General features: G+C 37.5%; 1 protein-coding gene across 1 annotated transcript; it reads left to right on the forward strand.

Annotated features, from left to right (window-relative positions):
- The first annotated feature begins 24942 nt into the window (after positions 1–24942).
- On the forward strand, positions 24943–28380 carry sox9a (SRY-box transcription factor 9a). Its single transcript, XM_079397502.1, has 3 exons — positions 24943–25572; positions 26063–26313; positions 27156–28380. The coding sequence occupies exons 1-3, from the start codon at positions 25154–25156 to the stop codon at positions 27839–27841; spliced, it is 1356 nt and encodes a 451-aa protein (XP_079253628.1). The 5' UTR covers positions 24943–25153; the 3' UTR covers positions 27842–28380.
- Positions 28381–72089: the final 43709 nt, after the last annotated feature.

Here is a 72089-nt window from a genome sequence, read left to right on the forward strand (position 1 = left end):
ATGGAAGAGCAGCACTTTGTTCATTCATCATATGCAGCTCTACATATACAAAATTGTAAGCAATCAAAATAAAACACTATGTGATCTGACAATTATTCGACAGTAGAGATGAACATGGAAATTTCTATATTGTTGAAATTCAACTTCAAATCTCAGGTGTGCTTCTAGTAAATATTTTGCGTCTAAGGGATTCAGCAGGAAAAAATGTTTGGGAATCCCTGATCTAAACAGTAAGAAACTAATCGTTTTCTCAAGTTAAATCAGGAGGATTTTAATGAATTGTGTGTGATTTTATTGTTTTTCAGAGCCATGACTGTAAAAGCCGGAGATTACGGTTTGAACAGCAGGTTTGGAAATGAGAGAAACATTTACTTTACAGCATGAGTAATACATTATGAATCATTTTAGGGATTAAGCGAGGAAATCCTAAGATTTGTGGCAAAGCTCACATCTTCAGAGCAACGATAGACTTTTCATGCAATGACATGAAGCAGAGGGCAGCATGTTTACGGGCCGCAAATCTGAAGTGAGGTCACTGTAAAACCAGCAGAGAATGACAACAGGTTGCTCAGTCTTCACTTGAAATACTACGTCTTCAAAGGTGGTCGCCCACGCCACCAGCAACGCCACACTCTCCGCCTCGCCGCGTCTCTGCTGTGACTTAACTGCGTGTCAGCTTGGCAGCCGGAGAGAAGAACCAGACGAGCCCCGCGTCCCAGCAGGCCTCTGGCCCTCAGCTGTAGGTTTGCATGAGTGCTGGAGGGCAATCACCGCAGGCGCCCACTGTCACGCAGCACTATGGGTGCAATCCGTCACCGCACCGGGAGCAGACCACACCACAAACATGCTAACACACTCTTGCATTATACTGAGCATCAGTGTCGGGGAAAGATACTTTTAATAGTAATGCATTACAATATTGCGTTACTCCCAACCAATTACTTTTAATGAAAAGTAATGTTACTTTACTTTTAAGTTAAATCTGGGCAGGGCTTGCTTGTTTCTTTTTAATATAAAAAATGTATTATTTTACAAATGTAAAAGCCCTTCCACACCAAAAGTGAAATGAATACGCCTCAGGCTGAAGAAAATGTAAATTCACGTCTGTACAGTAGAGGGCACAACTTAAACAAATCGCATGAAGAATATATGAAAAAGGAGATGAAAGTTCAACACTATTCAGCAATAACAAAAATAAAATAAAAATGAGTCATTTTTTGCTTAGTATTGTTGAATTGGATCATCGGAGGTCAGTAGCAAAGACATTCTTAATAAAAATGGTATGTGTTTTATTTCACATTTAATTATCGTAGGTTAGTAGCTATAAAAGTCTAAATTTGTATTCGACTGTTTTTATTAATTTTGATGTATACTAAATGTGTTTTTGTGCTGGTGAGATGAGTAAATACATGTTCATATTTAGTCTAGAACTACAGTAAGTAGCTCTGCATTTACTCCTGATTTCTCTCAACATGGCAACACCAGAGCTGTCAGTCAATACTGGCGTTACTTATTTGAAAAAGTCACTCAGATATTTCCTTCTAAATTAAAAAGTAATCCGATTACATATCTCCCATTACTTGTAATGCGTTACCCCCAACACTGCTGAGCATTTGTTTAGTCTATGCCTTGTGAAAAAGAACAAGCTTCAGCAAGTATTTGTTGAAATGTGGAATGCAGTTTTTTGGACATTTAATTGCGTGTTGTTTCCATTTAAATTCAAAAGTATTTTAGTTTATATCAAATGCAATTAGTAGAACTTAGTTCGCAAAAAGGCTTACTTCCGCATTGAGAAAAAAGGTGGATATATTTATTTTTATTTAAAATTTTAATTTATTTTTTATTATTTGTATGATTTTTTTCTCATATTACGAGTTTAATCTCACAATGCTATTTTTCTCAAAATATTGCAATTTTATTCTGGTAGTCTTACATCATTTTTTATTATTTTTTACATAACACTAAAAATGCAGCCGCAATAATTAAGTTGCAACAAAATATATTAACTTTAATATGAAATAAGATACAAAATTATAATCAAGTACTTTACATGTGCTTTAGTATGTTAGTGGGCACATCAAAATAAGTGTACTTTAAAGCATGGGGAAAAAACATGATTTAAATTGTACTTAATTTGGCATTATTGCACTTTTTAAAAGTTTATTTAAATGTGTACTTAAGAAACATGCTGGTGATAATGTACTCTCTTTAAAAACACTTAAGTGGCCTTTTATTAAATAACATTATCTGCTTTTTTAAATATGCTTTTGAAGCACACAACAAGTGCACAGTAAGCACACTTGTTTTTCACATGGGTAGTTTCATGTATTTTTAAGCATCAGGCCCTTTTTTTCAGAGACTAAGAAGTAAATTGAGTGTTTAAACAACAAGAGTGTTGTTAAAAACATCTATCATAAAAATAAGCAACGGAGGCTATAGGGGCTAAATCACCTGAATCAACACCCTTTATGCAAAAAGTCCATCAGCAGCATGACAAAGAGGCTAAATTTAGCCTATGAATCAAATTATCCTCTCTCACCTTGAATCCCTGTTAGATTTACCACCAAACCGGGCCATGATTACAGCTTACACGATGGCTCCTGATTGTACCAGGAAAGGGGATTCTGGTGAGCTGTTGACATTACTCTGTGGCTGAGGACAGTATGTGGTATTATCGCAGGAAGAGAGAAGGAGTGGAAGTAGTCAAGAGATGACACTGAGGTTATTTTTTAGCTTGACTGCATGAAAGCATATCATTAAAAACCCAACAAACAACATGTCATTCTCTGCAATTCTGGCTTTTCTAGTTCAATTTTACAGTATTGTAGTGAATTTTAAAGTAGCTTTTTGTTTTAAACATTTTAAATATTCTATGAAACGTGTAATAAATTGCATTGTTTAAAAAAAATGTAGATAAAACAAAACAAATGAGCAAACTAACTTTTTTCAGCACCTAAAAGAATAATGATGTCATTCATTTTCATTAAAAAGTTGATTACTTTACTAAAATAAAAATATGATAATCTTGTGGACAAAAATACTTTTAATAATAAATTATACTACCAGTCAACAATATATATATATATATATATATATATATATATATATATATATATATATATTCAGCAAATTAGGATGATTTCTGAAGGATCATGTGACACTGAAGACTGGAGTAATGATGCTGAAAATTCAGCTTTGATCACAGAAATACATTACATTTTAACATATGTTCACATAGAAAACAGTTATTTTAAATTGTAAGAATATTTCAGATTTTATTGTATTTTTTGATCAAATACATGTAGCCCTAGTGACCTAGTGAAAAATCGGTAGTGCATATCAAAGAAAATCTACAGGCAAAATGCAAACCATATACTTGTTAATAAAGCAAGGAGAAGTTGCAAGCACAGGGGATGAGAACAAAATTTAAAAAAAAAAATATTACTGGATTCATGTTGATGCATTTAAAAAGGGCACAAATGGCACCCGTTTGTAGAATGACCTGTATAGTAATTGGTAGCGTTTGCACAGTTAATAGTACTTAAGGTATTTGCTATATACATAAAGTGAAAATCGCATACTCTTGCTCATTTGAATTGATAATGTGACAAAATTTGTACAGCTGCGGTGTAATTAATCCTTGCTTCTAGTTTGCAACTTTTGCATTACTTTTGAATATGTAATGCGGCACATTTAAGTCTGATGACTCAGGAGCACATATGGCTTGAAGACTGTTTGTATATTTCACCATATGATCAGAAAAACGAAAACAGATGTGAGCGCAGTACAGCAGGTTGGTCGGTGGAGCTCTTTGACTTCAGTGGGAGAGGAATCGTTTATTTACAGAGGATGTAAAATACAAAATTGACAATAAACTCAAACAGGTGAGAAGACTTCAAGAAAGACGAACGCAGTTGATAAAGTTGCCTTTCCTGGAAGCAGACTAGGGAACTTTGTGTGTGCGCGAGCTCAGCTTAGAGGCATTGTTACGTACGCCGTCCAACACAACACATGCCAGCAGCTCCGAGCCAAGAGTTTCGCTCCAAAATCCAACCCCAAATCCTTTCGGGCTTCCCCTCCTCTTTCCGTATGCCTCTATCCCACTCAATCATCAGTAGGCGTGGCGGTATGCCGGCAACATCACCGTTAGCCCCACATCAGTGGGCTGTGGTTGGTTAATGATAGAGTGGGTTGGTTCGAGACGTGGGTTTCTGAGCCAGCCAGCTGCAGTGGAACCGTCTTGGTTCCTATTACACCAGCTGCTCTACAAAACCCAACCGATCCCAGCCAAGCAGAACCTGGTCTGCCTGTTCCCTCCGCAACAGTGAAAACATATTTACCAAATGTTCGGTGCACGACTCCTCTGACGACATGTGCATTGTGAAAGCCTCCTAATGAAGAAGAATCGTATTTTGTATTATTTATTTATTTGCAGCTAATATAGAAATGCACCCCTGGCATGGTGGAGGAGCAATTAGGAAGTATTCCAGGATGTCTGTTAGTTTTGGAAAAGCCGGATAGGTAGCGCTGCCCAAAGCTAAACGCTATGAGCGATATATACTCAATTTTACACTTGCGTATTAACTGAATTATATTAATATGTTAGGTAAGTTTTGGCAAACAGAGAGACGGGGTAGTCTGGCGAGAAGAGGGCGCAACAACCTTCTCAGGCCAAAATAGGGACTGTAATATACGGAACAATGTGGAAACAATTACCTCTTGGCAAGGGTGAATTTGGCAACGCTCTGCAGATCTGCAAAAGCAACCTACCAGGCACTGTGTGTGTGTGTGTGTGTGTGTGTGTGGGTGTGTGTGTGTGTGTGTGTGTGAATGTTACTGCAAAAAATATGCAAAAGGTAGGCAGATGAAAGAAGAATCTTTAAATAATAATAATAATAATAAATTAACTTTTCCACATCAAAAATTCACATACTGATAAAAATAGATAGATAAAAAGTTATCATCTGTTATCTTAAAGCTCTTCTTTAGTATGAAAACATGGAAGCCTGATTCCATAATCGTGACTTCATACAGTATCTCATAATTGCAACTTTATTTCTAGTACTTGTGACTTTATCATAATTGTGACTTCACAGTTCCCAATTGTGACTTTATATCTCGCAATATAACTTTAGATCTCATAACAGTGACTTCTGCAACAATTGCAACAAACAACTTTATTACTTTTAAAGTGCAACTTAATTTCTTGCAATTGAGACTTTATCGTAATTGTGACTTTACAGTTCCCAAATTGTGACTTTATGTCTCACAATGTGACTTTATACCTCATAACAGATACTTTTTCTAACAATTGTGACTATTTCTTGTAATTTCGGCTATTGAAATAACTTTATATCTCATAATTGTCACTTTTTCTCCCATAGTTGCAACTTTATTTCTCATAACTGTCCATTTTCTCTCACAATTGCAACTTTTTCCCTCATAATTCAGACTTTATCGTAATTGTGACTTTTTATCTCATAATTGTGACTTTTTATATAACTGCAACTTCATATCTCCTAATTGTGATTTTATTTCTCATAATTGTAACTTTGCTTCTTGTAATTGTGACTTTATCGTAATTGCGACTTCACAGTTTCCAATCGTGACTTTAGATCTCATAACAGTGACAAAAACTTTCTTTCTTGTAATTTTGAGAACTTTATATCTCATAATTGCCACTTTTCCCCCATAATTGTAGTTGTAAACTAATCATAAGGACTTTATCATTGGATTTTATCATAATTGTGACTTGACATCTTAAAACGAGACTTTTTTTGTCTTGTAATTGTTAGTTTGCATCTTTATATCTCCTATCTTTTATCTAATAACAGTGACTTCTGTAACAACTGCAACATACAACTGCGACAATTTCTCATCATTTCGACAATAGTAATTATGACTTTATCTCTGGTAATTGCCACTTTTTCCCCATTGTTGCAACTTTCAATTCGGACTTTATCGTAATTGTGACTTGACATCTCAAAATGAGACTTTTTTTATCTTGTAATTGTTACTTTGCATCTTTATATTTCCTAATTGTTGCTTTATTTCTTGTAATTACAAATTTATTCGCAATTGCAACTTCATATTTCCAAACTGTAACTTTATATCTTACAATGTGACTTGGCTTTATAATTGCAACTTTATATCTCTCAATTGCAACTTAATTTCTCTTTATTGCAACTTTTTTTCCCTCCCTCCCTTGCATCCCTCCCTTATTCATAAGCTTGTTTAAATTACCATTAACTTTTTACTTCGAGGTGAAATTGGGCTTCCGTATGACGGCATGGTGCATGTTATACCTGTTACCTCAGCATGTCAACAGACACCCAGTTTTCACAGTCTGATGCTTTTTTCAACATTCAATTGAGGAGTCAAATGATAATTTTTCACATTCCCACAGATAGTTGATACTGTGGATTTTCGTGTTTTGGCACACACACACGGTTCTCCTGAAATCCCCTGGGTGTGTGCATCCCACTTAACTAACGATTTCCAAGTCAGCATTAATCAAGCACGTTTGTCGTATCTGATATAGGAATAGACGCACATTAAACGATTACGGCTGCAATCCGAGCCAAAATTTACTCTTGATTCTACCGTTACTGCAAACCTGTGTGAAAGTCACTGGTCTTCATTTACCCAGTCAAATGGATAAAGTTTCTCGACCAGGTTTACCTGTCTGACCGACTCTCGTGAAAATGTCACAAACAGGTTCTGCCGACAACCGCAAGCTATGGAATTTCAGGTTTATGATGTCATTGTCTCACGATGAAGCTGATAGGCTTTAACATGGTAAGCATATACTATTTTGGACATCTCTCTCTCTCTGTCTCTCTCTGTCTGTTGCTCACACACACTCATCCATATGGATGTGATTTGGGTAATCCTGCAGACTCAGTGAGCAGACAGCTGGCTGAGGAATGATGGGATAGTTTGTGCTATGGGATTGTGAATCTGGAAGAAATGAACATATGTAAAGTACAGAGATCCTGGAGCTCACAGGTCATCCAGTTTTAGTTAATTGAGAGGTTTCTCATCTCATTATGTGTTTGGCATCGTTTGATCCAGTAATTAAGTGTGTGATGTTTGGTTAAAAGTTAAAAAATATGCAATAGAAGTGTGAGCCTTGGCAACTTGGCATCTCTTAAATGTTGGATTTTGCATGCATTTGAGTGCCAGAACACTCATCTGACACATCTGATAGTCTGTTGCGATCCATATGTTGTGAACTAAATGTGCACCAGCCGTCCTCGCGGTGAAATGGCACTGCGAGAAGATAAACAGTAAAACATCAGAATACATGTGCGAAAGTTCCAAAAATAAACCACAAATTACAGCTGCCCTGGGGAAACTTATTTAAACCTCATGAAAATAAAGTTAACTAATGCATAAAGGTTGCATAAGTATCCCTTTCAGCATTTAGTTTTCTTTCTTTTTCTTTTAGCTTTTATAAAAATAAAAATAAAAAACAATGTGGCAACTTTATGAGAGGTTGGAAAGTCAGGTACTGTACATGGTGCTACCTGCAGTCTGTAGCAAAGCATGCTGGGGGATTATTTCAACTGGTTCAAAATGACAGATGTCACAAACACTCAGCAAATTAGGATGATTTCTGAAGGATCATGTGACATTGAAGACTGGAGTAAACAAACAGCTTTGATCACAGTAATAAATTATATAAATGTATTTACAATATATTACAATAGAAAACAGTACTTATATTTTTAATATTTTATTTTTATTTTTTAATATTTCACAATATTGCTGTTTTTACTGTATTTTGGATCAAATAAGTTCAATCTTAGTGAGCCCAATATACTTATTTCAAAGACATTAAAAATCTTACCAATCCAAATTTTTGGAACACAATGTGTATATGTGTATAAATTATCATATACATATTTAGCTAAATAAATTGCTCAACTGAGGCTTACAACTCTAATAAATGAATGAATTAATGAAATGAAATAAATTAGATTTTTTTTTTAACATTTCAATTTATTTACTTTTGAATTTTACTATTTTATTTATTTTTTTATTTTATATTTATTTTCATTATTAATATTATTATTTTTATTTTTTATAATGTATTTTTTTTTCATAAATATGTGATTTGTCTCTTCAGGGAGTACAATATTCCTAAGAGTAGCAGACAATGAATTTCCAAACGTGGAATAAATAACTTGGCGTGATGTTGTGTTTCAGCACTTCGTGACACACTTGCATCATTTTTAAATCCTCCATTTCACACTCACTTGCCTGCCACAAGTGGCCACAGCTCCAAATGATACAATCTAACAAGTGACGCATTAGATGTTCACGGCCTGTGAATGCAGGAACCAAAATGGCTAGAATTAGACTTTCTGTGCACAGACTCATTCATGTTTTCACCAATATTTTCTGAAATCATGGAAAGTGCAGAAGGGATGTTGTTCTGTATGTTTGGACCAATGTTTCATCCAGAAATCACATATATGTTGCACTGCCTCCAAAAAGAGCAATCCGCTTTGGCTGTAAATGCCAGCGTGTAGGTGGTCCTAAAGTAGGCACAGCTTTAAAAAGGAGAAGAGCTTCTATATACTTTACCGGTCACCCCACCCACGTTTACCAACATTCAGCAAACGCCTCAGGCGCTTTCATGCTTTCAGACACTATATCTCCTTTAAAGCTCAAGCGGTTGTTTGACAGCCATCAGAGATTTATCATTGTAGTTAGTTTACTCACATTCAGTCCTGTAAGTTCAAGTACATTTCTACATACTGTATACGAGCAGAAACAGTCATTTGGTTCTGGAAGGTCATGCTTTTGCAGGTATCTCAAACTTACAGGGAAGTGTGGAAAAAGTTAGATTTGCATTTGCTGAATACCAGTTCTTACAAGCCGGCAGTGTTAGGTATGTTTAGGGTGGGAAGGTGGAAATAAGGAACTAGACAGTCTTGCATGACTATTAAGTGAGTCTCTGACAGACGATCTGCTGAACTCACTTTACCACTTCATGACTCACTCAACCAGCTGCTTTAAGACCGCTCAGAAAATCCATCCATCTGTCTATCTATCTATCTGTCCGTCCGTCCGTCCATCTATCTATCTATCCCCACATTCGTTCGTCCATCTATCTATCTATCCATCCATCCATCCATCCATCCATCCGTCCATCCATCTATCTACCTATCCATTCCTTCATCCATCCATCCATCCGTCCATCCATCTATCTACCTATCCATTCCTTCATCCATCCATCCATCCATCCATCCATCTATCTATCTATCTATCTATTCCTTCATCCATCCATTCGTCCATCCATCCATACATTCGTTCATTCGTCCGTCCATCTGTCCATTCATCCATCCATCTCTCTCTCTACCTATCCATTCCTTCATCCATCCATCTATCCATACATCCATCCATCCATCCATCCATCTATCCACACATTCGTTCATTCGTTTGTCCATTCGTTCATCCATCCGTCCATCCATCCATCCATCCATTCCTTCGTCCATCCATTTGTCCATCCATCCATCCATCCATCCGTCCGTCCATGCATCCATCCATCCATCCATCCATCCATCCATCCATCCATCCATCCATCCATCCATCCATCCATCCATCCATCTATCTATCTATCTATCTATCTATCTATCTATCTATCTATCTATCTGTCTGTCTGTCTGTCTGTCTATCTATCTATCTATCTATCCATCTATCTATCCATACATTCGTTCGTTCGTTCGTTCGTTCGTCCGTTCGTCTGTCCGTTCGTCTGTCCGTCCGTCCGTCCGTCCGTCCGTCCATCCATTAATTCATTCGTCCATCTATCCATCCATCTATTTATCTCTCTGTCTTTATATCTATCTATTTATCTGTCTGTCCATCTGTACGTCTATCTATGCACATAAATGACAGCATTTGAAAACTAACAGTTTAGTATTAAATTCATAATGTTGCATTTCTGAGCTTTATCAGTTATTTCAACTGTGCAATGGTAGTGCCTCAGGTAGCCTTTACCAGCAGTAAACCAGGCGCAAACAAAATCAATAAATAACCTCATACGAGCACACATTTTGGATCTGATATGTCTCATCTGTGCTTCCCGCCACCTCACTTGACTCTTAGTGACGGAGGGCTTGTTACTGTTGCTCTTAGAGAATCATAAAGGGTGACAGTGATTTGGTAATGACTCAGCACTGATGAAACCTGGGCTTTATCACTTTTTCCTTCAGGAAACCTTAGAAAAGCTGTCAAAATACAGGCTTCTGTTACTGAGTTCTTCCAGGACACATCTAACTTCTCACTATATGGTCACCCGTGAGTCACAACCAGAGCAATGAGCTCATATGTTGCCCACAGACCCTCCAATGACACTTTCAAAGTATTTTCTTAAAAAATGCCCACCGATTTGAAAGCCAAATACGGAGGCTGTGATGTGGAGCTGCGTTTTGGAGCATCGGACCAGCAACATTAGGTGCGATGTGGAGATGGTTAACATGGTTGATCCCAATTTTGGAAATGAAAAACCCCACCCACTCACTGCTCTGGTAATGGGTCTGTATGATTCATTGTGGGAGGATTGGAGGCCAACCTGGCAAGCCCACCATCACCACAGTATAACTACATGTGAATCAGAGGGGTTGCCTTAATTTTACCAGCTCATCATCGCAGTCTTAATCACGCCGTGTTGTGGAACATCTGAGACTGTGAATGTGTGCGTCTCACCATCGACACTTCTGTTTCCCTGCTAATTAAAGAGTTCTCCTGGTTTGCGTAGAGGGGGGAAAAAAAGTAATGAGCTGACTAAAGTAATGAGGCCGTTTTTCTCTGTTTAAGGTTTTCCCAGACTGTGAAAGACACCTAATTTTGACAATTACAACTACCCTGAAAAAAAAGACCGCAAAAAACTAAGTGCAAAATTTTGAATGAAATTGAGCTTATTCAGTAATTTAAACCAGACATCCGTGCATTTGCCGTTTCGGCCCCCAGACCCAGAAAAGCAAGCTTTCTGCAGGATACAGGGGAATAAAGGCCAGTATTAACCTTTCTACCACTGAATATTAATCAGCATTTAATAAAAGGAAAACAACTCACTTGCCACTCCAAATATTATCAGTGTGACATTACCTTTATTTTCATTTTGCGAGACGTTTTGCAAAAAAATTCAAGATAAACATTTACACCTCAGCATTCAATAGTCCGAAAAGCAGGGGGAGTTAGGCTAGGAAAATAAAATCATGAAATAAAACAAACAAGGCACTTGCCGAGGAGACCGTATTGGATGCGGCGCTTTCCTCTGGCTCAGTCTGCTTTGAGAGAGATGCATTGTAGGTTTTGGATTGACGAGGGCAACCACGTTTCCATGTTCATGAGCTGGCGCTCGCCAGGAAGACTCCCATTAGAAACGAGTGCGTGTGGTTTCTCGTGAACACGCCTGGGACAGAAACACAAATCCCCCCATTTCTCACTGCAGACGAAAATGTCACCATAAAATGGGAGCAATATGGTCAGTCATAAACCTAGCAAAAAACAACATTTTATGGATGGCAGAACAAACACGCTTCAAATGAGCTCTTAATGTAAAAAAAAAATTAAAAAATAAAACACAAGATTAAATTATGAAGCTCAAAATTTCCTCCTTAAAATGAAAATAATAAATGTTAGACATAATAAAAAAAATACATGATTTATAAAATATGTGCATATGCCACACTTAATGGAGTCCAGAAGTCTGAGACATGAGTGAAAATGCCTTTTTCTAATCCAATACAAATTATATTAGGGTAAAAAATAGTGACTATCAAAAAACTGAGCAATATATAAATAAATACATACATACTGTACATACATACATAAATACATGCATACCTAGAGCATATTTAGAACAAGAATCATTAGGATCACAATTCAGCCACAAAATACGAATTAATTGTAATTTTAACTTTACCAATCTTTGCCACTGTCCTTCAAACCACTAGGTTTTACCATTTTGTCATCAAGTAGTGTTTAATAATAACTATATAATATAATAATTAAAATTAGAATAACATAATCACTTGCTTTTATATATTTTTAATAAGAACAGGTCAGAATAAGTATGTCGTTTAATTTTTACATAAATATATCGGTTATGCTGAATGACAATGGAACATTATTTCACTTATATTTTGACATTTTAATTTCACAAAAGTTATTTGAAACATTAAAGTACACTTTACTGGCATTTTTAAAATGCTTTTGAAAGGTGCATCCCAAATTGCGTATATATGCACTATTGTATGCCGTTTTATAGTATAAATAATGTGTTCACATTGAAAATGTCAAAAATAAAAAAAGGTACAGGTAACACTTTCTATGAAGCCCATATTTATAATACATTATAAGAGTATTCTTAAGGCATTATAATGAATGCATACGTGATGCATTTTAATGCATAATGCATTAAAAAAATATATTTTATATGTTATAAAATCTCATGAATAATCATAAAACAATTATAATACATTATAGTACTTACGTATTTGTGGTTATAACTTTAAAGAGTATGATTATAACATATAATGAACACCATATTAAATCTACTTCATTTATAACGGGTCATATGTCATAGCTTGACGTTGTTTATTTAAGATCTGCACAGTACCTAACGACATCTCTTGAGTGCATGAATGTTTATATAAAACTAATTGTATCAGTAGACTTAGGTAGGGTAGAATGTTCACATACTTGCAAACGCAAGAAATTCAGTCGAACGCTGCCTGGTCCTGCGTGTGAAATATGCAAAGACTGGGAAGGAGACTGTTTTGAAAGAGCGATAGCATCAGTTGGCACCCAGTGAGAAGCCCACAGCACTGGCCCTCCATCTGAACACAAAGAAGAGGCCAGCAGACCACGAACAGAGAGGGAGGGATGAACACGAGTGAGACAGACACACACAGAGAGAGAGGGGGAGCAGGAAAGAAAGGAACATGCTAACACACGCTAACTCCTCCACCGCTAGTGATTTCCCATCAGCAGTAGTAGCCATTAAAGTTCTTTAGATATACATATTTGAGAAGTTCATGTGTTAAAATGCTCATTTAGGCCTTTGATAGTTTGCATAATTGTGCACACTACACCAAGAAGCTCCATAATGCAGTCTCTAAAAAAGGTTAATAATGCTAATATCGGTTAGCATTTATTTATCTCAACTGTGAAAGCACTGGTGAAAAAGAAATGCACTTAATTGTATTGCATCTTCAAATCTTAAAAGTCTAAATTACAAAAACTGTACTTGCAGATAATATAATATTAACATAAAAAGGCCACTTAAGAGTACATTAACTGTGTACATTAAAAGTTAAGTGTACACTAACCTTTCTTAACGTTTTTAAAAAGTGCACTTTGTAATGATGTCAAAATAAAAGTTTTATTTTAAAGTACATTTTAAATACTTTTGTCATGCTTTAAAGTAGTACACTTATCGTGATGTGTTGACTAATATACTAAGGCACAAGTAAAATTATAATTTTAACTATAGTGTGTTAATAAAGTTAATATATTTTATATTTTGCATCTTAATCATTACAAATGTGTAATTGCAAATTATTTAAATACATGACATGCAAATTTAAACAGAAATGGCATTAAAGTATATTTTAGTTTACCATAAATGCTTGTCAGTATATTTGACAGTAACCATATTACGAAGTCAATAGAAGTATTTATGAAATTACATATTAAGTCCTAGGTCAAAAAACACTGTAAATTTCAACTAATTGCATTTAAACTATAATACGTTTTCATTTATTAGCAAATATCAATTAAATATCTGAAAACATTACATTCAGTTCACACTTAAGTATGCTATTAAAATGTATTTTTATGTAATAAGGACTTTTTTCTTATGCTAAAGTATATTTTTCACAAGGGTAAGTAGTGATTAATATCTACGATAAAATATGTGATATATATTTCTTGCAAAAACAATATTAGAATTACAGCTACTTTTGAATCACTTCCAGGAACCTCATCCAATCGTATCCACTCGTTTATCGGTTCATTAAATCGGTTTGTTTATTTTCTTGTTGTTTGTTGAGTGTGACGGTCTACAGCGAGTCACATCTTTCCCGTCACTAGACTCACAGCGCTGGTCAACACATGCTAACCCTGTGTGAGGAGGCCTTGTACACTTCTGTATTATGGATAGGAAAGGAAATCTAAGCCCGCTAAACCCCATATTAGGTCGGCAGACGTCAGCGACCCTTTGCTAATATTTAGCTTGAGTGCACAGTCAGAAATGGGTTCATTAAAAAGTGTTAATTCCAAGCAAACAGCAATTATTAGCAATAAAGGGGTCCGTGTCGAGGGCTTTGATGTGAGCTGTTTGCGATTTGCACGTCTGGGCAATGAAACATAGAGCTGGGGGATTCTGGGAAGGTCAGCGAGTTATTTTATATTCGTGTTACAGTGCAAGCCGATGTTTTGGGTTGGAAACAGCATCAGTTCTGTTCGAGAATAGAGTGACATTCATCTGTGTTTATTTGCCCTGTCAGCTGATACCGGAGCGCTTACTAAAAGGTTTTGTTTTGAAAAGCTCAGACTCTGGATTTTTTTTATTAGAAATTCAAACTTAGTTGCATGACAAGTCTAATATGCGGTACAATGCAGCGCCAAGGGCCGTGGATTAGGGCGGTGAGACGTTACACACACACGTATAAATGCTTCGCACACATATGCATGCACGCATGTGGCCGCTTCCAAACAGACAAAAAGCAAGGATTCGGTCCTGAATAAGTATGAGCAATCACGCATAAACAGACACTTAATGTGCTGCGCTGACGCAAACAATGACCTTCAGTCGGCCGTCAACAGCCACTAATGGTGCAGCAAAACGTTTCAACTCGCACAAGCACAATGATAGTGTGTGAAGACATCAGTCTGTCAACTCTTACTGTGAGTATGCTTAGAAGTATTTTTATAAGCTATTTTTTGTCTTAAATTGCAAATATGAACACTCAATTACACACTAACTAACAAATTTGCAAATATACTGTATGAACCAAAGAAAAAATAATAATCTCAATTTAAGATTTTTAGTTCAGGCCATTTGAGATAAATATTACATACAAATAAATAGCATGTTTTCATGCAGTTCATACATTTATGTTGTTTTATTTTCATGTTTTATCTCTCTGGTAATCTTTAAGATCAAAAGATTTTATATTCTGATTGTTATTTATTTATTTACAAATCTTGGTGATTTTTCTGGCTCTGGCTAAACGAACAGAAATCGTGAACATGATTTGAAAAAGCTAAGTGGTCTTAAAAAAGTAGTCACACTCGTGAAAATGATTGTGAAATTCAAAAAGCTAAAATTTTGATGGCCAGGATCACTTTAAATATTAATATTAACTATATATATATATATATATATAGATACAGTATATAAGTGATATATTTAAAATACATTTATTTCATACTAAGTATAATTAAAATCTATTAACTTTTTTACTGACGTATCGCTTGAGACATTTCTTAATATTAAGCCTAAAATGTGTTTTAATGTCATTACTGATGAACTTTGAATAATAAATATGAGATACGTATTTAAAGTGTACCTGAAGTATACTTGCAATAGTTCCACTTTAGCACAATCAAATATACTTCAGTATGTCTTTAGTTGGACTACTTCTGCACAATTAAAGTGCATTAAGGACATAATTAGTTGCTGCAATTTAGCAGACAAGTAAACTAGATCAGTATACCAAAAGTAAATATCGCAGAGTATTTTTAAGTACATAAATATGTAAATGTATTTGTAGTATACTTGGCATGAAATAAATGTATTTCAAATACATTTAAGTACATTTATTTTTCACTAGGGTATATACTTACAATTTCACATTTAATTGAACATGTTACTTGCTGTTTCTATATCAAATAAATATGAACTCCTGAAATGATGGTTTTGTGAGAACTCTAGCTCTAACAAATGTGCTGTTTCCAAAGCTTTATAACTTGTTAGGAAGAAGGCTTAAGAAAGTGACATGAGTGAGGGGGAAAAAAACGAAAGGGAGGGATAGAGCTATCCTGGTATTTAGAGTCCTAATCTGAAACGCATAAAGCTAGTGTTACACCCCACAATATCTCACAGTAGCATTTCTTCTTTTTTTCCATTCTCACTTCAGACTTCTCGTGCATTTTTTCCCCGTTTCCCTCTCCCTTCAATTCGAGTCACACTCGCGCGTCCTGATGGAAGAGATTTCAGGAAATCAAGCTGGACAATTTCCTCTGAGTGTAATATTAGAATCCAGCAGCAGTGAGGAGAGTCCGCAGGGTTGCTGCAATCTCATGCAAACACCGATATCATTATGCATGTATGTCTATGCGTGCATTTATCCCGTCTAAAGTGGCAGTTTCTGTTTCTAGAAGGTTCCTGTCTTGCTGTGCCACCTCAGTTTCCCAGGCCTGTGTGTGTGTGTGTGTGTGTGTGTGAACAGCTTCATCCTACATTTCGGCTGACCTCTCCTCGCGTTTCGCTGTGATTCACACTGCTTCCATCAGTTAACACATGGCGCGTCAAAGCCAGCGCCAACTCCTGCCCTCCTAAAAAACTTCTTCAATAACACTGATGAGCATGTAACCTTGGCATACAAGGGTGTCTCTGTTTCCTTCTAATTACTAGAAAAGGGTAAGAAACAAGCTGTTATTTTGAGAGCACACGGCATCACTGCTCTTCTGAACCTCTGAGGTCCAGTTGCGGTCGAGTTTGGATGTTACCGATGGAGGACGGTTAGTTATGGTCTGAAAAGTGGATTTTTCGCCAGCGAGTGTTTATCTATGCAGTCATTCCTGCTGCCATCATTTTTCAAACGCATTTCTTGGCGTTTGTGCACAGTTACCTGTGTGTATGAGGTGGAAAGAGCTGGGGGCAGGAATTAGAGAGAGTTGGGCTGGGCTGGTGGCCCAAGCCATTGGATCTCATCACTCCTTCATTACGCTGGCATGCCCAGGAATCAAACTGACTCTGCAAAAAGAATAGGCCCTTTCATTTAGCGTGGCCTGCAGGGTAGAGAGGGAGGGTCAAAGAGAGAGACTCGGTAAAAGTAAGAGCCGGAGTGAGAGAAAGACACAACTGAGTGAAAGGAGCCAGACACGTCTTACACAAGGTTGGATATCTGTACACAAATCCACATTCGGATTATTAGAGCCCTGTGATTTCAGCGATGCAGAGAATGTGGACGGAATCGCAAAAAAATTAAATAAATAAAAAGTGGAATTTACAGTATAATGCGGAATGTCACGGCAAATTTTGGACGAATAAATCAAAAGTTGGGCTGTACAAGTAATCAAATCGCAATGTGGACTAAAGTCTATGAATATTAAAGCAAAAAAGACTGCTATTAAAATATGATGTCTGCACGAGCAGCGCACTTTTGTGTACTACACATACTGATGAAAAGCATGAAAATAATAATATTAATAATAACACAATTTACTAAAACAGTATTTAAGACATATCACACAATCAAGAATCAGTTTCATACATGTTTAATTTAAGATTAAATAATTTTACTAATTAATTTGATTGCCACTATTTTTGATGATGCCTTTATATTAAATAATAAGAATATATATATATATATACATAAAAAAATGTTTTGGGGGGGGGCGATTTAAAAGGTCTTAACTTAAACTTTAACATATTATTAAAGTTTTATTCAATTATTAAATTAATTAGACGTTGTAAACATGTCCATATCTTTGTATATAGTTTGTGTCCAGTTTTGGCAAACATCATGCATGATTATATTATATCATATTATCACAAGTTTATTTGATTATTTGAATTATTCTGTTTGCTTTTATGAGGGTATTTTGTATGTTTTGTATAAGAGCAGTCTGTTACATAAATTTCCCTTATGGAATAAGGTTTTACTTTACCTACCTATCAAATACCTATTTGATGATTAACATAAAAATTGAGCTATTAAAAAAATGTAATCCAGAAAAATTAAAATAGAAAACAGAATAAAATTAAATTTGGGAAGAAAATATAAAATGAATTTGATAAGCAAGCTCATTTTCAAAACAAGCTTTTGATTCTGATAATTTTTGACTCTACATATGTAAATTCTAATTTGAATATTATTTACATTGCCAATAATAGTGTTGCACTCTCAGCATAGTTTACATAATTCTGCATATTTCCAGCCAAAATAAGTACAGAAATGTTAAAAAGTGTGTCTGGGCCTGATCATTAGACACAGTAAACGTCACAGAGAGAGGAAATGGTTAAGAATTAACCTGTTCAACCCACACCACTGTGACATGAACAGCTTTATTTAGTCTAGGCTTTCATATATAACACTTGAACACATCTGAATGAATGTCACTGAGACCACAGATGACATCAGTGCCAAAAGCTGATGAACCAGTTAGATCAGATCCTGAATCAGACTGATTCAGCCTGGAACACAAATGCAAGAGTAATGTTAATGTTAATAAAAAAAAAAAAAAGCATCCAACATGCAAACGATACGTATATGATAGCTATCAAGACACTGTATATACAGGTAGAAGCTGCATAAAGTGCATCACACATTTAATCATTGCATTATAGAAAATATAACTGACAATTCCTCAGTTCTGAACCATTTTGCAATGACTTTTAATGTAATTTTACTGCTGTCAAGGTGCTATTTAGTGATGGTGCAATCAATAACAAAATATTACACCACCAATTAAATACTGCAAGCCTAAATATTGTAGGTTACTATCGGTCATCCAGCTCTCTGAAATGAAATCTGACTATGCCTAGCACCTCTGTCTGCAAGGCACAATTCAATTAAAAATGTGCTGTGCTATGACTGGACCAGCGTCCAGACCGACTAACGTTTCGCTGCATCAGAGAATTCTCAAGCTGTGAAAAGAACGGGCACGGTTAGCGTCTGCTTTTCCACTGGCTCGGCCCTCCCGCTGACAAACCAATTTCTTAAGCCTCAACCCACCCGCCGCCGCCCCCTTAAATGCCCAAAAGAGTCCTTAAAGGTGTGGATCTGTCATTAGCACATTTAGCTTGGCGCAAAAGCACATTGTTATTTTTAAGAGCCAGTGTTTGCATCAGCTGTATCTTTGGAGCGTGTGCGGATTCCCGTGGCTTTGCGCCTGTTCGGCTCAGTGTGTCCGCTTCCCCTGTCTACTGCTGAGGCGCTTCACGTTCTCCATCAGCTCGGCTAGTCAAAATGATCTCATAACTCACATCAGGATCTTGTGGTTGCTGTGGAATCGAGCAAAATTAAAATGCATCCATGTATTGTAGTGAACTAGGAGGAACTAGAGACATCTGGATCAGACTACAGCCATTCAGACTTTACTTACAGCATGTTAACAAACAGTTAAATACTCTGATCTGCTGAAACTAGTTACTTTGTTGTAAATCACAGATAACGACTGAGTGCCTGGACAAACCTCTGACCTCAACACAACCCTGACAAACAGATCCTACATACATTGAAGCTTGTTTGTGTGTGTGTGTGTGTGTGTGTGTGTGTGTATACTTTTGTAATTACAGCTTTATTCATTGTAATGTTTAAATTCATCTATCACAATTTCAATTAATTGTAATTAATCTATCACAATTTCACTTCACATATCACAATTGTACCTTTATTTCTTGTAATTGTGACTATTTTGTGTAATGTGAATTTAAATCTCACTATGGGTTTTATAACTCACAATTACGACTTTATTTCTAACAGTATGACTTGTATGTCACAATTACGTCTTTATTTTTCACAATTCTACTATATCGCACAATTAAAACATTATTTCTCGCAATGTGACCTTATATCTCACAAGTATGTCTTTATTTCACAATGTGGCTTTATTTCTCGCAGTGTAACTTTATAGCTCACAATTACAACTTCATTTTCTCACAATTGTGATTATTTCTTGACATTGTGATGTTTTACAGTGTAATGTGACTATGTATCACAACTGCAAATTAATTTCTTGAATTACGAGTTTAGGTCCCACTTTATATTAAGTGGCCCTAATACATGTGTGCTTACATAGTAACTAGATGTGTACTTAGTATGTAACCACAGTGTAAGTACACATTGTTACATAGTATCTACAGCTCTAATGTTTGTGTAGCTACACATATGTAACAACCCTCAGAATGGTATGTGTAAGTACAAATGTGTAACAGGACATTGGTAACAACACTTTTTAGTAATGAAAGTACAAATGCGTAACAGCACTTTTTGATAAAGAAAGTGTTACACCTTATATTAAGTAAACAATTCCTATGGATTTACCATGTAATTACTCTGATGTTACACAGCAGTGGTCAGTAAGTTAGGCTTTACATATAAATTGTGGTTGGTGTCCAGAATGTTACACTTTATATTAAGTGGACAGTTCCTGAGGAGTTACAATGTAAGTACACTGGTATTACTGTGGTGCACCAACTCCACCAACTTTACATATGCCTAAACCTATACCCACCTCCACCCCCTGGATCCCATTTCCAACCCTAAACCTACCCATCTCCACCCCCTGGACCAAATTGTTCCAATTGCTCTTATACATTGTTGTTACAAAATGTAGTTATATAATTCCTGTTACACAAGTACTCAGTGAAGTGAAAAAAAGCGTTGTTACCAATGTCCTGTAACACATTTGTACTTACACAAACCATTCTGAGGGTTGTTACATGTGTATAGTTACAGAAATATTAGAGCTGTAGATACTATGTACCGATGTGTACTTACACCAGAGATGTTCACAAGTCTTTAACTTGGAGTCTGAGTCAAGTCTGAAGTCTTTGGTCACGAGTCTGAGTCGAGTCTCAAGTCATTTAATGGCTAGCTAAAAAAATCCCATTCAGAATCCTCATTTATTGAAATCTTCATATTTACGAAGCTGTTTTATAGGCTATAGACAAAATATATGATCTATGATCTGTTAAGGTTAATATACATCCAGCCTGTTACTTATGTTTTAATGCATTACCATGTTCAAAACAGTTTTTCTGTCATCAAATTCTATAATAAGAGCCCGATCTACCATGACACATAAGGAAATATTTGACACAGATATTACAAAACCATACAAATAAATTATTTCTTTATGATATAAGTCAGGGGTATTCAATTAAAGTTCCAATATTTTCTTCCAAGCAAAGTTCCGGACAAAATAAAGAAAGAAATATTTTTTTTACATGTATTGTATTTGTACATTTAGATACATGAGAGGCCATGTGACAAAAAAAATAAAAAATAAATAAAAAATGCTGTATCTCTTCAGAGTTTTCCTCCTGAAATCTATACCATTTTAATATTTTACTTAAAAGCAGTATATAGCCTACTGAAAACAGTGTAGCTATAATCAAAACGTTCTCATCTTGAGCAGAAAGATAACTAGCAGTTTCAAAGTTTAAGTTCTATCCTAGCCATCTAACAACAATTTCCCCAATTATAATAAGGCCTACTTTTTATTTTCTTTAATGCTCTTCAGAACATTGAAAACATCAGAAATGTCTTGTCACATTTGGTTTGAGGTTTTAGTTAGATAAATAGTAAGAAAAATAACTATATTTGCAGCATTGCTTTTTTCTGTTATGTTTAGTGAAAGTAATCTATAATTTTGCTGCTCACCGTGTTTATGTTAAAATCACCGCTTCATCTACGCCGGCGCGTGCCCGAAGATAGAGAGAGAAAACGCACAGAGCTGAAAGGGCTTGAATAAAGCGTGTTTGGCTTTAGATAAAAATACTAGACGATATAGCACTGAATGATATTTACCATAAACGACCCTGAGCACATGTTATATGATCCACTCCGCTGTTTTGACGCGATGCTCACTTAAAATGGTGCTGCTGTTACGGCTTGCGGTCCGGATGGATGCCGGGGTGCGGATGCGGTCCGCCTTTTGAAAATCAGTTATATAAAAGACTCGAGTTGCTTTTAAAATATTCACGAGTCCTTTTCCTCGAGTCGAGTCAAGTCTGGAGTCAAAATGCGACTCAAGTGCCCATCTCTGACTTACACTGTGGTTACATTCTACATACACATCTAGTTACTATGTAAGTACACATGTATTAAGGCCACTTAATATAAAGTGGGACCTTTTTTTTCACTCTGAAGCGGAACAACCATAAACATCATTTGCATGGTTTCAAATTAATACATTTCCATGCAGCATTCAGTGCAAAGCACAGGCATGTTTGGCCACAAATTCTGCCTGAAGTTAGTAAAGTTAAAGTTAGAGTTTCTATACTTCTGGTCTTTTTGTCTATGGCAGAGGGGTCAAGATGGCAGTGACAGGAAGCTCTTTTGGATTTCTACATTCATGAAGAAATACCAGAAAAAGTCACGTTTAACAAACTAGCGCCTGACTTCACAGACAACATAAGCCAGTTTATTCTTAAAGTCTAATTAGCGGTGCATCATTTCTGTGTCAAAAACAAGAACTTCTGAATAGCACAAAGAGAAACGAGAATGCTCCTTAAACACCTCAGAGACAAAGAAATGGCAAACACGGTTTGCCAGTTTACCTCTAATGTTTGCACAAAATCTTCACACCTCCACTCTAAGACAAGATGAGAAGTTTCCCAAGGCCTTTTGTAGGATGCTTAGCCCTGTACATGATCATTGCTTTAATGTAACAGTGACGGATTTGGTTAACATTGGCTGACTGATGAGCTGTGACAGCTGTAACAGAAGTCGAAACTGAGTCGAAACTTAAAAAACTAAATATAATGCCAACAAAATAAAAAAAATATGGTAAGACAAAGCAGATCAAATTAACATATAGGGGCAAGTTCATAAAAAATACACAGCTTTTGCCATCTGTTCCTGAAACATTTTAGTTTTTGACAGGATGTGGCGTAGGTGTATCTCGTGTGAAATCACCGTCTCATTTGACTGCAATCGCTATTTGTGACTCAGATGTGAGTTCTGCATAACAGGTGGTATAAGTTAATCAGAATGCAAGTTGCACTCCCATAACATGTTATTGCATGAACACCTTCGTGAAACCAGTGGTTAGTGAAACTTTTAAAGCACAAGTAACTGTTATAGCGCAAATGTGGTAACACTTATCTAATTGGCTGTATCAGAGGTAATAGTATCATCTCAGCCAGCAACTAACAGGAGCTTAATGCAAAAAAAATGCAAGCAGTTGTTAAAAGATGGTTTGATAAGTGTATGCAAAAGCTGTCATTCACTCCTGTATTCCTGTAGTCCGCATAACAATAAATAAACCAATCCTCTCCTTCCTATTAGCAGCATGCTGTTAACAGAAAAGGGAATGTGCTATTGATGAAGGTCATAAAAGTTATGTTATGTTTATGCTTGAAGTGAATAATTTAAATAAACACATCCAGAGAAAATAAACGCTGTGTGTCGGAGCGAGGACGAATCAAAACGCTCACAGTTCACGTTCTGTATGTGGAAGCTGAGCCTTAATTAAACTGTGGGGCAGATAGGATTACTGACTGGTTGTGCATTGCAAGAGCTTGACATAATGCAAACAAACAGCTTTACAACATCCAGAAGTCTACCTTTCTCCCTCGGCCCGAGCACTGACCAGGAGAGAGAATCAGAGATCTGCATGCATACTACAAAACACTCGTCAGTTGCCTTTTATTGAGAGTTTATTTTATTTGTGTAGTTCACGCAAGCATATGCAACTGAAAGTTTGCACAAAAAATGAATCCTGAAAGATGTCTTCAATCACTCCAAGTGAGTAAAACCATCAGTTTTAACCAATTAGAAATGAGCTACAGGGTGAAATCAGTTTCACACATGAGCACCACGATATGTGTATAAAGAAAATAAAATAAACTAAATTAAAAAGAGCTGAACAATGTGTTTTATGCATTTCTAGTTTTAATTTAGAGATTTAAGGTGAAATGGAGATGAGGTGGTTCTAAACAAGTCCATTTGATTTCCACAAATGCATGGATTAAATAAATTACAAACAAAATACAATGTAAAATGTCTATGTTTTCTGTTAGCGTAATGGAAGTTGGGAAGGTCGCAAGATCACAGTATATTTGACAAATTGAAACAATTTAGGGATGATCTATAGATTTCAAGATTACTTTATTTTATAGAACACAGTTCCTGGGATATGAATGTATTATTTTCAAGATTTTAAACATGTTTTGAAAAAAAAAAAATAATAATAATAATAAATTATAGGCCTATTACATAAACAGAATAAACAATTTGAACAGAATGTATCAACACTCCACAGTCTCCCCTGAATTATGTGTGAGAGAAAATACAGAGACGTTAGCTGTTTTTGATCAGGAATTCATGACCAATATTTGCATTATTATACACAGACAAACTCTGCAAGTCTGACCAGAACTAACGGACTGGAGCGAACTGAGCACAGAACTCTGTCTCCTCCTATCGGTCAGTTTCACGAAAACACCCAGCGAATCACTCCGACACCATCTCTGGACTGCCCGACTCGATGAATAGATGCAACAATACTTGCAACTTCTCCAAACCTGACGAAAAGAAAGAATTAGTGCGAGTGGAAAGCTTTAAGGCTGAGTCACTGACTGAGTATCACTTCCTCGAGCCAAGCTGTCCAAAATTAGTCACTAAATAAACGAATTAAAGCCAGTGGCTTGAATATTAAGCCCGTTCGATTGTTTGCAAACGCTTGAAGTCGTGCGTGGTGTGTGTGTGGTGTTTTGCACGACCCTAAAGATAAACATTTTAAGGATGCGCACTTGCCGTGCGCGTTTTCAGAATACAGCAGTAAGAGATTCCAACAAGCGCTTCTTATGAAAACAGTGCTTTCTGAAGCAGATTTCTGAAATGTTAAATTGTGAGTGATAATTATTGAGAGTGAGAGGGGGTGGGCACGAGCAGGCGTCGTTTTCCTTGTCGTCACAGCGCTTCTGGTTTAAAAGCCAGTGCGCGCTCAGCTGACAAACCAAAGTTCGTCTCTCTCTTGGAAATACTACACAGGAGCGCGCAGGGAGCGCTTTGCTTTTGCAAACACCAGCAGAACACCCTCAAACGCTTGCCCTCTGAAAGTGAGCGCCGCGATTCAGTGGATTTGCAGGAACGTAGTTGGGACGTATTTTTGGGGAGACGAAACGCTCAGCCGCACCAATTCTGTGAGATCGTCCATCTACAGTCTTCGCATGAATCTACTAGATCCCTACCTGAAAATGACAGAGGAGCAAGAGAAGTGTCTGTCTGATGCCCCAAGTCCGAGCATGTCCGAGGACTCCGCGGGCTCCCCGGGCTCCGGCTCGGGCTCCGACACCGAGAACACCCGCCTCGCGGCTCCGGACGCGACGCTCGGCGAGTTCAAGAAGGATGAAGACGACAAGTTCCCGGTGTGCATCCGAGAGGCGGTGTCTCAGGTGCTGAAAGGCTACGACTGGACCCTGGTGCCCATGCCGGTGAGAGTGAACGGCTCGAGCAAAAACAAGCCTCACGTGAAGAGACCGATGAACGCGTTTATGGTGTGGGCGCAAGCGGCGCGCAGGAAGCTCGCGGATCAGTATCCGCACCTCCACAACGCAGAGCTCAGCAAAACTCTGGGCAAACTTTGGAGGTAAAGTTTTTTTTAATTTATTTATTTATTTTTAGCATTTATTCATATGCATAATAGTGCATTGCAGTTGCATGCAGTCTAGACAATAGTAAGAGTATGCACTGTAAGATTAATTGCTGTGCTCACTGACAGATTTAAATTAGCAGTTAATTATTTGCATTAATTCATATGCATAATAGTGCATGCAATTGTATGCAGTCTACACAATATTAACATAATGCACTGTAAAATTCATTGCTGTGCTCACTGGCAGATTTAAATGTGATATTAATTACAGTAGTCAACATTTGAAGTGGATCAAAAAAGTTTATCAAAGTTGTTCTAAGACAAGAACTGTTATTGTTTTGGTTTTAGGACAACTTTGATTAATGGTTTTGATCCACTGCAAATGTTGACTGTATTTGCATTAATTTATATGCATAATGGTGCATCCAATTGCATGCAGTCCACACACTAGTATAGTAAGATTCATTGCTGTGTTCATTGGCAGATTGCTGAACGAGGGCGAAAAGCGTCCCTTCGTGGAGGAGGCTGAGCGCCTCAGGGTTCAGCACAAGAAAGATCACCCCGACTACAAGTATCAGCCCCGGCGGAGGAAGTCGGTGAAGAACGGCCAGAGCGAGTCTGAGGACGGCAGCGAGCAGACTCACATCTCCCCGAACGCCATCTTCAAAGCCCTTCAGCAAGCCGACTCGCCCGCGTCCAGCATGGGAGAGGTGCACTCACCCAGCGAGCACTCAGGTGGGCAAAATCGAGTAGTGCTGTCAAACGATTAATCACGATTAATCGCATCCAAAATATAAGTTTTTCTTTAAATAATGTATTTGTGACCCTCGACCACAAAACCAGTCACCAGGGTCAATGAAAAAATATCTGAACTCTGAATAAGCAAGCTTTCCATTGATGTATGGTTTGTTATGATAGGACAATATTTGGCTGAGATACAACTATTTGAAAATCTGGAATCTGAGGGAGCAAAAAAATCGAAATATTGAGAAAATCGCCTTTAAAGTTGTCCGAATTAAGTTCAATGCATATTGCCAATCAAAAATGAAGTTTTAATATATTTACGGTAGGAAATTTACAAAATATCTTCAAGGAACATGATCTTTACTTAATATCCTAATGATTTTTGGATTGAAAATGGATCATTTTGACCCATACAATGTATTGTTGGCTATTTCTACAAATATACCCGTGCTACTTATGACTGCTTTTGCATTCCAGGGCCACATTTGTGTGTACTGTGTATATTTATTATGTATATATAAACACACACACATGCACTATATATTTGTATATATTTATATTCATATTATATAAATATATTTAATATATAAACATAACAGATTTTACTGAAATATATACGTGCATGTGTGTGTGTTTGTATAAACATAATAAACATACACAGTACACACACATATATATTTCGTAAACAAAAATCTTTATTTTAAAAGCGATTCATCGGGAGTAATCATTTGACAATTTGAGTTTATCTCAGTTGTTTTCCTTTGCTCTCGCTGTTGCGTCATATCTTAACTGGAGCTCTAACTTCTCTCCCCTCCTCCAACGTTTCCAAACAGGCCAGTCCCAAGGGCCGCCCACTCCTCCCACCACTCCGAAAACTGACGCGCAGCCAGGCAAAGTGGATCTGAAGCGAGAGGCCCGTCCGGTTCAGGAAAGCAAAGGACGCCCGCTCAACATTGACTTCCGTGATGTGGACATCGGCGAGCTCAGCAGCGACGTCATCGAAACGTTTGACGTCAACGAGTTTGATCAGTACCTGCCGCCGAACGGGCATGCCACCAATGCATCGTACGTAGGCGGCTATGCCACCTGGATGGGGAAGCCTCAAAACGGCAGCCCTCCGACCGCCCAGCTGACTGGAGAACAAGAGCAACCGAGAACGACGCACATCAAAACCGAGCAGCTCAGCCCCAGCCACTACAACGATCAGGGTTCTCCGCAGCAAGTCACCTACGGCTCCTTCAATGTCCAGCACCTCCAGCACTACAGCACTTCGTTCCCATCCATCACCCGGGCGCAGTACGACTACTCCGACCACCAGGGCGGCGCCAACTCCTATTACACCCACGCTGGAGGTCAGAGCTCCGGCTTGTACTCCACCTTCAGCTACATGAGCTCCAGCCAGAGGCCCATGTACACACCCATCGCTGACTCTGCAGGGGTTCCTTCCATTCCCCAACCCAACCACAGTCCCCAGCATTGGGACCAGCAGCCGGTCTACACACAGCTGTCCAGACCCTGAGCAGATACCGATGGGACTCGTTCCGCATCATTCCCCTGGTGAAAAAAAAAAAAAAAGTACACTTCCATAATGTACTTAAAGTGCACTTATGTGCACTAAATTTGTACTTAATATGCTAAAAATGAGTACTTCTTAAGATAAACTTAAGGTGTGTACTCAACTGTGCTATTTTGGGACACCATGAATATAAACTAAAATGCACTTTTAACATACTATCTCTGTATTTAAACAATGTTGCTTGTAGTACACTTGAGTGTACACTTGAGGTTCTACAAGTGGTAACTAAATACATTTTTTAAATAGAGAGATGATATGTTAGAAGTGCATTTAAGTTAATATTCATGGTGTCCAAAAATAGCATTGTTGAGTACACATCTTAAGTTTATCTTAAAAAGTACTAAAGAATCATTTTTTAATGTGTATAAATAGAGCACCTTAAGTATATTATGGAAGTGCACTTTTTTTTTCACCCGGGATCCACTCTCTTTAAAACACACACTTGAATTGCCCTCACACACACACACACACACACACACACACACACAAAACAATGAAATGTAGGAAAGAAAGCTGGACTTCAAGAAAAAAACAAAACGGCTCCCGACGTGCCTTTTAATCGCCTGAAATCGTGATTAGAATATATATATATTTTTAGCCTTGTTTGCAAGAAAAGAAACATTTTTGAGAAATGATTCCTCTGTGAGGATTTATTGATTATTGATACTTTAATATGTACTGTGTATGTTTTCTTAACATGTTCTTTTTTTGTATTTCCGGCCTTCTGTGTTTCTTGTAGAAAAGTCTATTTTTACTAAACCACTCTTGGTAGTCATTCCTTGATTTTCTCCCACCTTTTTCCATCAGTAACACCGTAGTCGTCGTGCGGTGCATTTTATGTTTTATAGTTTGACTCTGTGCCCTTTATTTATGTTCCTGTAAAATATCATTCCTATCCAACCGTTTTTACCAGCTCTCATTCACGCTTTTATCCCCAACCAGCATCAGTGCCTGTCAAATGTTGGAAGCGAATTAGCGGGAATAGCTACGTGGCAGCGGCAGCTGAGAATTTACTGGGTGTCTAACAGCATGTGTTGCAGCTCCAGGAAGTGCCCTTTGACCTCTGCTTGTCATTAGCTGCCTGCAGTCCTGCAGGTGTCATTTTACAGCCCCTCCTTTTGTATCCCATCTTAACCCCCTTTAATTTATTTATTAGTATTAATTTTATTTCAAAGAAATTATTTGCATTTTATTCTTTAATACTTTATACGATAAAAATGAATTGTTATTTTGCGCCTCTGAATATGGTGACATATAATCCAACGGGCCATTTAGACAGAGGACTGGTACTTAATATGGTAAAATTCTGTATTCATCATGTTTATTTATCGTATGTAGATTTTTCTATTTGAAATGTTTATTTGTCCTTATTTCTAACCAGTTGTGTCATGCACAAAATACTGTTGCAGTTTCTAAAATAACTGGAAGAGTAGTCTTTCGTTTGGAAAGTTTTACGATGCTCTAATCTGAAGCTGTAGTCGTTTTTTAGTTAGTTAGCTAGCGTCTTTGTTTGCTTATACATTTCCCTTTCCGATTTTGTGCTTTACTCAATGTCAGCTGTCTCAGAACTTTTTTACACAAGACTGAACAATTTTTTGTCTTTAAAAAGTTTAACATTTTACTGCTTTTGAAGAAGCTCATCTTTTGTATTATATTTGCAATAAAAGTGAGAATAAAACGTAAAACAGACACCTATGGCTTGTTATTGTCTCATAATCTGCGTCCAGTTACGCTTCTACAGTGCGAAGCATGAATATGTATGGTTTGTGTTTAGCCTTAGGGGGTGGAATGTCTTTGGTAATGACGAATGTTAGTTTTCTTACGTAAGCACTGCCTCCCTCTCGCAGATGAAACAGCAGGAGGGCCCTATAGTCAGCACATTATAACACTCGCATTGTTAGTGTGAAAACGGAAAGAAAAACAGCGTTTCGTTTTCCTACGTGGTTTTGTTCCTCTAAACGGTCAGCAAAGGGAAATATTGACAAGCCTGTCATGCCAAAGACATCATGTTCTACTGATTTATTGTCATTTTCAGCTATGTTTTGCAATTGTGTCATCTGTGCTGGGATGTAATTACAAAACCAGAAACAACTAACATCTTCGGGCTTTAACGCTGTAGAATCGTTAGTTAACAAATGACACAGTAGTGATACTGAATGTCACGCTTCGCACCAGGATTGCAGTCACGTTCCATTATAAGCTCAATAAAAACAGCATTCTCTTTGTAAATAGTATTAATAAACATCTAATTCATATGTGAAGGAGGGACGACAGGAACAGCAGCCCACAGCGATCCAGTGGAGGGTCAGAGGTCTATTGGTCCCAGCTGTTTCAATACAGGGCCAGTTTTAAATTATTATGCCCACAAAACTAACATTTACCCAGGATATGAGATGGGACATTTCTGTGTAAAATATGCACTAACTGCAAAATTACTTACTTAACTTTTTCTAAACTGGGATATGTCCTTGAAAACCATCTATCCATCCACCCATGGCCATATATTCTATACCATTCAAAATTTCAGGGAAATTTATAATTTTATTTAAATTGATCAGGTGACAATAAAGACATTGTGCATTGTTACAAACATGCCTATTTCAAATAAATGCTGTAAAGGAAAGAAAAAAATCTAAGAATTGCATCACATTTCCACAAAAAAAAATTAAAGCATGTGTTTTTATATAAATGTTTTTATTAATAATAATCAGAAATGTTTCTTGAGCAGCAAATCAGCATATTAGAATGATTTCTGAAGATCATGTGACACTGAATAATGATGAAAATTCAGCTTTGATCACAGAAATAAATTACAGTTTAACAGATATACACATGGAAAATGGTTCTTTTAAATTTAAATAATATTTCACAATATTGTAATTTTTTACAATATTTTTTGTCGAATAAATGTATCCTTGGTGAGCATAAGAGACTAAAAAACTCAAAAACATTTTTAAAAAGATTACTATAAAATATGACTAAAATACTATTACTTTTAAATGGTTGTATATATACTTTTTTTTTAGCATTCCAACACCATTCGTTATTGCACTCCCTACCATTTCAAATTCATCTTATTTCATTCACTGCTAGGGCAGGCTGGTAAAAAAAAACTGGATTCTTCACATAAATATGCCTAAAACTCAGCGCTCACCTCAGAGACCCAGACTGGGGCAGAGGAAATGGTGGAATGACTGAAAGCAAGTGACAGAGAGTCAAATACAGATAAAGAATGCAAAAGGGATTGAAAGAAAAGAGCAATGACTTCAGCGAGCTCTGCCATCTGTAGAAGCCATTAGTATGGTCACTCTCATAACGACGAAACAGATGAGATGTCTCGGCTTCTGCCATCGAGTGGGAAAGAACTATGCAGCTCTGGTGATGAAAACCAGTGGTGATCGGCTTCATTGTCACCTCTCTCAATGCTCAAACGAGCTGTTCCCTAATACCTCTCGTGCTAATGGCCCCCTCATTTCAATCAATATGTCTTCTTATTGATTACGGTTGTAAAGTTAAGAGACTGAGGAATTTGACATAATAAATGTAGCCGTTCCTGTGCTTTTTATTTTGTAATAAAAGCGGTAATATATTCTGGGGGGAAAAAAAAGAAACGTTCAACTTCAAGAGTTCTTAATGAAACATCTAAACAAAAGTTTGAGGTGTACTTGAGGTTTCTCCAGACCGGATTGTACTGAACACCCTCACGTACCCTCAGGACAGCTGAGCGGAAACAGAGACAGCGATGGAGTGGCCTATTCTGTGGGCAGTTTTCCCAGGAGAAGCCCATTAATATTCCAAAGAGACGGCGTGCAGGGAATCTCTCTCCTCCGAGCCCAATGGGTGGTCCTTTCAAATGCAAAATAAGAACACAAAATAAGGATGAAAAAGAGGAATCTGGCAAATTCCCACTTCACTAACAAAGCAAGCATGAAAAATTTAAAGCATAAAATGAAAAACGCCACACATATACATGGCCAAAGCAGGTGGACTGCACTATCAAGTGTGATATTTCTGTGAGAAAATAAATTAAGCTGGTTTTTACAATAAAACGATGCATGATTCACTGGATCATTGCAGAAACACCCTCTGAATTAAAAAGTAGGGAAAGCCAGAAAACTGTAACACCTTATGGTTTTTGTTAATTTATTCCTTTATTTTGTTAATTTATTCTGAAACTGTTCATCATTAGCAGTCATTACCAATGCCATTTATCATTACCAATGCCATTTAACTTAATTTAAGTCTTAATTTAAGTCTCATTTAAATGACTTTTGAATCCGATACTATATGCAACTTGTGAAGGAGGGATTTTGAAAAATATACAATGTAGTAATTAATTATTTTTTTTAAAAAGTATATACAGTGGTGTGAAAAAGTGGTTTATCACACCTGAGTTCAGTTTCTCTATCCACACCCAGGCCTGATTACTGCCACACCTGTTCGCAATCAAGAAATCACTTAAATAGGACCTGTCTGACAAAGTGAAGTAGACCAAAAGATCCTCAGAAGCTACACATCATGTTGAGATCCAAAGAAATTCAGGAACAAATGAGAAAGAAAGTAATTGAGATCTATCAGTCTGGAAAAGGTTATAAAGCCATTTCTAAAGCTTTGGGACTCCAGAGAACCACAGTGAGAGCCGTTATCCTCAAATGACGAAAACATGGAACAGTGGTGAACCTTCCCAGGAGTGGCCGGCCGACCAAAATTACCCCAAGAGCACAGCGACGACTCATCCAAGAGATCACAAAAGACCCCACAACAACATCTAAAGAACTGCAGGCCTCACGTGCCTCAGTTAAGGTCAGTGTTCATGACTCCACCATAAGAAAGAGACTGGACAAAAATGGTGAAGTTCCAAGACGAAAACCACTGCTGAGCAAAAAGAATATAAAGGCTCGTCTCAGTTTTGCCAGAAAACACCTTGATGATCCCCAAGACTTTTGGGAAAATACTCTGTGGACTGACGAGACAAAAGTTGAACTTTTTGGAAGGTGTGTGTCCCATTACATCTGGCGTAAAAGTAACACAGCATTTCAGAAAAAGAACATCATAGCAACAGTAAAATATGGTGGTGGTAGTGTGATGGTCTGGGGCTGTTTTGCTGCTTCAGGACCTGGAAGACTTGCTGTGATAAATGAACCATGAATTCAGCTGTCCACCAAAAAATCCTGAAGGACAATGTCCGGCCATCTGTTCGTGACCTCAAGCTGAAGCGAACTTTGGTTCTGCAGCAGGACAATGATCCAAAACACACCAGCAAATCCACCTCTGAATGGCTGAAGAAAAACAAAATGAAGACTTTGGAGTGGCCTAGTCAAAGTCCTGACCTGAATCCTATTGAGATGCTGTGGCATGACCTTAAAAAGGTGGTTCATGCTCGAAAACCCTCCAATGTGGCTGAATTACAACAATTCTGCCAAGATGAGTGGCCAAAATTCCTCCACAGCGCTGTAACAGACTCATTGCAAGTTATCGCAAACACTTGATTGCAGTTGTTGCTGCTAAGGGTGGCCCAACCAGTTATTAGGTTTAGGGGCAAGCACTTTTTCACACAGGGCCATGTGGGTTTGGATTTTGTTTTCCCTTCATAATAAAAAACTTCATTCAAAAATTGCATGTTGTGTTCACTTGTGTTATCTTTGATTAATATTTAAATTTGTTTGAAGATCTGAAACATTAAAGTGTGACAAACATGCAAAAAAAAAAAAAAATTAGGAAGGGGGGCAACACTTTTTCACACCACTGTGTTTATAAATATATATAATTTTTACTTAAAGGTATACTGAAATATATATATATATATATATATATATATATATATATATATGCACACACTCACTGGCCACTTTATTAGGTACACCTTGCTAGTACCGGGTTGGACCCCCTTTTGCCTTCAGAACTGCCTTAATTCTTCGTGGCATAGATTCAACAAATTGTTGGAAACATTCCTCAGAGATTTTGGTCCATATTGAGATGATAGCATCACGCAGTTGCTGTAGATTTGTCGGCTGCACATCCATGATGCGAATCTCCCGTTCCACCACATCCCAAAGGTGCTCTATTGGATTGAGATCTGGTGACTGTGGAGGTCATTTGAGTAAAGTGAACTCATTGTCATGTTCAAGAAACCAGTCTGAGATGATTTGAGCTTAGTGACATGGTGCATTATCCTGCTGGATGTAACCATCAGAAGATGGGTACACTGTAGTCATAAAGGGATGGACATGGTCAGCAACAATACTCAGGTAGGCTGTGGCGTTTAAACGATGTTCAATTGGTACTAAGGGGCCCAAAGTGTGCCAAGAAAATATCCCCCACACCATTACACCACCACCAGCAGCCTGAACCGTTGAGACAAGACAGGATGGATCCATGCTTTCATGTTCTTTACGCCAAATTCTGACTCTACCATCTGAATGTTGCAGCAGAAATCGAGACTCATCAGACCAGGCAACATTTTTCCAATCTTCTATTGTCCAATTTTGGTGAGCCTGTGCGAATTGTAGCCTCTGTTTCCTGTTCTTAGCTGACAGGAGCGGCACCCGGTGTGGTCTTCTGCTGCTGTAGCCCATCTGCTTCAGGGTTCAACGTGTTGTGCGTTCAGAGATGGTCTTCTACATACCTTGGTTGTAACGAGTGGTTATTTGAGTTACTGTTGCCTTTCTATCATCTATAACCAGTCTGCCCATTCTCCTCTGACCTCTGACATCAACAAGGCATTTTCATCACACAACTGCTGCTCACTGGATATTTTCTCTTTTTCGGACCATTCTCTGTAAACCCTAGAGATGGTTGTGTGTGAAAATCCCAGTAGATCAGCAGTTTTTGAAATACTCAGACCAGCCCTTCTGGCACCAACAACCATTCCACGTTCAAAGTCACTTAAATCCCCTTTCTTCCCCATTCTGATGCTCGGTTTGAACTTCAGCAAGTCGTCTTCACCACATATAGATGCCTAAATGCATTGAGTTGCTGCTATGTGATTGGCTGATTAGCAATTTGTGTTACCAAGCAATTGAGCAGGTGAACCTAATAAAGTGGCTGGTGAGTGTGTGTGTGTATATATATACATATGTAGTAAAAATATCAAAACATATTTGATGTTAGTTTATAAGAATAGAACTGTTTATTGTAAATTCATATTAGCTCAGGACTATAATTTAAGCATGCAACTTTTGATTTTAATAACACATTATTAAATGTTGACATTGACATGAACTAAGAATAAAAATGCTTTAGAAGTACTTTTCATTGTTAGTTAATGTTTACTATTGTTTACAAATTATTTTTATTGTGCAATATCTGTCTATTTTTTGGAAGAAGGTGGAGGATTGAATTTGTACTTGCACATACCAGCTATGACAAGAGTATAAGCACATTGTGCTTTTATTGCTTATATATTTAGCGTTAAAGTCTTCCCTGCTCCCCCGTAAACTAGAAAATATTCTATTGACAAGGAAAGTAATTATTTTGTGGCCTCGTTTTTGGCTACCATAAAAAGCCAGTCTACTCTGTTGCATCTGCACTGAACTCATTAAAAACATCAGGAGCAAGAATTTGCTTATTCAAATTTCAGCCCTTGGGGCGAACTTGTTTGCTTATGCTGCGCTAAAAAGAATACAGTATATGAAGCGTGGTTAAACATTGATGATCTCTCTCTGCCTCTGCCGTATAGTCGTGCTGGACTTTTCCGCATGGGCTCTGGCAGCATGCAGCTTCTCCCCTCCCCAGACCTGCTATACCCCTGTCTGTCCCAAAGGATCTCACCCCTTCGCCCCCACATAGCATCACCCCACTGTCATTGTCCCTCAGGAGCCCCACAAAAGGGACTATTTGACCTCTGAACACACCCCCATTTCCTCTCTTTTGAAAGTGTCCTGGCCCACAGAAAGTCTCATTGCGACTCAAAGGAAACTGTACATCAATAAAAGATGGCCAGCCAAAGCTCATAGAAAAAAAAGTGAAGAAAAACACTCGCATTTCACCCCAGCTGAAATTGACGGAGTGGGCCACTTGTTTCCTAGCAACAGACGCCTACAGCACGGGAAGTTGCAAGTTCATAGTTCAGTTTGGTGAGGCTGGATTCCCTCGGACCACCGAGTTGAATAGATGCCCGAGGTCATATCCTACGATTTATTATTGTAACAGCTTTGAATGGCATATAAGCTTTAAAATAGTTAATGCATTGTCAATCTGTGTTCAATTTAAAGGGGCAGTTCCCCCAGAAATTAGCATGGTCAAACTGTATGAGTTTATTTTGTGGAACTCAAAATGAGACGTTTAGTAGAATGTTCACGCTGCTCTTTTCCACACAATGCAAATGAATGGTGAACACTTGTGATAAAGAAGTGCATTTAATTTTATTGAATGTGATCTTGTCATGTACTTAAAATATTAAAAGTATATATTTTTAAATACTGTAACTAATATAATGTTAATGAAATAAAAGGCCACTTAAACAGAGACAGTTTCATGACTGTTTCTTAACACACAAAGTGCACTTTGTAATAATGCCAAATTAAAAGATTTACGTTAAAGTACAATTTAAATTAGAATTTTATGAATCTTTCATCATGCTTTAATGAAGTACACTTATTTTGACGTGTTGACCAATATACTAAAGCACTTGATTATCATTTTAACAGTAGTGTGTTATTTGATATTGCAGAAAGTTCATATGTTTTACATGTACTAAATTGCAACTTAATCATTACAAATGTGTAATTACAAATATATTTAAATACATGACAAAATATTAATAAAAATGCCATTAAAGTATATTTTAGTTTATCATACATGCTTGTCAGCACATATGGCAGCACACTTTAACCATATTTCAAGAAAATGTATGAAATACATATAAAGATATAATTCTATTAAAGTGGGTCAAAATATCAACTAATTGAATTTAATATAAATTTAAACGGCAATAAAAAAAGTAATTGTAAATAGCATGCAACTGAGTGTCTGAAAATTACATTCAGTTCGCGCCTAAGTAGGCCTATATCATTTTTATTTGCATAATGAGTACTCTTGAAGACTGCGAATCTTCAAAATGCACTAAAATAGTATTACAACCCTCCTTATATGCTTTTTTAGATGAAAGTTTTGTGTAAATAAAATATATCAAATGAAATAAAAAGAATCTGCTGATCCATATAACCATGCACCAGTTGTCATTTAACGTGCATTAGCCTGAAGCCAAATGCCACTGGTGTCTTGTAACCAATCGTGATGCATCAAATCTGCATTTTCAAATGAGATGCAAAAGCTACGACAAACATATTAAGTTCCTCTAAAATAAAATAGTGCCAATTCTCATGCCGGTGTGTCGCCAAAATCTGAGCCGGTGAAGGGCTGCTGTTTGCGGGGGAACTGCTAACTTTAGACCGCGGCCTCATGTTTTACTCGTAGCTGAGAGATGGCATGACTGACTCCAAAACCTGCCCATAAAAAAACAGTAGAGAATATATTTTAACATCAAAGTTAATAGCACTCAGTTTTATAACGAATAAAATCCATTTATGTTATGCAAGGCAAAGGCGTTTCCAGTGCGAAACAACCGCTGCTGACGCAGCTGAAATTTAATTTAATTTAAACATAAGATAATATAATTTACACCACATTAAAGACTTTATAAATGAAATAAAATATGTTTACAAACCATTATTTCCCAGAAAGAGTGCACCATATCGGTGGTGCTGAGAACCGCTTTCTCCTGTAGGACGCAAAAAGCCTGTGCTCTGACTGTAACTCAGCAGCTGCGTTGTTTTAGCACAGACCAACTCAACCCAGCGGTTAGGTCAAAAAAAAATAACCCAGCACTAAAAATGATCCAGCACCTGGGTAAAAATATTAAAAACAACCCAATAAAATGACTCAACAGGCTAAACCCAGCATTTGGGTTAAAAATAAAATAAAATAGCCCAGCACTTTTTTAGAGTGTAAATGTCAGAATTTTACTTGTTAATTTTACCCAGACTGTTCCTTTAAACTGTGACTGTGATGAATTGGGAATTTAATGTTACTGCTCACTGCATTCACTTCCCCTCCCATTTCCCAAAGTGCCTTATCAAAGGCTCATTATGCAAAGGAATCCCAAAAAGGAAGTGGTTTCAAGGCTAAAGGACACTTCTTTTTATCTATTTGGCATTTAACTGCCGCAGTTCACAGGAATAATGCAAATTAATGAAATGTGTTATCTCAAAATGAAACTAAACAGTGCATTTGAAAAGCACATCGAGTTCGGTGTTGTGTGTTATTACTTCACCTGATGCCGGTGTACCGACGAAACATGCTACCTATCAGATTGTGCAACCAAAAATACATTTGCATTGTTTTAAGGGTAAGTTTAGGGTAAGGGTAGGTATGGGCAGGTAGGTTTAGGGTAGGGGTAGGTATGGACATTTAAAAAAAAAGAAAAAAGCAAATGAATCAGATGCTGGTAACACAATCTGATGGGTCGCATTTTTCGCTATTGATTTGTGCTACCTATCTGTTTAATTGGAGGTAGCACAATCTCTACAAACTTGCAATTGCGAGATAAATCTGACAAAATCTCTGACTTTTTTCTCAGAATTGTATTATATAAACTATCAATTGCATGTTATAAAGTTAGAATTGCGATATAAACTCGCAGTTCTGAGAAAAAAGTCAGTTGCAATTATTACTATTTTCTCAGAATTGTGAGTTTATATCTCAATTCTGAGAGGAAAAAATCAGAATTATTAATTTTCATTGCAATTCTGAGAAGAAAAAAAGTTGTGAGATGTAAACTCGCAATTGCGAGAATAAAAGTAAAAAATGTGATATAAAAAGTCACAATTACCTTTTTTATTTTTTATTCAGTGGCGGAAATGGGCTTCCATACAAGCTTCCATACAAACTAGCCTTCAGACTAACCAATGGTATTTAGATGGGTTCGAATGATGTGGGGCTCGGCTAAAAACCACACTTTCTGAGTGGAGCAGATGACATGTGGAGGACGGCATCACACGTGTGACATGGACAACATCTCATATCTCAACACAAATAAAGCCCAGCCATCCACCATATCTTCCCATTCAACTCCTCCGGAGCGGCGAGCATCTTTACCCGGCTACACACGTATCCCGTTACGGCAGAACGCCTATGATTAGTTCACTAAGTATGATTACATTTAAACGCAGGCTCTCCCACCATCGGCTCATGTGGTAGAAATAACATCTTTAACCAGGGTAAATACACACACCACACAGTCCGTACCTCCTCTGTAACCGAGCCCGATTCAGAGGCGGGAAGGAGTTTACATTGAGAGGCCGGTTTCAAACAACTGATCCGCAAAGTCTGGGTTCAGGTTCAGGGTTCAGCGCCTTCACTGGAAGTTTGGATAGAAAATAAAAAGTGTTTTCTGCACACATCTGCACTTTTAGAAAGTATGGCATGTCTAAATGTGGCGACACAGGCGTGATGACCTGAGCTGTCCGGAGAGATAAAGGAGCGCGAGAGCTTAACCAGGCTCTACTGAGGCGACATGGAAAGGTGTGGACACTGAGTATGGGAGGAAAGTTGTTTGGACTAGGGGCTTTTACCATGACGAGTGTGGGTTTTTTATGGTCTTACGGGGCAGAGGCAAAGCTTCCATCTGATACACATGCCTGAAAATCTCTGACAGCACCTATAACTAAAACATGAGTCAATCTGGATACAACTTATCCAGAAAATACATGATCACTTGAACACAGATTCCACAATAAAGATTACTTTATCTGCATAAATATAGTAAAATCACAGAAAAGTGATATATACTATATAGCAAATTTTAAGTGCGTGATTATTATATTATCAGCCTGCTCTATATATAAAGTTGAATATATATATATCCCATACAGTCATGGCCAAAAATATCGGCGCCCTTGGTAAATGATTAAAGGCTGCGAAAATGAGTCTGCATTGTTAATCCTTTTGATCTCTTATTTTGAAAATTCACAAAAATCTAACCTTTCATTGGATAATAAGAATTTAAAATGGGGGGAAATATCATTATGAAATAAAAGTTTTTCTCTATTACAAACATGGCCCATTATAAGATTTCTAACAGAGTCAGTCACTTATTGATTTTTTTATCTGTTGGTATTTGATAGAATCCATGATGCCATGTGTCTAAACAAGATGTCCAGGACCTCCAGCAGAAATATAGGCCCACAACATCAAAAATACAGCAGTATATTTCATTGTACACATGGGGTACTTTTTATCCCTGTGTTCACCAAACCCATCTTGAGTGTTTGCTGCTAAAAAGCTCATTTTTTAGTTTCATCTGACCATAGAAGCCAGTCCCATCTGAAGTTCCAGTCCTGTCTGATAACTGAATATGCTGGAGTTTGTTTTTGGATGAGCTAGGAGAATTTTTCTTGAAACCCTCCCAAACAACATGCGGTGATGTAGGTGCTGTTTGACAATTTTATAAGGTTTTTTGACCCCGAGACTCAACTATTTTCTGCAATTCACCAGCTGTGGTTCTTGGAGAGTCTTTAGCCACTCAAACTCTCCTCCTCACCGTGCATTAGGACGATATAGACACACGTCCTCTTTCAGGCAGTTTCGTAACATTTTATGTTGATTGGAAATTCTTAATTATTGCCCTGATGGTGGAAATGGGAATTTTCACTGCTCTAGCTCTTTTCTTAAAGCCGCTTCACTAATTTGTGAAGCTCAATTATCTTTTGCTGCACATCAGAAATATATGATTTGTTTTTTCTCATTGTGATGGATGATTAAAGGAATCTGGGCTTTGTTTTCCCTCCTATTTATATTTCTGTGAAACAGGAAGCCATTGCTGGATAATTTCCTGTTTATAATCACCCTGGAGTGCTCAAAATTGTGAATATGAATGGGGATATATTATACACTTTTCACAATAAACATTTTACAGAAGATCATGATTTTCTGTAAAATGTTTATTGTGAAATGTGTTACACAACTTAATAATAATAATAATAAATAAATAAATAAATATAAAAGTTAGTTTGACCTGCTTCAAGTTCTTGCTATTTAATATTTTGAGTTATTCATATTTTAATACTCAAATAATGGCCTATTAAATAAACAAGGACTTCATTTGATATTTTATGTAATTTCAACTTTTTACTTTATATAGTTAAATTGATCTTTATGATACAATTTTAAAACATGGATTTATTATTATTATTATTATTATTATTATTATTGTTGTAGTTTTACAGTATAGCTTCTTTTATGACCATTAGTCAAAAAATAAATTGTATAGGCTTCTTTGGTTTTCAGGCTTTGGGCTTCTTTGCTTTTTATAACTATTAGCAAAAATAGAATTAGTTTGGTTTATACTTATATTTTTAATTCCTGTTCTGTTCTGAATACTGTTAAATTTAAAGGATTATGTGTGGAGTGAGGGAAACTAAAATACATATTTTATCGTGTTTATAATGTTTGTAAATGTTTTGTTTACCAATATTTTACATTATTTCTGAATGCTATAATAAAAAGTGATTCATATGTTTTCTGTCAACAATGCAGTATTGACCCAGTGCACATTATAGTGAGATGCAACTTATTAAAAAACAGCAGGTACTATTTATCTAATATGTACTTTGTTTTGTTTCATATTGTGGATTGTGCGATAGGCACTCCCTCCGTTTCCTCCTCAGAGAAAACGCCCCCCTGACCGAACAAGATGCCTGACAGAAACAAATGCTGCAGCTGAAGAACTTCACAGTTGTGGAGCCACACAACCAGGAAGACATCTGACAATCAGGAAGAAACACACACACACAGAGGAAAACACGTGTATGCAAACATAAATCATCCGCATGAGGGTTATCTCACCCTGACCTCCATATGCAGAAAACCAGTTGCTTGCACAGCTGGTGAGGCCACTGACTCACTGCAGCCCTGACAGATGCAAACGTTACCCATAATCCCCTATCATCAGAGCAAACGCTCTTTGTAGTCTCCACAGTCTTGATGTCTTGCGCAAAATGTTGAGTTAAACGCACACACACAAGTTAGAAGTCAAATAAGATGGGGATTTTTCTCATATTGTGATTCAGATGACAGACAGAGACATACGGACAAAGACCTCTTGAAAGTGTGACCTACTTAGTCCATAAAACATGTGTGAATGCACAAACACACACTCACACAACCCCACAAGTTGCACGGCTTTATGTCTTGACGGTGCATATATCACTAGAGATTAGTAGAGGCATGCACTGCACAGCCAACAGATGCAGCAATTCATCACTTTTTATCTCTTCCTATCTCTCACACACACACACACACACACTTTTCCAAATACTTTCACCACCTGACACACTGAGTGAACTTCATGTGCTTGAGTAAACCTGTGCCTGTGTGTGTTTGTGCATGCTTGTCTGTATATGTGTAAAGGGCTGGAGCAATTAAAACTCTTTATGATTTCATAAACCACAACTCGGTAGCCTCAGAGATCAAAGACCACCAAGAGTCAGACCAGACACATTGTTGGCCTCCCTGGAAGATGAGCTGACACTGATTACAGCCTCGAACATCGCAGTGACTAAGCAGATGAGTAGATTTCCCACGCATGCACTTATCACCTGAGGATCTTAAAAGGATAGTTCACCCAAAAATGAATATTTGCTAAAAAAAAAAAAAAAAAGACTCAGCCTCAGGCCATCCAAAATGTAGATGAGTTTGCTTCTTCCTCAGATTTGGAGAAATGTACCATTCCATCACATGCTCACCAATAGATGCTATGCAGTGAATGGGTGCCGTCAGAATGAGAGTCCAAACAGCTGATAAAAACATCACAATAATCCACACCACTCCAGTCCATCAGTTAACATCTGGAGAAGACAAAAACTGTGTGTTTTTTAAGAATCAAATCCATCATTAAGAAGTTATTACCTAAAATACAAGTCCATAATCCATAATAAAGCTTCCTCGAGTTAAAAAGTGGTCTGGTCTGAATCAAGAGAGAAATCTGCACAGATCAAGCAGCGTTTACAAGACAAAAAAGTTCTAAACAAATATGTAGCTGGATTTTTATGTGAGAGACAACAGGAGATGGACTGACCATTATTATGGACTCATATTTTCACCAGACGCTAAAAATGTCTTGATGGATTTGTTTCTTACAAACACGCAGCTTTTGTCTTCTCCAGATGTTAACTGATGGACTGGAGTGGTGTGGATTATTGTGATGTTTTTATCGGCTGTTTGGACTCATTCTGACGGCACCCATTCACTGCAGAGGATCACTGGTGAGTAAGTGATGCAATGCTTAATTTCTCCAAATCTGATGAAGAAACAAACTCATCTACATCTTGGATGGCGTAAGAGTGAGGACAATTTCAGTAAGTTTTCCTTTTTGGGTGAACTGTTCCTTTAAATTAAAACATGGAGGATAGCAAATACTTGTTGTATTCATTTCTGGAAAAATTGTTTGTAGAGGAAGGTCATTCTTTAAGCGTCTTTAGCGCGGCCTTAAAAACATGGGCTTAAAATATCAGTGCAGACACAACAGCTGAACAGAGAAAGACAAGACGCCAGGTGAGCTATAGCTGAGCCAGGCAAGAACAACCATCCAGGCCTGTTTCTGACATTTAGCACTGGGTTTCTGTAGCCCACTGAAAATCAGAAAGACAGCAGGAGAGAAAGCGATTGTGAAGTCACAGGGTTTATCGTCACACACATCTTTACTACTAAAGCTAGCAGCCCACTGATTTTTCTATCTATTTTTCATTGCTAACCTCATTTATTTTAAAATCATTCAAAAGATTAAGCAAGCAACAGTGACTGAGAACCCCAAAAACTCATCTGTCTTTCTGGGCACAGTTGGGAACTGCATGGTGGCAAATATGGGTTTGCTCTTGTACCCTTGGCAGATGAGCTAGCTGGTATGACCTGATGAATTCATCCTGAAGAAATCTAATTGTGTGCGAAGCAACAAATGTGATCTAGGCTGAAGTTTTACTGTGTCTAATCTTCTTTCAGAGGTACAGAGGGTCCCTGCCTCTTTCATTTTAGATCAAAAATAAAAGCTATATATATATAAAATCACCGATTCTTGAGATAAGGGACAAACATGTTTTAAAAAGTTAGTTTTAATAATTTAATGGTGCATTATTATAAATTGATATATTTCTAGATAAAGGTCTCCGCTAATGAACCATGTAACGGAATTTTTTTTATTTATTTATTTTTTGTTGTTGTAAAAATGTATATTTATTCACTTCATAACTTAATTTGTGTCAACTCCGTCAGATCCATTAAACAGCATGATATTTGAATTTGATCCACCCAATAACAGCATAAAGTCTTCAATTATGTATTAATGGCATGCAGTGAAGGAGCTGATGTGATCAAATATATCCTCTACATTTTTTTCCCCCATTTTCACACCAATATGAAAAATCCAGTTACTAAATTTCTTAATTGTCTACCCTCCTTTTCAATATGAATGTTCTTTGGAAAATCAGACATATTGTCATGTAGTTCCATTCACGTTTTACTATTTTAAAACAATAAATTGAAAAAAATATATAGTTTTTTTGACAAAGGTTCAACTGAGGTTACAACAACTGACAACAACTTAAGACAACTAACTAATTTTCAAACTGATATTTATTTTAATATAGTAATCCTTCTAGTGGATGTCTCAATCTAGCTCACAAAATACAAGATGCTTATGTTCGATTCAGTGTGATGGTTAAGCATTAGTATGTGCTGCCCCGTAGCAGCAACAGTTCCTAATATGAATCCAAATGATCTGTAGCCTATCTTTGAACCCCATCAGATATGAAATGGTATTTGTGCCTGACCTGCATAGGGCATGTAAATTAGGCCAAATATGTATGTAAATAAAATAATGAAAAAAACATTAAAATAATTCCCCATATGCGAAACAAATATTACATCACCATATAAAGAGTTTTGTGAACATGACAACTCCGTCTGACATAAAAGTTGACAAAATGGAAATTTGCACATTAACCATGAGCATAATAGAATGAGCATAATAGAATGATATCTGAAGGATCATGTGACTCTGAAGACTGGAGTAATGATGCTGAAAATTCAGCTTTAGTTTACTGGAATAAATTCCATTTTCACATATTTTCACACAGACAACTAAATATTTCACAATATTACTGTTTTACTGTATTGTTTATTATAGAAATGCAGCCTTGGTGAGCAAAATAGTCTTTTTTCAAACACATAAAAAAACCGTACCCACTTAAAACCGTTGAATGTTAGTGTCCTATTAATTTTCTCCATTATTCATTCAAATTTAGACAAATCAATGAACTATAATAACAAGGAGCACTGCAAATGACAATATCAAATCAGAAACAGTTATACAATATAAAACTATAATTAATATAATATATTTTAAAATCATATACATTTGGGGAGTCAAATACATTTGCAATATTTTATGGGACTGGGTGGTCAATACTGATTTGATTTGGTGCTGTTCCAGTTACCATTGTAACTGACTCAAATGAATGCATCTCACTTGAGGATTATGGGTAGTGTAGTTCTTCACTGGGAATTTGGCTCTTTAAATATAAAAAAAATATTTAAAAAAGTGCATAATAGGTTTGTTTTGAAAAATGCATACATTATTTCTTCAAATAATACATTTTCTATTGAGAAAATGAACAGGATATTTTATGTCCAGAACCTCACTGCTGGGCTCTACTGCTTTGCATCATCTCAATGAATCTCCTTTTCTCATCCTTCTCATCTCTTGCTGCTTTTCGCTCTCGTTCACGCTCAGACCAACGGACTCCCATTTCTGACCTCAGTCTTGCTTTCTTATGTTTGTAATTTCACCTCTTTAAAAGCACAACAAAGACCAAAACAACATTTGGTCTCCAGATTTACCTCCCTTACGATTTTCTCATCCACAGCCTCTCCAACCCATGGCTAGCCAACGTCAGAGCGCCTGCTTGATTATCTTGTCCATGCTTGAACACCACTGAAAAAAAGAGCAACCAAAGAACGGCTGAGAAATTGGAGCGAAGACGATTACTCAACCGACAAGTAGTTTCGCATGGAAAGGGATATCCTTTCACAGGTCAGTGCTTTAAAGCTGGCAAAATCTGCTATGTTATTAAATCTCATTTAAGAACAGACACCACAATCAGAAAGCATCTGATAGTAATAAAGGAGAAGTGGAAAAAAGCTGAACGTGTTGGAGACTGAGATAATGAGAACATCTTGTGCTTCACGAATAGAAAATTGACCCACTCTGTGTAGGAAAATATTCTAATCAACGACCGTAACTTGATCATTTTGATTGCTCCAATAATGACAAGCATGACAGAATAATATTTCAGAACTCATTCTCTGATTGATTCAATAGAGTTGTTAATTCTGAAGGCAGCAGAGGTCATTAGTTTTTCATATTTCTCTCCTGTGTGAAATGTGCTGAAGTTGGATTTACTTTGGAATAATTCACACTCTCGTTACACAATTCTGTTTTTATTTCAATGGTCAAAATACACTATCACATTCAATATAGAATCATTTTTGAATGCTGAATGGAAAGTGTTTCAAGGACGCCCAGAACTGTTGCAAATTGCAAACTCTAGATGTCAAATACTTGCAATTACTGGAAAAGTATGGAAACACACAAGAAGTGTTAATAAAGTTGTCAATAAAATTACTGCCATTTAATTTTTTTTTGGAAATGCTAACAAAGACTAGATGAAAAACATACATTGTCAAACTAAATTTAATTTCAACAAACTTAATATTACAATGTGCATCTGCACATAATGATGCTCTGTGGCTTAAAACAGATGCCATTTTTGTCAATTTGTAAAACTGATTAAAATTAATTGATATCACAGTACTGAGTCAGCTTTATTAAAAGTTTGTTTTAAAGATATTTTGTTGTCTATTGACTCAGGGGATTCTGTGCCTTGTGCCTTTGATACTGTGGACCAATATATATTTTTTAAATCTCACAACTTAAACAATGTGTGGGTATTAGAGGATATGCTCTTAATTGGCTAAAGTCCTATTTGAATGATAGAACTCTTTCCTGTTTGTCTTGAGGGGTTTTGGATTATGGAGTCCCTCAGGGCTCTATTCTGGCCCCTGTATTGTTCACAATTTATATGCCTCCTTTGTTCACAATTTATATGCTTCCAACTGTTCTTTCTAAACATGGGGTGTCAATTTCACTTTTATGCTGATGACACAAATTTATTTGCACTTAAAGAAAAATTACAAAAAAGGTTTAAGCTCAATATCAGCATGCTTAACGAGAGCAAAACTGAGGTTATTGTGTTTGGGACCACATGTGTTTCAGGAAATTTGATGGCGACCAGGGAGATTTGGTCCCCTGTGTAAACAGAAAAACAGTAGTTAATTTATTTATTTATTTTTTCAACTAGATGATTGTCTAAGGCTAAGATTGTTTTAACATCGGCAGATTTTGAGAGAGTGATTCATTTGATCTAGACTTGACTATTGTAATTTCTTTATAACGGAATGAGTCAATCCAATATTAGTCGTTTTCAGATGCAGCTGCCAGACTTTTGACTTTGCACTTGAAAATCATATTTCCCCAATATTACACTCTTTGCACTGGCTGCTGATTTGTACTAGAATTGATTTCAAAATTGAGCTTTTTGTTCTGAAGAGATAAGTTCCTAAATATATTTCTGATCTTTTGAATTTAAATAACTCTGCTAGATCATTAAGGTCATCTCAACAAGGATTGCTGACGGTTCTGAAATCTAGACTTAAGTCAAGAGGAGACCGTGCTTTTTCTATTGTTGGTTCAAAAAATTGTAGAAAAGTCTACCTTTATCCCTAAGATTAATCTCAGAGTTAAAAACATACCCTTTCTCTAAGGCTAACAACTGTTTTTGATTTTTAAAGTTGAATTTTCTGATTGGTGTTTTGGATGTAAACATTTATAACTCCCTTTATATTGCTTCGTGGTCTTTTTATTCTCTTTTGTCTCTTTTTTTAGATATTTATTCTTTGTCTTTTTGTACAGCAAAATGGTCAACTACAGTTGTTTTTATTTGTGCTGTGTAAATAAAATTTGATTTGATTTGATGTTGGATAGATTAAAAAAAAAGTAGTGTTAATTATAGCAGGCTATAGCAAGCTTCGCTCATCACTTGATCATCATGTGACCAATCACCATGGAGCTGAAGGGGGGGGGGGGGGGGGGGGCAATGTTGATTAGCTGATGACATCACAAACATTTGCAGATTCCAAACCACTCACTATAACACCTATGCTGAGCTGTGACGTCAAAGTAAGCAGGCAGGGAGAAATATAAAGTAAATACATTTCACACTTTAGTCTTCCAAAAAGATTAGGACAACTACTACAATATAATATTAGCACTATATGCTGTATACTGTGTGAAAAACGTCTTAATAGCATCAAAGAGGAAAGCTTTTTGAGTAACACACGGTGTAGTTACGACATTAACCACTAGGGTAAATGCCTAAAGTACACAAACATGCATACACCCAAACACATGCATATGCATGTGAATCCGTGGCACCCCCAAGGATTCCCTCCCTCAAGACGCCTGATGATGTAATTCTCATTTGTCAAATTGATTGACAGGTAAGAGGGAGTTTGGAATGAGTAACAATCTCTCATTTAGCCTGCTTGAGTTTCACCCCACGTGTACAACCCCCCTCCCAACCCTTCTAACAGGACATCGCCCATCTGGGTAGGGGGGGTGGATGCCAGTCCCAATTCATCCATCAGTCAGTGAAAGGGGTGTCTGATAGAGAGTTAGGGGGTCCTTTCAGTCCAGTGAGAGAGGGTGAGAAAAAGGTCATCTGCTTCTGACTTACAAAATGAGACATGATCCAAAAGCATGACATGTGGCTGAGAGAAGACTGGGGAAGGATGAATACAACACTGAGCATGAAATATCTTCCTAAATATTTTGAAACGAATCTAAAGGTATATTCTCTTGCAACTGGTTTACCGATAAACCATTACTTTGAGGAAAGTGTTTCTGATATCTGAAGAAATAATGCAATCCAGACGTTTTTATGGCCCCATGTACTCGGCTCAGAATTGTCATTTATATAATTTCCATTGTGCCAAAGATGAAGCATGTTCCCAAATTGGCTTTTACAGAGCCAGTGTGTGTGTGTGTGTGTGTGTGTGTGTGTGTGTGTGTGTGTGTGTGTGTGTATGCAAGCATGGACTAGTTATCCATTTAGATTACAGATGGACTAACTGGTAAGGAGATGATGGACATGGTGAGGACCTGGCAAACAGACTGCTGTGAGGCCAGCAAGACTCTTTCTCTCACTCATGCACATATGCACATACATCTGTTCCACATTAACACATTAAATGACTCAAAGGTGTTTGAAAACACTGTGGTGATCAATTTCATCTTTAAATAATCTGTGGTTTTGATTGTGCCAAATTCAAATTTATAGCGCGTACGCAACACAGAGTTTTGATTCAGAAAAGATACCATGATGACATGACAGAAAGCATCTACAGATTGGAAAGTCTCATGAATCAGATGCATCTTGAATGTAAACGCATACAGTGTGTGAATGCCCTTACAGATTGTTTCACACATCACAGTTTGACAGGTAGTGTTCTCCGAAGAGTCTGTGACACCATTTGTCAAACGTCAGATTCTAGCATGAGTTATGAAGGCCACCTAAAGCTGTGTGACATTCAGTGCTTGTGGCCCTTTATGGTTGCTATTGTGAACGTTAACAACAATGCAACCAGACGACAGCGATCTGTCATGGGGTTAACGTAAAGGACCAGAAAGAGGACCTGAAGATTTCACACCCATCATCAGTAATAAGAAAGATGAGTGGTCATTAATCAAAACCACATCTCCGTCAATCCATCAGTCTGTCCGTTCTGCCTCCAAAACTTCTCCTCCCTTATGTGTTGCTCCATCCACAAATAGTTATTGAATTTGACAGAATATTAGGCACAATGCTGTATCACCTCCCACTGATCTCACATTCATCATTGTCAGCTTTGCTAAACGCACGCGCTTGTCAATGATGTGATAGTGGAACTCCTACACGCTAAGAAGGGAAAAAAACATTTGGATGAAATGAGTGACAATTTCACATGTCAAAAGAAATTACAAGACAGACCTCTAAGCACCAACAGAGAATTTTCCTGTGTGTGTTTGTGAAACGCTGTTTCACGTGATGAATGAGGAGCTGCCTTGGGAGTTGATCCATCAAGGCCCCAGACAGTCCCGACAGGCCGACATGCTGAGACCCACATTTTCACTGACCACCCTCAGAGAGGCGGGCCACAGTATTGACAGGAAATGACCTCAGCAGCAACCCTCTCAATTATGGTCATATCCATTATTATTGGCTTTTATAGCATGGCATCATCACTCCAGACATAACAACAGATGCACTTTCGCCAGATTAGCTACTGTCGTTGAAACAGATGGTGCAAGATGTGTATAGCATACATCCTTTTGCTTATGCTTCCTATTCTTAAACCTAAAATGTTAAAACCATTCTTTAAGAGCATGCATGCTTTCAGAATGCATTTTATCACATTACAAAAAGTTTTGAAATCGTACCTCTCAGTTAACTACTTGATGCTCCAATGGCCTTTTCTTCTCTCCGAGCCTAAAACACACTGATAATCTATTCAAACAATCAGTGAGATGGTCAGAAAACAATTGGAAAACCATTAGAGAGGAAATGAGGTCAATGCCCGACTGTTTTTAATGATGATGGCAATATGATTATGGTATGTGTTTTTTTTGTAGCTTAATAGTGAGGCCGGATGACAGTATACTCTGTTCAGTCAAGCATGAGCACTCCCATCTGCTAGTATGTGATTACTGCTGCTGTTGCTCTGACACTTCCACATTATCTCATTTTCAAACAGCCCCCCAAGTCTCTCACACACCTGTAACTGTTGCAGATTATGTGCCTTGTTTGAATACTGTACTGCAACCGAATGATAGGAAATATGGCATCAACAAATCAACTTTGGCAAATGCCGTTGTCTCTTCATATTGCTGTTTTCCTGTCACTTTCTTCATAACCTCTTGAGAAGTTTCTTTGTTCATAAGTGGGCCTCCTTTAGCCCTCCTGCAGGGGATTACTGCAGGGAACGCTGATCGCTTCCTCCACTTTCCCAGAATTCCATTCCCATCTAATTGAGTCAGGTTCAGAAACCATCACAGGCCATGCAGGATATGTGTACCTCCAACTCCATCACTTCTTCAAACTTCAAAAATGCCCCTATGCGGGAGACGTCATGCCAGCCAACAGCCAACTGATCACTTCCATATGCTCTCGTTGTCAGGTTGGACCCAAACGTGCCCCTTTCCTTCTGACTTACGCACATGGATACTTCCACACACACGTACGCACTCCTTATCCCCCTTTCACCACACGCCAGTGGAAATAAGAGGACTCTGGGAGCTCCCTTTGCACTTTGTATTCTCCTACTGCAGATGAAGGCTGTTTAGGAGAGCCTCAACAGTTAAGGGCTGCCTTGTGGCTGAGGTCATTATGGTGGATGTTTTGTTTCCATTATTGAGATTATCAGGTATGTACAGTGGATATTAACCAAAAGAAACTTTATCTGCCACCTCAGCCCCAAGTCTTAATCCAGGATGGTCTTCTAGGCTGTGCTTTCCCACGACAAAACACCAATATTCCCTGTGCAAACAAACGGAGAGGCCTTGGCCTGCTTCTGCTCAAGCTCCCCTTGACGGCAAATAATCACCACCATTCGCCTCACCCTTTATCAAAACACCCCTACAGACTGACAATGGTAGATCCCTGCTTGTTTGAGGACACCCCACTACTCTGCAGGCTTCGAGAAAAAGGTTAACGGTGGGGGGAGCAGGATTGAGGATTATCAAAGAAGACTGAGAATTCCATGTGTTGGTTTTAGAGAGGGACCTGGCAACTCGTCTGTATTAAGAATCTGGGCTGCACCCTCTCTATGTTTCCAGCATTTTCTGTATTCAGAGATGGAGGACATGGAAACAAAAACGCATATCCCCCAACTCCTGGCCACCAAATAACCAAATCCACCTGTAATTATGAAGATTTGCAGAAGAAAACCCCCCCCCACCCACCAGTTAATTCTTTTCTCAAGCGTATCTGCACTGCAGCACCTCTTTTGGCCTCATGATTCTGCTCTAACGCAGCAGACATAAATTTCAGATTAAGAATATGAGAAATCTTGGGAAGCAGCCACCACCTCAGCCTTTCATCTAACCATCTGACCATGTCGTGCTTGAGTCACTTCAATGGTTAAGTCACATTCTGATCGAGTGAAGCAGGGAAAAGACCCTTTTATTTTGAGCTCTTGCGTCATCAGTCACAAAGTACCCTGGCATGATTTGTGAAGCTTCGCCTGGCAACAACCAAAGATGGTGCTGGCTCGCAGACGGCAAAGATTAACTTTAGAGTCTAAAATTATGCTGGAGCACACCCAATGCTACCTTATCAAACCAAAACGTCTGAAACTAAGTATACAAACTGTGTAAAGTCATAAAGCCAACTGTGCTCCAATAAAAAGGACTGACCTGGATTATGCCCTCATAATGAATCATCTCAGCTTTGGAGGAACCTCATATCACTTTAAGACTTCATACGATGGAGATCTTTCAGATTGGCTCAGAGTATCAGAGGTGAAAGCCAGTCACTTGTTACGGTCCTTAATACCAGACCTTCACCACAGTTCAGTGGTTTGGCAATCGCCTCCATATTGAGGAATCAACTCATCTGGACTTACTCTGCATACAGTGATACAACATCTTTGAATCCAGTGGGGGATAAGGTTTCACAGAGCTCATTTGCAAGAGAGGTTCCACTGCCAAGAGAGAAAGTAGTTGAGTTGGATGCTGAAGCCAACAATGATTTTAATAGGAAACATCCGCATATGCCAGCCGTTCACCAACATTACACTAATTGTCCTGTTTTGAAATCATTGTCTTGAGCAACACTGCGATTTGGAAGGTAGAGGAAGAGAGCGCGGGAGCTCGTGCAGAATAACAAATGTGAATTCTTAGTAGGGGAGGGCTGCTGTGTTTCCAAAGCATGCAGGATGATGTGGGACAGAAATAAACTGACTGGAGGGGTGCGGAAAGCAGCAGAGGGGAACAAAGTTAGGGAGAGCTGACGGAGACCTTGTAGATAAACAAAGGCCAAACTTGCGCTTGGGTCGGTTAGTGTACCTTTGTGGCTTTGGATGCTCTGTGCAACACAGTCTGCACTCCTCCGCCAGGTTCCAAGTCCTCTAAATCAGTCGGCGGTTTGGGATCTCACATCATTACCATTTTGAACAGCCTATAAAAGAATCTGACATGGACGTCTTGAGAATAATAAAGAGCAAAGGGAAACAAATGCCATCAAGGAAAAAAGCTGTGAAAGAGTCTAACATATAAAAGCCCTTTTACATGAAGATGTGAAAAATATGTGGGGACTAGGTTGGATGGAGACTTGTGAGATTAAGTAGTCAAGGTTAAGACCCCAAAAGCCATCTCAGATGATGTCATTCTCCTATGTCCTCTCACCTTGTGAAGTTTCATGGACATTCTGACGAGTGCCGAAGTCGGATCTGGGGATCTGTTAGCCACGACTCCAACCAGTCTTCACTTCTCCCCAAGTGTGTGGCAGAAGATCTGAGGCTTTTGGGCTCGTCATATGGTTCTTATCCTTCTATTTGCCATTAGCGTTGGACTACAGCCCTGACACTTACTCTCTGATCTGCAGCTGATCCGACTCCAATGGCCGTAGGGGCTTAAGAGCAGAATATGGGCTCTGCCTGGTAATGAGTTTGATAGTGTGGGGGGTCCACTATAACAGTTGTTCCTTACCTGCAAGGCCCTCATAATAAAGGTGCAAATGAGGAAAAGTTGCAGATCACCATGCACATTTTCATGTCTTATGGATGAAGAATGCACATTTTTCTCTAGTTAGTATCATCTAATCTTCTCTGAAACCACTTCTGTCCAGACCTACTGTAGGGTTCACAGAAACTCATTTAGATCCACTGAGAACCCTTTTCAACTGATTCGGTTAAATTAAAGATGTTCACTTCCAGAATGAAAATTTCCTGATAAGTTACTCCCCCCCATGTCATCGAATATGTTCATGTCTTTCTTTCTTCAGTCAAAAAGAAGTTAAGGTTTTTGAGGAAAACATTCCATGATTTTTCTCCATATAGTGGACTTCAATGGTGGCTAATGGGTTGAAGGTCCAAATTGCAGTTTCATTGCAGCTTCAAAGGGCTCTACACCATCCCAGCCGAGGAATAAGTGTTTTATCTAATGAAACGATTGGTCATTTTTTAAGAAAAATTCAAATTTATATACTTTTTAACCACAAATGCTCGTCTTGCACTAGCTCGATCTCACACATCACTTAATAAAACTGAAAGTGCTAAGAAAGTCAAACGGCCTTTACAAAAAAAGGTAAAACAACGATGTCGGATTTTTAATTTAAGGAGAAAGTGAGATGGAGTTTTTTTAACCGAAGTACACAAACAAAGAACTAACTTGTGTGTGATTTTCCAACATGATTACGCAATGCGTGAAGTCATTGCAGGGCTAGTGCAATACAAGCATTTGTGGTTAAAAAGTATATACATTTTAATTTTTTTTAAGAAAATGACAGATCCTCTGCTGGGATCGTGTAGAACCCTTTGAAGCTGCATTGAAACTGCAATTTGGACCTTCAACCTGTTGGCCACCATTGAAGTCCATTCTATGGAGAAAATTCCTGGAATGCTTTCCTCAAAACAACTTCCTGTGGCTCAGTGGTAGAGCATTGCGTTAACAGTGCAAAAGGTCATGGGTTCAATTCCCAGGGAACACACATACGGATAAAAAATGTATAGCCTGAATATACATGTAATATACTGTAAGTCGCAAGTATCTGCTAAATTTAAACATTCAACTGAAGAAAGAAAGACATGAACATCTTGGATGACATGGGGGGGTGAGTAAATGATCAGGAAATTTTCATTCTGGAAGTGAACTTCTACTTTAATCGATCAGATCGAACTGGTTAAAATGAATCACTGATTCAAAAGAATATTTTGTTTACAAAATTGCGAGTAAAATGCATAGCTATGAGCTGAGTAACACTAGGTGAAAGAAAGAAAATGTGAATTACCTCAGATTGTGGTACACCAGATGATGTCTGAATATCCGAATGGTAGAGATTTCTTGGAGTGTTCAGGGTGAAGGGGCAGTTCCCCGAGGCCTGGGGCTGATAAAGCCATCTGACAGAGTCTTGGATAAGAGGAGTACATCTGCTTCACATTTCAACCATGTCAGAACCCATACTATCTTTGCTTTGGCTTGTTTGCAGCTCATTGGCTCAATCATATCCCTTTTGTTGTAATGACATTTAATGGCATGTAACTACATCTGTGCTAATGCTATGACTATTCATACTGGTGTCATCAATTCTTCTACTGAGACCACCATTCATTTGAAGCTAATAAAGCAGCATGAATACGATACACTTGAGGTTTACCATCTAAAATACAGCTAATTATGCTAAGGTCTGAACACCCTGCATATCTTTCAGGATGATTCATCATTCATGTACAACTCTTTCAAGAGCATAATGTTTTGGCTCCCTTCTTGTGCTGAATGTTTTATATTTGAAAAGGCAATTAACAGTTGTGAGTGTATTGACAGACTGACCAATAGCGACACTGTGTTTTGCTATTTTCTCAGCCCCTCTTCTCTATGTAATTGCTAAAATAGAGCTGACTGCCCCTTGCTGCTGTTGTGCGTCAGACTGCCTCTGCAACCTCAATGGTTTTGGACGCTGTTGGCTCAGCCCATATGGAGCCACTTCACACAAGGTTTAGCCTAAGCCAGATCTATGCTCAGAAGACACAGCACCACCCCAGCCACAGACAGTAACTGAGTTGGCGTCCTAGTAATGGTCTGCTGGCTACCGCCACACCATTGCCAAGAAGTCATTGTAATTCACTACAACTCAGAAAAAAAGACAGACCATATTTTGGGTCCTTTATTAATTATTTCCAAACTCTTGGGAGATTTCCTGTTGTGGTGATAGCAATTGGAGTAACGGAGTAGATGGGACAGGCTGTGTGAAACATTAACTATTGCAGCTTCTCAGTTCAGTCAAATTTGTGAATGTGCAAAGTCATATCTCAAAAATAGAACATGATATCATTGCTAAGGCACTCCCTAATGTGTCATTTATTTCTGTGATGTTGTTTGCCTTAAGAGGATGTGACTAATTTTTGGCATTTTTGCGTGAAGACATGAATTTGCAACAAATTTGTTTGAACATTGCTAAGCCCATGCATGAAACCTAGTCCAACTGCATTGCATAAAAAACATACAGTACTTCCTGTTCACCTGAGCTTCTCATGCAGCAAGAACTTTGGGGTCCCCACTGACTTTTAGTTTATAGACCAACACAATGTGCTCTACAGAATAAAGAAAGTCAAACATGTTTGAAACTACATGAGGGTGAGTGCATAATTTTTGGGTGAACTATCCCTTTAATCCCGCCATTTTGAATAATCAATACTTGTCAATAACCTTTTCCGTCCTCCATGTTTGCAGCTGTAGCATGTAGCAGTGCAGTGAACGGCGAGGCTCTTGGCTGAATCCTGTGTCTTGGCCACTGTCTCTGTTTTTATAGGCTGATTAAGTCATGCTTTTGTTTCCAGGGTCACCAAGACATTTCCCATAATCCCAACACGATGCTGAGCTAACCAGCTAACGAGGTAACGACGGAAACACTCTGACGCTCATGCTTAGCATGCATGCATCCAAAGCAAAGGTCCGTTGTGCAAGAATCAGGCAAATCCGACTCTCTCGGGGTGTGTTCTCGCCACTTTGGTCTCTGCAGTGTGCTTAAGGAAGCATGTGTGTCCACTCAAGTGGAGAATGTCGTAAAACATGGCTAAAATGGTGTAAGAGCAGTGGAAACCATCGGTGTTCCTTACCAATAGCTGAACACCAAAGCAAAGCGACCCAAAGTGCTCCACCCCAAAAATGGGTTCCACATTTTACCAAAACATCTAATTTCATGGGTGGGTGGGAAGGGGGTGTGCACGCTCGCATGTGTGTGAGTATGCCAGTTTAGATGCATTAGCTGTCATATTTTCCTCTCTTGAAGAAAACAACTCTATTTGTGCGACGAGGCAGGAGCAAAGTGTACCTTTTCTTCAGGAGTCTGTGTGGTGTGACGCTCCGCAAACCACACGGTTGTCATCACTTCCTGGCACTTCACCTAGAGCTCTTCCAAGCCCACTTTCCCAACACGCCTCGTCCAATGCTTACCGCTGCCCTTGACTGAACAAAAACCATTATGGCCTGGCTTTGACGGAAAGACTTTAGAATAGGGAGTCTTGGGAAACAGCAAATCAAATCAGCCTGGCAGCTACCGCTCTGCCACTTCCCATATAGTAAGCATGCGCCCCCTCACCCAACACATACCCAGTCAAAACAGTGAGCTCAATGCTTGGCATAGGTGCCCGCGGCTACGGGACTCCCTTAGAACTGTCAGGTTTGTCCACTGGGCTCAAGCAGCAGAACTGAAACCCAGAGTATGGCCAGGGCCCGGCCCACTCTTTCCACTGCCACCACTCAACACAGAGGATGTTAAAAACAAGTTAATCGCTGGAGAAAACAAACTGCACAGAGACGCATTGTTCATGGGCCCGCTCTGTCATGAAGGAAAGGTCTGGGAAACAGGAGCTGTCTTCATTGAGGTTCCACATGATGCAAGGGGGCCAGATTCTACAGCATTGATAACATTATTGATTAAGAGCGCTAGGAGAACCTGAGGGGAAACAAGCAGTCATTATACTAACTAGGCAGCTTTCCCATTTCTTCAAGCTGATGAGGCAGTTTCTGCAACAAAACACTTCATTTATTACATCTGTTGCATAAACCAGGTTCAACAAATTACAGGTACCTCAAATTTATGTCGACTCAATGTTTGCAAAAGATGACAATTATATAAAATAATAATTTAATTAAATTTAATCAGGTGTGACTGTTTAGTGTGAAGAACACGTGGATTCAAATTTAGGTGACTAAGCCATATTTCCATTTTAAATGTACTTTTGATTTATATTGCTCCATGGCTTTCATTTTTCAGATTCACCCTGTATATGTGTCATATGCTCAACTTTTAATATTTTTAAAAATTCAACCTATCATGCAATACACTGATTAGAGTTGAACAATCCCTAAATTTGCTGCCAGCTGTAATTTGCAGGTTAAAGACAAATTACTAGCTTGCTGGTGACAAGTCATCTCTACATGAACGCTGCATTAGTACTGCCTCAAATTAGCTCTTTAATAAAAAAATAAAAAAATAAATAAATGTCAAAAGTGATTTTTTTTATAAATGCAATTGCAGATATGGGGTTGGGAATCATCATTTGAATGCATTTTCTTCTGAAGCACTAAATGCGGTAGTGTATCAGAACGATAGATACGCTAAGAAATGGGACCATGCTATACACCCAAAACATTCATATGCAACCACATAATTCATAAAATAAACATTACATATAACGTAAGGCGAATTTGTGGTGAGCTGTATCACATGTAACTTCATTCGCCATAATAAGCTTCTCTTATACATATTTTTTCCCCTCTTACTCTATTATTACCAAATGATGCCAATTATTCCCCTCCCAAAAATGACAACCAATGTGACCACTACTGCGTAAATCCCTGGCAAATTCGTATGCCACTCCTTTGATTCGGTTTGATCTCCAGTTTTGACATTTTACAAAACCATTGGTTTGCATATGGATTTTCACAGAGGTCTTGTGGAAATTCCCCTTTCTGTCTGTCAGACTGTGTGTACAAATGACTGAGCGGTGTGACGGTCAATGGGAAATTCAAATGTAGACGTATGTACGTGTGGGTGGATGGATGGCAGTGCAGATGGATACATTTTTAATGTTCCCCTTTTTCCATGCAATATCACCCTTGTGGGTACAAAATGCAGTGCCAGACTGTATCTCACTTTCTCACACTTCAGTTGTCAAACCGGTCTATAATGAAAACAAAAAGGGTAACACTTAACCTAAAGCCTTTATGTATAATGCATTATAAATGGTATAACGCATTAATAATTAATAATGTGCATTGTAATACATTATATATTGTTGTAAAATAATTATAACCACATTTAAAATGCATAGTGTAACAATATAAGTGTTATGTATTACCTGTGGTTATGAATATCCATGAGATTGAACAATGCATTGTAAGGTGCATTACAAGGCATAATTAATGCATTAAAACTACTTTTATAATGCATTATACATACAGGCTTTACCACAAAAAGTATGACATCACAGGGCTGCAAAGGAGGCTAAATAGCATCCGTACTCCAAGGTCACTTTATCTCATTACAGACAGATTAATGGGCATTATGCCAATTCGCTGTTCTTGTAAACACCAGTACATCTGCAGCTTACTTGGGCAGTTTAAAAGAAAATCTGCAGATAAAATGTATTTATACTTATATTATTAATATATTCAGTATTGGAAAAAAATGATGTCTTTATTTAATAAACTGTGATGATAAAATGCAATCAAATGTTTCCTGCTACTTGGCTTATTAAAAATGGTTTTAAATTACTGTCTATTTTAAACTGTTGTCTAATTCAAGTTGGATGTATCAGTTGGATGTAGCAGGCAGTGGTTTGCATCATATGTGCATGTGAAAGAATGGGGGATTATATGATGTGGTTGTGATGTGATATTATAGGTCCTTGGCTGTTTTTCAGTTCAGTCCATCCCTTTTGCCAAACCACACTTACCGAGTCCAGGCAGCACAGAATGAGTAAGTGAGATGTGACGCCAGACTGCACGGGTACATAGACAACAACTAAACAACATCACAGAACACATCAGACAGGCAGATAAACTCAAAACCAATTGCTGTGGACTGCAAATGTTCTGTAATCAAATAGAAGAGCATGGCACTAGCAATGCCAAGGTCATGGGTTCTATTCCCATGTCTAGATAAAATGCTGAAATATATTCAAACGTGATGTGGAAATAAAACAAATAATGAATTTACATGCTTACATTTTTCATAATAATTTAATATCTATGAATTATCTTCATTTGAGTGCTTTTCTCAGTTAATACCGCATGTGGCACACAGCATGTAGTGTAATTCATTCAATTAACATTTTTAATCGATTTAACGTTCTAATTAAACAAACACCAATAAGCACTAAAATGCAAGAGTGGGGCTTATTAAATAGCTGATAAAAACAGAAAGAAGAGACTTTACAGCTAGAATTAACATGTATTTTTAGTGTGCAGATCACAAATCTCAGTAGCATCACACTTGACCAGCAAGTTTAAATGCTAATGCGTTTCATTATCTACAGTGTCAGCAAATCTTACACTACCAATAGCTATGATGAACCATGTTGTAAATTTTCCACCGTCACCCGATTTACCGAACATGAATGTTCCATGGATTATCCGACTAGAATACACCCAGAATCTCTCGTTTCTCTCCCCAAATCCTCCCTGGCGTCTCTCTCCTAGTCTGTATTCGCAGGGGAGCTTTAAACCTCTTTTTCTTCCCTTCACTTCTAATCTGCATTAGCATCCTTTACTGTGGGAAATGCAATTGACCAGATACCTTATTTTATTTTCATCTGTCAGAATGACGGAAAACATTCAGAATGGTTTTAAAATTTGATAAATGACGGAAATGTTCGGTTAACACAACCTCTGAAGTAATACGCATGTGCTGTTTTCCATTTTGCATGTTCGCATGTCAGTGCCAGATGTAAAGGGGGCCGTTGAGACAAGTTTGAGTTTGGAGTTTTTGACTACTAACAGAATTAACTGAGGCTTTTATTGTTGTACTTACACACACGGCATTGCCAAGAGGTTCTTTCGGTGCCGTCAATAAACAAACTCAATTGTAACTGATTATGAACTTAAGCTCTCCACTTCTTCATACGGTCTTTTTCCCCCTCTCTCTGCTGCTTTTCTCTTGGACGGAGACGAGGGACAGAAGGCAGATGGAAAAGTGCCCCCTTTTAAAGTTTATTCTCAAATTGGTTTTCTTGGACAGGTCTTCCCAGTGCATGTGTGAACATTAAACATCAGTGGCAGGCCGGCTCTGATCCACTGGCACCGCTTGTCACTCCCAGCACTGGCAGGCCTGAGCGTCCCAATCAAAATGCGGTTCTTTTGGACCGCTCTACCGTGTCCGGTTAACCCAACGTTCCCTGGGCAACGATCTTCTTAGTGGACAACCTGCCAATCTCCCATGCCATTGCATAAGCTTTCCAATGCTCTGACGCAGACATGAACGCTAAATATGCAGTTCTGCTCTGACTTCCTCCGTCATACATCCCTGCACTGTCATTCATACGCTCTTAAACATAGGCCTGGTTTGTTCGCCGACTAATTGCATTAAGCAAATAAGTTTGGGTGAAGATTTCTAAGAGTATGTAATTACATATGAGCCCAACCAAAATTTAGTCAGTTAAACGAAGTAGCCAAAACAATAACCCTTAAAGACAGCCATGATATATAAATCAACAAACAACTTGGAAAAATTGTTTCCCAAAACGGAACATTCTGTCATTATTCACTTCATGCAACTCAGAATCCATATTTCTTTCCAACCTGCATGGAAAACACACAAATTATTATTTAAATTTTCAATTTATTTAAAAAAATGACATGAGGGTGAATAAATGATGCATTTTCGGTCACACTTTATTTTAAGGTCAAATTCTTGCTATTAACAAACTGTTAACTACAACTTTTGCCTCAAACTCCTAATTTGCTGCTTATTAATAGATAGTAAGGTAGTTGTTAAGTTTAGGTATTGGGATTAGGGATGTAGAATACGGTTATGCAGAATATGTGCTTTATAGTACTAATAAACAGCCAATATGTTAATAATAGACATGCTAATAAGCAACTAGTTAATAGTGAGAATTGGTCTCTGTACCAAAGTGTTACCGAATTTTCAATTTTGGGTGATCTGTCCCTTTAAGGAATGCTAAAGCTACAGACTTGACTTAAAAAGAAGATGCTAATCAGTTCCACAGAGAGAAAGAGAGAGGGACAGGAAAAGAGGGAGGATATGGAGCGCCAAAACGAGAACGGATAAAGCCATTCAAACCCGCTGAGCAGTCGAGGTTAAAAGAGTTACAAAAACACTGCACTGACTCTAGGTGAGTGTCTTTATTAAAGGCTGCTGAGCGTCTACAGAAAGATCCTGGCAGCCGTCCATCACAACAACATGTATTCTTGATGCTCACTGAAAAAGACACGAGTGGGAATGCAATTACAGCAGGAATTTTTCAATCTTTCACTGTCTGGGATTCAGGATTCAACTGTGAAGCATTATATTAAAAATAAAGCTTGTTTGTGAGCTTAGCACTGCTATACAACTTAGAGTAGATGGCAAGGTGGTTTATAACACCAGAGAAATGTAATGGTTAGCATATATATTTATCTCCGTTAGGGATGCAACAACTAAGTCATTAAATCAATGATAATCAATAACAAAAATAATTGACAGTGAATTTAATTCGGAAAATATCCACCAGTAACATCACTTTACAATAGCGAATAACGCATTTCTATGGACAAAACAAGACTGTTATATAGCAGAGGATACAGATTGACCCAATTTGTCCTAAACATGAGAATGTTTTATATTAAGCACTTCAAGCAAAAGTGTACAGTTTACAGTGGCTGTCAGGTGCTTTAATAGATGCGTGTGCTGATTAACACATTTGAGACTTGTTTTCCTCAGTGCATAACATTCAACATTATATCCTTATATGTAAATGTTTGAAATTCATGTGAATAGTTCCATTTCGCATAAAGGCTTGTTCTGAAAGAAAGCTAAACAAATGGTGAAATAGTCTGGGAGTGCAAAATATTTGACTTTGCTGTTAAATATGAGTGACGGCACCCATTCACTGTAGAGGATCCATTGGTGAGCAAATGATGGAATACAGAATTTCTCCACATCTGTTTTGATGAACAAACTCATCTACATCTTGATGGCCTGAGGGTGATTAAATGTTCAGCAAATGCAAATTTTTGGGTGAACTAAAGATGCAGTAATTGATTTATTTTATTTTTATTGAATAGCAATTAAAATGTTGCTACTACCTAACATACATCACTGACATAGCTAATGTTTTGCTAATCAGTTGCTCTTTCGCAAGATCAAGTATCCACGTCCCAGCTGGCTATGTTTCGTTCTCCATTCATCTCTGAAGGTTTTCAGGAAGCTAAGCTAAATTCCTTTTTAATGCTCTTAGATTATTGGAAACATGCTTACTAAGGCTATCTGTATTGCTTAGACTTTAGTTGTTTTCAGTGAAATGCTCGTGCTAAGCTTATGTGATCATACTGACAATATGCCACTTCTGGTTGTTGGGAGCATGCTTGTTCCTAAGCTATCTGGTTGTTATTGGGAACATGCTTGTTCCTAAGAGGACTGATTTTATTAGGAGCACACTTATTCCTACGCTATCTGGTTTTATTGGGAGCATGCTTGTTCCTAAGCTGTTTGGTCGTTATTGGGAGTACGCTTGCTCTAAGGCTATCTGGTTGTAAGCGAGAACATGTTGCTTAAGCTTTTCAGGTATTGGCAGCATACTCGTTAGGTCATCTGGTTAAGGGCAACATGTTTGTGGCTATGGCGTTTGCGGGTTTTGGCAACATTTGTGTCATTTAAGGGCTACATGTTTGTTGCTTAAGGCTTGAGATTTTCTCTGTCATTTTGTGTTGGGGGTATGGCATATGGCTTTGTTTTGGGGGGTTATTGCTGCTCTCCCTGTTCTCATCCATGCTAGGCTGCATGGATGCGCAGGGAGTTCTTGTCCAGAACAGAACCATACCGCCAATCAAAACTGTATGCTAATTGTCAGTCATCTTTGACGATAGTAGTCCTGACAGAATTTAAAGGTTAAAAAACGTTTTTAAAATGTTAAAGTGCAAATCATGAGGACGTTCTGATAATGTTGATCTGAGAATGTTCTCTCCATGTTACGAGTATGTGTATCAAATATAAATAATGTTTTAAGAACATTCCATGAATATTAATTTAAGAATGTTTTGTTCTAACATTTATATAACTTTTAAAAAACAGCATTTACACTGGGTAGATGCAAATTAGCACAATGACAATTCTCACAATATATTAAAGTATTGCAAGTAGAGCATAATCCCCTTTATAACATCCATTTAGCTTTTCTCCACTTTCTGAGGGATGCGAGTGGTACACTCCAGCGGGGCGGAAGATAGCCGACCATTCAGTGCTCTGGCTGAACCTCACATGGTGTTTTGGTTACAGCAAACGTGCCTGCCACATGGAAACTCTCAGATGAGGAGCCACTGGGCCGAGCTCCAATCATGCCTGAACCACAGCTCCCACTTTTCACAGCAAATGAGGAGAAAACCATGCGTGCAGCTGTTCCCCAGGAACGGACAGAGGGAAATGGAGGGAGACAGCACTTGTCTTGCTGTAATATAGGGCAGATAAAGCCCTTCTCCAAAGGTTTTCCGCTCCCCTCACTCCAGCACACCTCTAAAAGTTTCCGAAAGTGCCAACCCTCGACGTTGTAAAGAAGTCATGTTATTTATCCGCAGGTGAGGTTATGCCAAGGATAAAGCCCTGCGCACATGGAACACGAGGAATCGGAACAAGTTTCCATTTCTTGACTTGATCTTCACCTCAACTACTTTACATGACTAGGGGGAACTTATAAGTAAGCCCTGGCACAGATTCCACTCCTTTGTGTATATTTGGGCACTCATCTGAAAATATACATTGCGGCGATGCTTGGCATGTCATTTCTGACCACATATTGACATATTATGGCATGACTGGGGTCTGGCCCTAATCAGATATGAAGAGGAAGGTTTCTGATTACACCTGATAGTCTTTTCCTTCAAACGAGGGACTAATTAGCGAGTGTGTGGCTTTATCGTTTCTATCCCTGGCTGTGTTTATTTCTCTGCACGGAGGCATGACTTTGCTTCGGTTTTCAGTCTCTTCGGTCCTCTATATCTCACTGTCTTGTTTAGGAATCGGATGAAAGCAAGGCGTTCCATTTCATCACGCTCCAAGTCAGACTAAAGCAAACAAACGGACGGCTCATGCTTGTATAAACTGCTGCAGCCACTTTCTGTAGGGATCTGGGTAGGGTTGCACCAGTTCTTACTCGGTTGAAATGAAAATGAAAATTTGTTGAAAATTTACTCACCCTTAAGCCATCCAAGATATAGATCAGTTGTTTCTTCGTAGGAAAAGATTTGGAGAAATTTAGCATTGCAGGATTTTCTCAGCAATGGATGCTCTGCAGTGATTGGGTGCCGTCAGAATGAGAGTCCAAACACCTTATAAAAACATCACAATAATCCACACCACTCCAGTCCATCAGTTAACATCTTGAGAAGACAAAAGCTGCGTGTTTGTCCATAATAACGCTTCCTCCAGTGAAAAAGTCCATCTCCTGTTGTCTCTAACATCAAAATCCTCCCACATATTAGTTTAGAGCTGTTTTTGGACGGTGCTTGTTCTGTGCAGATTTCTCTTCTGATTCAGACACCACTTTTTCATCTTATAGATGGATTTGTTTCTTACAAATACAGCTTTTCAGTTCACGTGATGTTATTGATGGACTGGAGTGGTGTGGATTGCTTGTAGCTTTTTGTTATGTTTTAATCAGCCGTTTGGACTCTCATTCTGACGGCAGCCATTCACTGCAGAGGATCCATTGCTGAGCAAATGATGCAATGCTGTAACTACTCCATTCTGAAGGCAGAAAGTTTAACAGCGAGCCCAGCGTCTAACATTGTGATCAACAGGAATGCATTCAAGATTCAAGCACATACCTGAAACCCTCGCAATCCAGAGTCGGTACAATTTGTGCTGCTCTAACCACAGGAAGCCATAGAAATTTCTTGGCCAACATCGAGGCCAGAGTCACCTAAGCCACCTCACCCATAATAATCATGAAAACACTCCCATTAAGCAGTACCAGACCACATTCAATCCTCTGTTTCTTACACAGACTAGACAGAGCAGTGTAATATCAGAAAGGCAGATAGGATCTTTGCTGTGTTTTGACTCCACTCTAAACACTGGCTCAGGTTTGCATGCTTCTCACTGGACTTCCACGACGTGTTTGTTTGGTCAGCACAGCACCCTACATACCAGTTGCAAAACACACAGGCTCACATGCCATCAAGGATGCTTATCGAGTTTGTGGAAGTTCAGGATGGGAGCAAAACATTAGTAGGCTACTTATGAAAAGGGGAACTGTGAGACTTTTCGTGAATTTATGAGAATGTGTGTATGTGTCAGGTAGCTGTGACTGACTGAATTTTGAGGCACACTCTCATTAAAAAAGATACAAAAGTTATAAAAGTTTCTAGGGTGGTTCCTTTTCAAAAGTTACACCTCTATACCTTATTTATGCCTAAAGGTTGCATATGAGTACTTTAAAGGTATATATTAGAACCTAAAATGTACATATTAGGACCTAAATTGTACATATCTGTAACTTTTGAAAGGGTACCACCCCAGTGATAGCTTTTGTTTTTTTTTGTTTTTTCTGAGAGTGCAAGATGTCAATTACACTGAATAAAACTGGTGTAGGACGCACTATGAGACTATTTTCACTCAGAAATGGCTAATAAATTTCTGAGTGAAAATAGTGTGGAAGCCTGTTTCCAGCATAGAATAAAAAAGCTGATTGTGACTTCTTATCTCACAGTTTTATTTTATTACAACAATTCTGAGTTTCTCTCTCACAATTCTGACTTCTTGCTTGCAATTCATGAAACTTTGTGAGTTTATAGAACAGTGTATATGTTGCATTACAGATTTTATTTTCTCAAAATTGTGGGCATTCCTGTATATCCCACAATTTATATTTTTATTTTATTTTATTAATTTCCATCATAGAATTGATAAATAAATAAATAATAATTGTCTTGCAATTTGTTTTTTATCTTACAATTCTGACTTTTGTTGTGTTTTATCTCAAGAGTTTATATCTCACAAAAAAGTCAAAATTGTGATTTATAAACTCATAATTATGAGAAAAAAAGTTAATAATGTGAGCAAAAAAGTCTGAATATCCATTTTTTTCAAGGTAAGCTTCATTAAAAAAATGGCAAACAACACATTGAATTAAACAAAAATTAGAAGCAGAAAGACAGAAATAGTATTTTCTTGTAAAACATACCAATGATCTTCATTTTATATATTTACAGTGAAAAGCAATGAAAAAGTAAAAGCAATTTACAATGAAGGAAATCAGAGCCAGGTAATAAACGTTAAAATACACACTATTTACAGTCGCAATTATAATACAGCAGAAAGACATTAATTATATCAACATAAAAACATGAAAATGCTCTGATAGAATTATTTGTGTTTAAAGATATATTAATATTTCAATTTTGTCATGACAATGCAAGGCGAGAGAAGTCGCTAAACTTTGCATGATGTATATCGAATGATGCCAAATGTACGACACATCCACTGGAATTGGATATTTAGACCACAGCAAAAGCAATGCTTCAGACATCCAGGTCGAATAATACAGTTTTTTAGTTTTTACTTTTAACGGAAGAATTAATTTAAGTGCTTTAACAAACATATGATTTGCATTTTTGGCCTCCTGGCAGTATTTTCTTCCATTGTAAGTTACTAAACTTGCTCGCAGGAAGGGAAATAAAATTACGAAAGGACAACTCCAAGCTATTTTCTGTGGAAATCAACTTCTGTCTTAAATGCTGTCGATGGATCTTAAATCCAGAAGCCAGAACATTCCTCTAAAGCACTAATCATAGTAAGAATGCTGTAAACGGGTAAGATGGCTTCAGATTACACACTCGGCCCTGAGCCGCTGCACACAGACCGTAAAACACTCAGAGCACCAGTGTCTTTCTCTATGAGCTTTCCCACAATCCTGCTTAATCTCACACCCACTGTGCCAATCCATCATGAACGTCAGCATTACCTTTGACAGCAACACCTACAACCCTGCCAAACAGACACTCGAGTCTGATGAAAGAGAGCAGCAAGAATTATCCAGCTCCAGAAAGTACGCTTTTCATTTGTGCTATTTATCACCTTATCAGAAAAAACAAAACAAACTTTACAACATGCTCCAGAAAAATGCAAACTCCAAAGTTTAGTATTTTTATTTTTTTAAGAAATCAATACATTTATTCAGTAATGATGCAGTAAACTGATGAAAAGTGACAGTAAAGACATTAATAACGTTCAAGGTAAATTATTTCCATCTATCAAACAATCTTGAAAAATCAAATGTATCACGGTTTCCGCAAAAATATTGTGCAGCACAACTGTTTTCAACACTGATAATAATAAGAAATGTTTCTTGAGCAGCAAATCAGCATATTAGGATGATTTCTGAAGGATCACTGAAGACTGGAGTAATGATGATAAATTCAGAGCTGCATCACAGCAATAAATTACATTTTAATATACGTTCACGTGGAAAACAGCTATTTTAAATTGTAATAATATTTCACAATTTTTACTGTATTTTTGATCAGCCTTGGTGAGCAGAAAAGATTTTCAAAACATCAACTCATACCGACTCAAAACTTTTGAACAGTGGTGTAGATAAAGAAGGAATTCCACAACATGAAACAATAACAGCCAATCAGACTCTTTAGATTTTTAGACCAATGAGATTTCAAAGGGGGCGGGGCTAACCAGCAAAAAACAAATCACACCTGGTTAGGACACAGTCTTAAACTTCATTACTAGAAATAAGCAGTTAAGTGCAAATTGTTGCTTATTAATTAACAGCGAGGTCATAATTATTCTAATTGCATCCATAACTCATCACCAAGCCACAGCAATCTAAAATATATTCAATCTATTGTGTCTGTTTCTGAAGGATAAGCCTCATTTTATCTTTAACGTGAGAATAGAGATGTTTTACAGCGAATCACACCAGCTTTGCGTTACCAGAACGGATTGTAGATCTGAAAAGCAGAACGTCTGGAAAAAACGTCCAGAGTATCGCAGACATAACTCACTATGTATTTCTGCCTGAAATATTTGGACTCCAAATGCATCCAAAAATTCCCAGTCTGACTTTCAAGACTCGCACCATCCAAACAAGCACCACAGCTCCCCAACCTTTCCAACGAAACAATGGCAAACTTATAAAATCTCAAGTGTTTTAGGAGGGATTGGGAAGTTATTCAGGCTTCGAAAAACCCAAAGACAGTGATTTCATCTTCCTGATCATCTCACGCAGATGATCGCCGGCCAACTCTCATTAATCGCTATGCAAATCTCCAGTCCAATTACCACCCAGGCCACACGAGTGTGTTTGTCACATAAAAAGCCTCATTATGAGAGAAGTTTCCAGTGAAGTGAGAGCATTTGATTACAGCTTTGTTTTATGACTGAGCTGAAGTACAAGAAAACACTGCTGGCTGAAACCTTCTCATCCTGCTCAAATTTCTTTTCAGTTCTTTTAAATGTAGGATCTGCCAAAGGGTCAATGGGTTTCTGATCATCTCGTTTTGTTCTGCCATGCAAACTTCCCGACATGGTGAAGGACAGGACTGTGAACAGAACATCATCTAAGAAAACACAAGCGTCACGTGAATTCAGTTGAAAAGATGTATTGATGACCTTGGGCAGTCCTTTAGTGAAGTGGTTATGAAACACATCCTTGCCTGAGGCCTAGAAACAACAGCAAGTTCCCTTTGTAAAATTTATAGGAGGAAAACAAGTGAGCGATGCTATGCTCGGCTGGTTTAAAGCAATGAGGAAAATTGCACATAAAAGGCCAAGATTGAAGTTCAAGCCAATGATTAGGGCAAACCTAGAAATGATTAAACAATCATTTACATCATTCTTATTGCATCATTATAAAAAATCTACTGCAGATTGCTGCATCATATAAAGATGGAACTGCACTAAATGGAAGTGCACTAAATTGTATATATTTATATATATATATATATATATATATATATATATATATATATATACATACAGTATATGTGTGTGTGTATACACTGTATATATATATATATATATATATATATATATATATATATAAACCTTTTATAATATTAAATAAACTAATACATGTGTGTGTAATATTATATTTATTGAATAATAGTGATGCAATATTATATTTATAGAATAATATTTCCTGTAGATAGACAGACAGACAGATAATTATCAAATTTATAATAATATAAAATGTTTCAAATTCCAAAACATTTATATAAAAGATTAAATCTTAGAATACATTTTGGGTAAATGCATAAAAAATAAAATAAATTTTGGACAATTTAATATATTTAGATTTGAAATAAAGAAATGGTGAAATGATTTGGAAATATAATTAACTTATAATTATATTTTCATAAATATAATGCATATTCATTTGTTCATGCAAATGGTTTTTATGAAGTATTAAGAACAAATAACCTAATATTAAGTATTAATAATGAATAATTTTTATTATTTTTTGTAATGTCAGATCCTTTTAAGTCATAAATATGTGCTGATTCATGCGCACACACATATCTTCACGTCGGTTTCTTCCTGTAAATTCTGATTCAATCCTCACCTTTGACATAAGACCAAGTCCATCGAACTTAGAATCAAATCTGATTTGTGCATTTATAAATGAGGCCTCCGATCTGAACAAACCAAAAGCAAATCAACTGATTGTTCATTACAGAGGAAAAGGAAACATGAAAGCAACATCTGACCACTATCTCACAGCTACACGAGCTCTGAAAAAAGCACACGACAATAGAGTGCATTGTTTTAATGAGAAACATGACACCTTTGTTCTGGAAAATATGTTTTCTTGATGAAGAACCAAAACCCTGAAACAAGCAAAGGGGAAGAGGGCTCACCTGGCAACATCCCGCTGACGCCACTAACAGACCGCAGCGAGCTGGAGGTTAACAGGTACTGCTGTCTCACTGCACTCTGCTTTTATACTTCAACAAATGTCCCCCTCACTTTTATCTGTGCTTTTATTCTGTTCAGTAACAATAGTACACATAATTGCTCTCTCTCTGCGGTGGCACTGCAGTAAAACTCCTCTTTACTGTTTTACTTTCTCATTTCAATTTCTTTCAGCAATAACTCGACCCCCAGGCCTCTCTTTGCTTTCTCTGCTCAGAGGCACACTTATAAAACACAAGGCAACTGCACTTTGCGCAGTGAGAGTACTAGCCTCGATCCTGAGTGTTTATGAGCACAGATCAGCACTAAAACATTCACAATTCATGACATTGCCAAGTACACAAATAAATAAGCTATAAGCTATATCACTGTAACATCAAGTGTACTCTGAGCAGTAATATATACAGTCATGGCCAAAAATATTGGCACCCTTGGTAAATATGATCAAAGAAGGCTGTGAAAATTAATCTGCATTGTTAATGCTTTTAATCTTTTATTTTAAAAATTCACAAAAAAAACTTTCATTGGATAATAAGAATTTAAAATGGGGGGAAATATCATTATGAAATCAATGTTTCTCTCAAATACACGTTGGACACAATTATTGGCACCCCTAGAAATTCTTATGAGTAAAATATCTCTGAAGCATATTCCCATTCATATTTACAATTTTTACATATATATATATTTTTTTTACATATATATATATATATATATATATATATACACATATATATATACACACACACACAATATGTATAGAAATAAAAACATTTGATTATACAATATATTTTTCACATTCAACAAACAGACTTTGAGATATAAGAAAAAAATCTACTTTGGATAAATGCAAAATATTATTTAAAAAATATGTTTTTGGCATAAATATATTAAGATTTAAAATAAAGAAATGTGGTAATTTATTTATTTATTAATTCATTCCTTAATTATGTTTGACTACAAAAATGTTTTAAATGCCATTTTAAATGCATTTTTAAATAAATTTCACATTTTTTTGTTGTAAAAACTACAGTTTAAGGAAATATATATTTTTAATTGAATCTGAGATAATATATTAGATACAAGATAATGTCAGATGAGATGCAAGACTAAAAATATATAGATTTTATTTAGATTTAAAATAAAGGAAAGAAAATGGACAAATGTTTGACCATAAACAA

This window comes from Barbus barbus (assembly GCF_936440315.1).
Source record: "Barbus barbus genome assembly, chromosome: 38".
NCBI classification, from domain to species: Eukaryota; Metazoa; Chordata; class Actinopteri; order Cypriniformes; family Cyprinidae; genus Barbus; species Barbus barbus.

What these genes read in the sequence shown, in the direction of transcription:
- sox9a (XM_079397502.1), top strand. Translation starts at nt 25,154, where the DNA reads ATGAATCTACTAGATCCCTACCTGAAAATGACAGAGGAGCAAGAGAAG. An exon ending in ACTCTGGGCAAACTTTGGAG is followed by an intron (nt 25,573 to 26,062) that starts GTAAAGTTTTTT and finishes GTTCATTGGCAG; the next exon opens with ATTGCTGAACGAGGGCGAAA. An exon ending in CTCACCCAGCGAGCACTCAG is followed by an intron (nt 26,314 to 27,155) that starts GTGGGCAAAATC and finishes GTTTCCAAACAG; the next exon opens with GCCAGTCCCAAGGGCCGCCC.